At 39.2% G+C, this 72,089-nt stretch overlaps 5 protein-coding genes and 1 non-coding gene across 6 annotated transcripts; 4 read left to right on the top strand and 2 right to left on the bottom strand.

Annotated features, from left to right (window-relative positions):
• The first annotated feature begins 3,795 nt into the window (after positions 1–3,795).
• Positions 3,796–6,054, top strand: LOC135482352 (kelch-like protein 30). The gene is made up of 2 exons (XM_064762287.1): positions 3,796–3,882; positions 4,335–6,054. The coding sequence occupies exon 2, from the start codon at positions 4,354–4,356 to the stop codon at positions 5,872–5,874; it is 1,521 nt and encodes a 506-aa protein (XP_064618357.1). The 5' UTR covers positions 3,796–3,882; positions 4,335–4,353; the 3' UTR covers positions 5,875–6,054.
• Positions 6,055–12,404: 6,350 nt separating this feature from the next.
• Positions 12,405–12,476, top strand: Trnap-agg (transfer RNA proline (anticodon AGG)). Its single transcript has one exon. It is a non-coding gene; the product is annotated as a tRNA-Pro (tRNA).
• Positions 12,477–14,888: 2,412 nt separating this feature from the next.
• Positions 14,889–19,018, bottom strand: LOC135482010 (kelch-like protein 5). Its single transcript, XM_064761820.1, has 2 exons — positions 17,780–19,018; positions 14,889–16,925 (listed from the first exon to the last, which is right to left on the bottom strand). Exon 2 carries the CDS (start codon positions 16,923–16,925, stop codon positions 15,243–15,245), a length of 1,683 nt encoding a protein of 560 aa, XP_064617890.1. The 5' UTR covers positions 17,780–19,018; the 3' UTR covers positions 14,889–15,242.
• Positions 19,019–31,730: 12,712 nt separating this feature from the next.
• Positions 31,731–54,757, top strand: LOC135461495 (origin recognition complex subunit 3-like). Its single transcript, XM_064738626.1, has 20 exons — positions 31,731–31,757; positions 34,657–34,702; positions 35,579–35,673; positions 36,245–36,392; positions 36,923–37,083; positions 38,261–38,347; positions 39,244–39,383; positions 41,598–41,757; positions 42,940–43,053; positions 43,435–43,568; positions 44,940–45,003; positions 45,586–45,702; positions 46,384–46,463; positions 47,446–47,585; positions 49,711–49,796; positions 50,775–50,863; positions 51,275–51,416; positions 53,029–53,145; positions 53,840–53,913; positions 54,516–54,757. Exons 1-20 carry the CDS (start codon positions 31,731–31,733, stop codon positions 54,619–54,621), a joined length of 2,127 nt encoding a protein of 708 aa, XP_064594696.1. The 3' UTR covers positions 54,622–54,757.
• A 2,343-nt stretch (positions 54,758–57,100) lies between these two features.
• LOC135481976 (protein jagunal homolog 1-B-like) lies at positions 57,101–60,089 on the bottom strand. Its single transcript, XM_064761776.1, has 2 exons — positions 59,911–60,089; positions 57,101–58,924 (listed from the first exon to the last, which is right to left on the bottom strand). The coding sequence occupies exons 1-2, from the start codon at positions 60,021–60,023 to the stop codon at positions 58,438–58,440; spliced, it is 600 nt and encodes a 199-aa protein (XP_064617846.1). The 5' UTR covers positions 60,024–60,089; the 3' UTR covers positions 57,101–58,437.
• A 1,439-nt stretch (positions 60,090–61,528) lies between these two features.
• Positions 61,529–64,106, top strand: LOC135461823 (interleukin-1 receptor-associated kinase 1-binding protein 1-like). The gene is made up of 3 exons (XM_064739068.1): positions 61,529–61,886; positions 62,873–63,069; positions 63,816–64,106. Exons 1-3 carry the CDS (start codon positions 61,596–61,598, stop codon positions 64,078–64,080), a joined length of 753 nt encoding a protein of 250 aa, XP_064595138.1. The 5' UTR covers positions 61,529–61,595; the 3' UTR covers positions 64,081–64,106.
• Positions 64,107–72,089: the final 7,983 nt, after the last annotated feature.

Here is a 72,089-nt window from a genome sequence, read left to right as displayed (position 1 = left end):
CCCTTCTCACACACGTACACGCTTACATGTAAATGCCACCCCTCCCCTACTCCCTTCGTTTCAGGCGCCAAAGTGGGTCAAGCGTATATAAGTGCTTCCGCTCTTCTTAAACTGAAAGCAAGTAATGCAATATTCTTAGCAACTACATTTCTAGAGAATTATCGCAAGGTTTTCTGTCTTGATAGTAGCTCAAGTTAAACAAAGTCTTGATCACAAAATATATCAAATGGTATATAAAAAAAAGAAGCAATACAATATGCGTGTTTCCTTTTGGCTGTTATATGCGTTGTGTATTACAACACGTCGATTGATCAATTCAGTCTCGCCTACCACTTTATGTATGAAAGACAGCTTGGAAACTAGTTCCTGTTCGGAAGACGTGTCCCGCAAGCGGTGTGCCGTACACTAATTCTTGTGTTCTATACAGCAGTATGTGACTCCATAGTTGTGGTCGTAAAGCAAACAGTTAGTTCAAGAATCGTCAGTGTAACAGAAGAATGTGGTGTGTTTTCACACAGGACAAGACTTATTCTGGCGAGAACCCCCCCCCCCCCCCCACACACACACACACCACAGCCATGACCCCCATCCCCTGTTCCCACCCATTCGACTCACGCCTTGCTTAGAAAGCGAGGTCGACCTCACACAAGAAGAGCAGTGTGGATTTTTGTAGGGATTTTCCGGGAAGAAATTAAAACTTCAACATAAATAACTCACATACATTTGACCTCGTTTCACCCGACACGGGACTTCGGCAGAAATAATAATGTTTTCTTTTCGCTTTGGTGGTACTATAAGCACCAAAGGAAAATTCTCAGACAGATGTACCCCTATACTTGTTCCCACCACCAGACGTGCCAAGTTCTCAATCATTTAAAACAAGTGTACTTAAAAGAAAGAAAACAGGCGTTCGTAGTGTATACTTTGCATTTAAGTCTATGCTGTTTGTGTTTGAAGTGTCGTAAGGTTTTTTTGGGTGTTCATTTGGATGGGGTCACTTCTGAATAAACCCATGAAGCGTGCGTCAAAACAAGATTTTCGTATGAGATCGGCCACAAAAAGACAATAAACATCTTAAATTTGCAAATTATACTCGATGACGATTAAACTGATACTTCACACACATGGCTCCATCAATATTAAAGACCTCTGATAAAACGTCATCTTGATCTTCATCTTCAAGGAGAAACAGTATTAAAAGAGTTGCATTTTACACTCGATGGGTTCGGTGAGAAATCACAACAAAGTTTTTCAGGCTGTTGCCAATTTTCTCACTCGCTGCTACAGATCCTAACACTTAAAATGTGTACTTAACAGTGTACCCAAGCATGTCTTGAAATGTTATCTATCGTTGTTTGAACATGCGTAATTTTTCAAGGGTCAAAGCCTAGCATTTTCTGTGGACCCCTCTTTACTGTCCACGCGTGTATCCTTAAACCATCGGTGTTCTTTACGACAGCTGTGTAAAGGCTTAGTTCTCTTGGGTACTGGACATTTATGTAAAGCAGCCTCAATTGGCAGTTTACGTGGGAAAATAATTTATTCAACGTTCCGTTATCGACGTGCATCATTGGACTTGGATTGGGGAAACGCCATTACAAATTCATCTCCCCCTCCCCCCTCCCCCCCCACCACTCGATGGGTTCGTCAGATACAGAAACCCCGGATACGTTGTCTTGGTTTCATTCCGTTTTCATGGCATTCTAAATGGATGTAAGTACATTTCAGGCACATCTTTTCATTTTAAATCTGTTGCTGTTGTATTACTATTTCAGCTAAGATTCTGAATATTTTTTATGAAAAGTGTGTAATATAAGAAATGGTGTAACATAAAATAATGTGCGAGATATATATGTCTCACGTTTGACACATTTTGAAAGGTACACGAGTCTTTGTTTCAAGGAGTTATGACTTATGATGTCATTTGCCCAGCGGCTGATGAAATGGGAGAAAACAAATGATGGCTCGGAGTTGACAGGGGAATCCTGTAAAAAGTCAAAGAGTGAAAACAACTTGAGACCAAATTATTTCCGCGTTATGCAGTTCACATTAGTTAAAGCACAATTAAGCAACCCTATATAACATACTTTTAATTTCACGTCGACTACTAAACCTATAACATTGGGTTTTTCTAACATACAATAACATGCACTAAATAAAAGCATGTATCACATCACAAACGTGAACACAAATTACAGTAAGCTAAATCATATCACACTGGGCTTACCTTCCATTAATTTATTTATTTGTCGGTTTTTCTTAAGATATGAGTTTATGGTTTATGAATTGAAGGTTTCAGCACAAAAATCGAGTAAGAGATACAGCGTTTTGTTATGTTCTTGAGAAGCTTGGCAACAATCAGTCATAACTGGATTCGAACTTGAAGCCTCGGTGACAATGGCCTGTGCTATATATTGAGATCAAGCACATTTCCATGCTTTACATTTTCATCTTGATCGCAGTTTGGGTTACTAGTAAAAAACGAAAGCTTTCATGGAATTTTTTTTTCATCTAAACATATCTAACGCATTAAGCAGAAACCATATTTTTAGATGTTTATTTGCAAAGGAAGGTATATGGTACCTGACACTCAACTTATTTGGACAAAGCACATGACAGCCGTACCAGCGCATGTGCGTGATTGACTCTACTGGCTGAACAAAAAGCTCCATGAGCCTCAGACCCAAGCAGACCCTAGCAGGCTATACAGTGTAAATTTCGCACTCAGGATTTAATTAAGTTATTCGCCTAGAGGCTATACTGAGTAAGAAGAACAGGGGTTTACAGGGGAATCCCTTTTATACACGCAAAGAAAAATTCCACTCGAACACTAATAAGTATGGTAGAAAGCGTAAAGTGAGATAATGCTACGGTATCGCACAGTTTGCAAACAGTTATCCTGTGTTCAAGCCATTATTTTAATTCTGTTAATATTAACTACATAAAAATAGGTCATAGAGTTGGGCAATTGTTCATTTATTTTTGTTTACTGTATTGCACTGAAAGTAATTAAATGTCTCGAAAGTTTATCTTGTGAAATCATGCTCAAAATAGTAACTGTTTAGTGAATACATGTATAGGCATTACTCAACCAGGCGCTCGGTACCGCTAAGAAATGATACGCACGTATATATGTAAAGACTTATCTTCCTTCTACTCTACATAACACGGCCTGAAACTAACCACCCATAAATTTGTTTTCGCAGAAGACGATAGAAATGATATACAGCGCGTTGCATCGACCCTCTTATTTAGTAGCGAGTTTTCAGCTCGAGCGCGTCAATCATAGCGATGAGAGTGTGTATACAAGTGTATACACACGCCTAGCTAGCCTGTCTCGCAGTGCTCATGCAACGGGTGTAACACACGCAATCTCTCAAGTGGAAGTAGTAACGATACACGAGTATCTTGCTTACTTTTAAATAAATGAATTTATTCAGCAGTCTATCGCACACACTACTAGACCATATTATGTAATACGTAGTAATAATTTAGAAACGCGTTAACTAAGTTCGACTCTAACCTTAAATTCTTAGAAGGAGATGTATGTGCTTTCGTTTTTCAGCATTTCGTACTTTCGTTACTTTCGTTTTCAGCATGTTCTGATCAGTGCAACTGAATGGTTCATTTAACTGCTAAGGCCAGGTCTCGTGTTTGAGAATCAGCAATGCCAACGTCACCAGTGTTGGTAAACAAGTATGAATTTTTCAGGGAATTCCCAGTCTTACATGGCTATAAATACAAGTGAGGAGTCTGCGCAGCTCAGATGTGACTCACGGAGTGCATCGTGGGATCGTTGAGGATTAGGCTCCTTGCAACCTGTTAACCTATGAAGGAGTTTCAGCTTTATTTAAGCTTAAGATCGGAAACACATTCGTAATGGTAAGCATGGTTATGAAAAAACCCTAAGGTGAAAGAGAGTTGGGAGATTTACATGCCATGGGTTTTTTGTTGTTGTTGTTATTTTGTTTGTTTTTTTTTCTGTAGAAGATGTTCTTAGGTGCGATCTATACCAAACTTTAAATTTGCAATTCTTTGCAAAACTGGTCCCAGATATCCTATAAAACATCCATCCCCGAGGTTCATATTGTGTAGTTTCCGGAAACCTGGTCTATCACAAGTCATCCACACGCATAATAAGTGTTTTTTCCGGACAACTGGAAATAAGGCATATTCAACATGCCATTCGGTTCCGCTTCTAACGGAAAAGTAGTAATCATTTGTTGTCTTTGTTTACGCTTGAATTTTACCGACCGCTGACTACATGTACATGTATATGCCGAGTGGCCTGTGCCTATCATTTGCTCATTGCAATATCTCTGCCTTGTTCACAGGTTTATTGATGCCAGCACCATGTCAGAAGTTTACAACTCCAGAGTTTCTGCTTTCCCGGTGGAATTGGGAGATTGGGCTAGTCTTCTGCCAGTGGATGTCAACGGTCATCAACTGATGTGCCAGCTTGGCGTATTGCAGCATTGCAGAATTCCGATTGCCCACACCCAAAATCTATCGGTGGCAAAATTCCATGTCGACCAGAGCATCTTTGAAGAATTCGTTTCATGGCTAAGAACTGGTTTTTTGAACATAACACACGAAAACGTGGAGGGTTTTGCGTACGCAGCATTCAAAAACAACATAACTTACCTCCTTCACGTCTGTGAGCAGTATTACCTGGGGCAGTTGACGGAAACTTCGTGCCTTGAATTGTGGGTGATAGGAGGAAACTATGGATGCCGCACTTTGGAGAGCGAAGCCCTTAGGCTCGTTCGAGAAAACTTTGAAAACGTCATAAAATCGGACTCTTGGCTTTCGTTAGACATTCACCACGTGAAACTATTGGTGAATGACAAGTCTGTAAATATTCACTCACCGAAAGCAAAACGGGACGCAGTTTTTCGATGGAGTCAATATGACTGTGGCACCAGAACGGATGCCTGGGAACTTATGAACTGCTTGCCTAATTTCAGTGGCTTAGATCTGAACAGCAACGGAGAACCAGAGACGAGTTCGTGTTCATCTTGCTGCAGTGTGCTATGTGTTGGTGATACTGGAAGAGGCCTGCGCCTTTTTGAGGCGAAAGTCGAAAACAACCGTACGTTGAGCTTGAACAAGTTAAATATGAAGGTCGCGAAAACAATTGACGCACAAAGCGCTTTTCAGTATAGTCCAGAGGAGAAGCGCTTATTTGCTTGCACTGAACACGAGATATGGAGCCTGAAACACACGGAGAGTACAAAGTTAGCAAAGCTACCTTTTGATCGATCGAAACATATGATCTGCGTCATTATGGACGAGGTTTTTGTTCTTGGAGGTTACTGGGATGTAAAGCGTACTGACTACATTCACACCTATAGCAGAAGAAAGCGTAAATGGTCAACAAGCAGCCTTCGACTAAGCTGGGGCCTTGTGTCGGGTAAAAGCGTCTCTGTGGGCTCTCAAGTGTTTATGTTTGGAAACCAAATAAAAGACGAATATGGAGAGGTTTATCAGAAGAAGATGCTACAACGCCTGGACACGTCACGGCGGCGGATTTCAGACGTCTTGTCGCCCCCGCCATTTCCGAAAGACAATGCCTACGTGGAAACTGCCGTGGCATCGCCCCACGACTTGATTTACGTCTTTTCAAGCCATGGTGACTTACTCGAATACGACCCTAAGACAGGTTCTTACGGTGCCATGGCTCCTCTCCCTTGTGCGAGATCCCGATTTGGGACTTTGGTGCACGACGAAACTCTGTACGTGTTTGGGGGCCAGGAAAGAGAGGTGCCAACAAGGAATGGTTCGATTAAAAGTTACTGCCTGGACCTGAATCACCCAAATGCTACCTGGAGAGAGTGTGGCTCCGTGTCCGAGCAAGTGCAGATTTTGTCTTGAGTGTCTTTACATTGTGCGAGCAAACATTATTTCCGGCATTAGCGTGACAAATTATTTAAACTCAACATCTTGTAAACATCAATACAGACTTCGCTCATTTATTTACTTAACCTATTTAAATACAATGTGTATGTTGTTCAAGAATTAAGAACATTACAATAAATTATTTCTTTGTGAAAACTTCGTTTGTTTATGTATACATTTATTCGGCTATAATATTGGATAACCGATTTTATGGTTTAAAAATGTTTTAAAGAATGATTGATCGTTTGGTTGATTGATTCAGTAAAATCCTCTCCGTGTGGTGGTACTTTGGTATGTCAAATGATTTCCGTGTGGTGGTACTTTGGTATGTCAAATGATTTCCGTGTGGTGGTACTTTGGTATGTCAAATGATTTCCGTGTGGTGGTACTTTGGTATGTCAAATGATTTCCGTGTGGTAGTACTTTGGTATGTCAAATGATTTCCGTGTCGTGGTACTTTGATATGTCAAATGATTTCCACCACACATGATTTCCGTGTGGTAGTACTTTGATATGTCAAATGATTTCCGTGTGGTTGTACTTTGGTATGTCAAATGATTTCCGTGTGGTAGTACTTTGATATGTCAAATGATTTCCGTGTGGTGGTACTTTGGTATGTCAAATGATTTCCGTGTGGTGGTACTTTGATATGTCAAATGATTTCCGTGTGGCAGTACTTTGGTATGTCAAATGATTTCCGTGTGGTGGTACTTTGGTATGTCAAATGATTTCCGTGTGGTGGTACTTTGGTATGTCAAATGATTTCCTTGTGGTGGTACTTTGGTATGTCAAATGATTTCCGTGTGGTGGTACTTTGGTATGTCAAATGATTTCCGTGTGGTGGTACTTTGGTATGTCAAATGATTTCCGTGTGGTGGTACTTTGGTATATCAAATGATTTCCGTGTGGTGGTACTTTGGTATGTCAAATGATTTCCGTGTGGTGGTACTTTGGTATGTCAAATGATTTCCGTGTGGTGGTACTTTGGTATGTCAAATGATTTCCGTGTGGTGGTACTTTGGCATGTCAAATGACCGTTCAACTGACACGATAGCCAGGTAAAACACGGCTTTAGCTAGGCATACACGAGAGCTTAAGATGCGACTCTTAAGTTGGTGCTAGTCGCTGATGGCCATGTGATTTTAAGGTTGACCGCCATACACGGATATTAAATGACTGAAGTGCAACTCTGCTTGAAATTGCAACAGTCGAGCTTAAGACGCAGCTCAGCTCAACTGGTCGTACGGAGTTGGTGCTATAGTTGCTGACGGTCACACGACTTCTCCCCGCAAAGCTGTTCTGACAGCTATCGCCGGTGACGTTAAGACTGCAGTCGACTTAATTTCCAGGCTGCTTGCTAAAACTGTAGTTTAAATCCATGTTTACGCCCCATGAAGAAATTTGAGAATCTTTATTGTACTTTTTATATGATAAGACACATCCTAAATTCCATGTAAAGAAATAAAAAGCAAACGTTTTATACATTCTTTAACATTCAGGAGGTTATTAAAGTACGCAAACATTTGATTACACTGGACTTAGGTCTGCATAATTCTTTAGATGTCATTCATGTTTTTTTTTTGTTTACAGTGAAATATTGAATGACTGCTGTAGTAAACAGTACTCTCAATCGCGGGCACTATGGTCCTCCCACAAGATTGCATGGAATAAATAAAATGGTATATACTGCTCTACGTTTTAAAAGCAATATAGTTTCATGAAACAGCTTCTTGAGTGAGTGAGTGAGTGAGTGCTTGGGGTTTAACGTCGTACTTAACATCTTTTCAGTCATATGACGACGAAGGAAACCTTAGAGTGCATTTAATGTGCCTCCTTGTTGCAGGACGGATTCCACCGCTCTTTTATCTATTGGTGCTTCACTGAGATGCCATACCTGATGTCTGACTGCCCAAAGTATCTGATTTTGTATGGATATAGCGTAATCATCCTTTTTGTTTTTTTACTATGTTTGACGCGTTTAATAAGCTTTTTATGTCACGGCAGAAGCGTCTTTTTGGAAATGGATTTCTATAAATAATTCTTACAACCAAATAAATAAATAAATTTCTGTATATACCGGTATAGCAAACCAGGCTTTGTACGGTTAAGTACAAAATATATTCAATAGTATATTATGGCAAGATTCAGTGGAACAGAAAATCGGCATCATAGACCGCGTCTGTCAAAAGACCATCCGCATGCAGAGAATTTGATGCTGATATTTTGGAAGTGAACAAAAGTTCGACAGCGTTAAAATATTGAATTTACTATAGCCGCGATATATTTCTTTTTTTTTTCTTTTTTATATTCAGGCGTTACAATGTATCCTCACCAAACGCGTCGAACATTTTCCATTTAACGCTTCTCATTTCTGTTTGTACGCCGGTTATTCTGTCAGTATATACTACAAACATTGTCTCCTGCCCCATACATGAAAGCACGTGTATAATATCAATTCAGAAATGTTGTGTCGTATACCAGTTCAGGTTTAGTAAAAGTAAATACATCAAAACCACCCAAAGAAATATAATTTACCTTATTGTAATGGCAGGCCGATACTCTTTCTTTAGGTATAATGTTCTCTAGAATTCAGGGTTACGCTTACATAAATGTATTTCGACGGTAACTTTAGTGGCGGGGCCTTTAACTAAACTGATTGAATAACACGTGGGGCCGAGCGGTTAACGCGGAGCAATGACTTCGGAGCCTCTCACTAATGAGGTCGCTGTGAGTTCAATTTCAGCTCATGCTGCCTTCCTCTCCGGTCATAAGTATAGGGAGGTGTGTCAGCAAACTGCGGCTGCCGTCGAATAAGGCGTAAAATACCAATCAAATAAATAAATTTTTTTTTTTTTTTTTTTTTTTTGATTGGTGTTTTACGCCGTACTCAAGAATATTTCACTTATACGACGGCGGCCAGCATTATGGTAGGCGGAAACCGGGCACAGCCCGGGGGAAACCCACGACCATCCGCAGGTTCCTGACAGACCTTCCCACATACGGCCAGAGAGGAATCCAGCATGAGCTGGACTTGAACTCACATCGACCGCATTGGTGAGAGACTCCTGGGTCATTACGCTGTGCTAGCGCGCTAACCAACTGAGCCACGGAGGCCCCAATAAATAAATAAATGACTGACTGGTGTTCAACGTCGCATACTTAAGGATATTTACTTTAACATGGCGGAGGGCATGGAGGGAAGTTGACCCGGACACAATTTTTGTCGAATATATTGTTACGTAAAATATATGAGCAGAGCAGCGCACTTATGTAGGTGTTATTTCCGTAGGACCCATTTAAACAAAATCTCTACAAGGATGCAGGTTGTCGTGATGGGGAGTCCCATAGTTGACAGTGGTTAAAGCAGAAAAAAATTTAAATATCAAACAAATACCAATGAAAAGAGTATGCATTTCCTCGCAGGTGCGTGCCATAAAAATTCTAATATGTACCTCAAGTTGATAAATTACAAATAAAGTCAGCGCCAAAATCCGCTGTGTGCGACTCCATTTTGCCTAAGAACTAGTCCTGAAGTCTTCTGTGTTAGGAGGAGAATTGCCGTCGGAAACCGCTGAGGTGTAGTTCGTAAAATTCCTGGTAGAACTCTTCTTCCCAGAAGGTAACAGAGTGTTAAAGATGGCGGACGCGATGGACTCAGCGATTTATGCCAGCTTTACCGTTTTCAGGATATACGTGTTTGGCGAGGAACAATCGCAAAATTATGCAGCAGACACCACCAGATAGAAAAAATGTGCTTTTTTCAGCCTATAGTGTCATATTTTTAAAAGTTTTCTTCTCCTTTAACAGGGCGTGACAGGACCTAAGTCGAGTTCATCCATATATAATTGTGTGATTAAAGTTCAACTACTTAACTAATGTACAAGTGTTCCCAAGCATATCTTAAGCAGATATATTTAAACCGTCAAATCATCAACTATCATCAGCGTAATCTCAGCAATGCAATTTTTTAATATGAAGAAGTGCAGTTTGGATGGATAGCAGAGAGGTCACCCAAGGTCACAGAATATACGTATATACGGATTGTTATTAGAGCACTGCACCGAGCTCTTGGCTCATGAGAATGCAAACACATGAAGTTTCATTTCGTGATTGTGGACGATATAGGCATCGATATTTATAACATACAGTACAGTTAAGTGTCAATACACACGTTATATAGGGAGGTACACAAGTTACACTTTAAAACCTTTGTTAATAAACGGTACCAAGTTTCGCAGCTGTTGTACGTTGCATCCTGTCAAAAGTAAAGGACTTTTCTTCTGTCAAGGTTGACAATATTATCGTGGGAAATGTACTTCTCTTTGCAATTTTTAAGTGAAAAAGGCTCTCCATCTTCAACAATTCTGAAAGTAGAATATTTTCTTTCATCACCAAGAAATTTCTTAAGCTCAGTAACATAATATAAGGAAGTTACTCTTCCGAGTGATTAATTTTACTTGTTTTTCATCTTTTTTTCAAAAGACTCAGACTCCACGAGGTACAATAATCTCTCAATGCATCCATAGGGTCACAGCCGAGTTATTATAGTAGCTGGAATCGAACGTACGACCATTTTGGTGTCGGATTCCGGGCGATTCATGCTGTGTTAGACTTAATATTCAAGCTTAGTCTAAACTTACGGTATTCTACATTGAAATTAAATTTGATTTTATACGCTAATTTTCAATTTCTGTATGACAGTCTAAATTCCTTAAGGTAAATTATAATTTTAGCACAATAAAGTGTTTCAAGTGAAGACTAAGTATAACTTATACATGTAAGCCTTGGACATCGTCATGATCCTGCAGCCTAACTGCACCGTTTTACAGTGAGATCGTGTTACATGTACTTATGGGTCAGAGAGTTATTGCCCTTGACTAGATTTATATGTGCTCCTCCTCGTTTGTACTCCTTTCGGAGTCGTTGTAATGCATGGCTTTTAGCGTGATTTATGTGTAAAGACAAATGATAAAAAGTGATGTATTTTAAAGGTAATAATGACAGCGTCAAATTTAATGTTATGAAGTTCATAAGAAAGAGAAATGTATAGGACAAGAGTTATTTGTTTATTTATTTGATTGGTGTTTTACGCCGTACTAATATATATATATATATATATATATATATATATATATATATATATATATATATATATATATATATATATATATATATTCGCTAGTATCTGAAATGTTTGATGCAAGCGAAGATCGCCAGCAAAATACGCCGTCGCCGGCTCAGACACACTAGACCGATTTTTAGAAACGCACAAAATACGCCTGTGCGAGCGTAAAAACCCATCTATAGCGTGCCCCCGGCCTTAGAATGCCTCGGGCAATAGAATGATACTTATTGTGAAGCGGACAGATGGAAAGAATAGAAAAAAAATGTGGAAGTATACTTGTTACTGTGTAGCTATAGAATCCATTTCGAAAATGACGGGGCCTCCGTGGCTCAGTCGGTTAAAGCGCTAGCGCAGCGTAATGACCCAGGAGTCTCTCACCAATGCGGTCGCTGTGAGTTCAAGTCCAGCTCATGCTGGCTTCCTCTCCGGCCGTACGTGAGAAGGTCTGTCAGCAACCTGCGGATGATCGTGGGTTTCCACCGGGCTCTGCCCGGTTTCCACCCACCATAATGCTGGCCGCCGTCGTATAAGTGAAATATTCTTGAGTACGGCGTAAAAACACCAATCAAAAAAAAAAAAAAAAAAAAAAAAAAATCCAAAATGACATCGTTTTGATACGCAGGTTATTTTGGCCAGCTAGACTCGAGTTGGCCGTTTTCGACGTCATCCACTAATTATGAAGTAAATCTATTGTTTTTCGCAAATTTAAAGTCATTGTTACGTTTTCCAGAAGCCCTTCCGTTAACACACTGTTTAAACAGGTTATAATCTTTATGATTACAGCCAGTAGCTATATCTGGACATTAATCCTTTAAGTTTGGATCGGAAAACGGGCCGATCCTCTTGCAATGAACCTGGTAGAGTAAATGATGAATGGATGAGTGAGCAACGGAGATGCGCAGGGCCGAATGCTTATGCAGTTTACAAGTCTATTTTGTGACTAACTGCACCTAAAATAAAAACAATCTGACAACCTGGCATCGCTAAAAGAAATTTCCCAACGTGTGATGAGAACCAGTTTTCAATGGCTTTATAGATCTACGTTGTTCCATCCTGGTTCCCGAGCCTACCATTTACGCTAGCACTATAAACGTAGAGCCCGAGAACCAGGATATATGGTTTTCTAATTCTATTTTTACCGGGTGTAAGTGTACGGGGAATTCCAAGCGTGACCTAGTTAAGATGTGACGTCACCATCCTAAGCCGCTGAGAGCAGAAGGATTATTCCCCTGTTGCTGCTATTCATAAGTTATTTGTCTTATCATTTCTCTTCCAGTCCTAATTAAAGTATCTTTAAAAAAATATCACAATAAAACAGTGTGAAAAGGGCAGTTTTTGAGACGTATATTATGTACCGGCTATTAATCTGTTTATCCGCGTAGGCTTGTTGGTCTAGTGGTATGATTCTCGCTTAGGGTGCGAGAGGTCCCGGGTTCAATTCCCGGACAAGCCCGATTTTTTTTTTACTACTTTCTTTTTATTCATTTTCTTTCAGTGAGCGTTGTGCCTATAGCAAACAATGTCCTTCAACTGAAACAGTATAGCTAAATCTAAGCCAGCTTTTAAGGACAATAACTACATAGCTAGACTGACTCCTAAGCAACAGTTTGTCACCAACCTTTAATCGCGCGTATGCGCATGTAATCTTTGTACACAAATTGGCACTTGGGCCGCGTAATGTCATGGATATACTCGTGACTTTCCCATTGTGTTTAACTGGTTTAATGGGGATTCCCGTCTAAGAGTGCCGTGGAAGGATAAAAAAAATATGTATGTAATTTTAATGATGCAGGAAATGCATATTTTCGGGTTACACACAAAATAGACGCCCACACTGACATAACATTATCTGAAGAAATACAATACTTGTACCAAATATTCACAATATAGAAAATTTAAGTATTGTAATACTTATAAAGGAAATAAAATGTAAAACTAATCCACACATCAGGTGAAAGAGTGTGAAACTTTCAGTGTAAATATGGCATTAATTGTTTTTTTTTTTTGGCGGGTGAGGGGGGGGGGTTCTAATTTTTCTTTTATCAGGTGAAAAGAACATTTGAAAATATTTTTGTATGGTGGGTATTTTGGGACCGCTTTTTGAAATATATCAGCTGTGTAAAAAAAATGGTCTAAATGAGGATAAAAATGCATTTCTGAAAATTCTGATAATTTGTATACAAATGTATTGTTAATATCCAAACACGCGCGTAATGTGAATTGTGATAACATAAAAACGATTAATATCAAGAGATGATCTTAAATATTGACCATACAAAAAATATCTTTAGCACATGCTAACCTTTAATTTGTTCCAAAGAGCATAGTTTTTGGTTTAGACAAATTGGTGGTTGGTTTATTAAGTGACATCCCTTTTTGACACGTCAAGCACCATTGTGTTTAACTATAGCTCTTTACACTACGAGTATATGAAAACGAATAGACCTAAAATGAACCCTAAATTGTGAGACACCACAAGTGACCGATTCGTAAAAGAAATATTGTTACTAATTAGCTGACTGTTTTCTATATAACAAGTACTCAGCACTTCAATCCATTTCTAGGCTCAGAACACATTAATCATTTTGAAGCCTATAACTTTACATTCTATATGAAATACACTGCATGCCTGAAAAGATCACACACCTGTGTTATCAAACCTCACAAATGAAGTTTAATTTTTAAATGTTTGTACCGGGCTGTACGAAACTGTATATAGGCACCGCACACAGAAGTAATTATCGGAGCAAAGCTCTTTTAGTCAGTATTGTTCATTCCCGCCTTTTACGACGACTGACTGTGGACCGTAAATTTTAAATTTCCATGCATTGTTCGTGGAGCTTTGAGACAATAAGCGGCCAACCGTGGAAAGCTGGTCATTAAATTACCCAAAGTCGATTGTTTATTCCTAGGTGGCACACCGGATTCTACATGCAGTCTGTGTATTAAACTGACCACCAGGCAGGCATCGATCGTATATGTGACAAATCCTTGACTACGTTGTTCAGAAAAGATCAAATAAAAAAACAAAAACAGCTATTTCAAGTATAGGTTGAACGTTTGTATAAGGTAATACATTAAATATTTCGTGAACAATTCGAATTACATCACATGTCATGCGTCGAGTTAAGTAAACACAGATAAGCTGGACACAAATTAATGACAAACAGAAATGTTTTTTTATTAACGAAATATCATGGTTTAATTGTAAGTATGAATAAAATAGCAATTGAATTCCGTAAAAGGGCATAATTTATACATGAATACATGATATGAAATAATCACAACGTAAAAGCAAGATGAACTCTTTAGAAATAACTATAGAAAGCATGCAATTAAATGACTGGTGTATAGTTATCCGGTTTTCAATGGGATCTATGACCTGTTATAAAATGAGAGCCAAAAAGTTAAAAAGTATTTCTCTTATTTTTACTTGCTTGTCAATTCGTATATATGACCATGACGGATCTTAAAAAATAGCAACAGTTTGGAATTAATAGAATACCAAACAAAACTTATGATCCAGTGTGCAACCAATTAGTGTTTGAAATTATTTTTTTCCACCAGTAAAAAATAGGTTCATCAACAAATGACACAAAAGGAATGTAAAGCAACAAGGTGGTTACAAATTGCAACATTATTATAATAAATGCATTTTATTTAGTGAATACAATGTTTCACTTTTGCATTAGATTTAGCCCCATCTCCTATATATAAGCTTCTCCTCTCCTATGCTTACATGAATGCAGTATATATGCTGAAAAAGCAGTTGCAGCCTATAGGCACATTGCAAATATTTGTGGGCATTCAAGCCAATGTAGCTTGGCTATTTTACCGCTCGACATACTATTATGTCCCTTTACGCAAAGTGGCGGACATTTCCATCAGAGACATTTACAAATCTGATGATTACCCGTGCAGGGAGATCATGCATAAGAATTCATACCGCAAGATGTGTTCTGGCCTATTGCACAAAATTTTAACCTGAGAAGAGTTAACTCTGCCAGATCTTGTACATACAGCACATTTACAAATTGTCTGATAATCATGCACCCATATCCAGCGATGCGCTCACCACTTGGGTCACAGTGAATGTGAAGCCCGGGGTACAGTACATGTAGTGGGGATCCTACGCAACTGGAGTCAGTAAGACGAATACAGTGAAAATAACACACGGGTCATTTCGTTTTTATTTATGAGTTATGTTCTGAGTAGATTGTCAGCCTACACCCATCATGGCCTCGCTACAACTTAGCACCAAAAATCCGTGAGGCAGAGATGATACAAGTTGCCATGGAGAGTCCTTCTTCCGCAAGTCAAGCCTGTACATTTCTGAAGAAAGTGTTGTCCCATTCGATGCTTTGGTGAGTTTTCCGCCAAATATGTACAAAAATCCATTGTGATGAGCGGCACCGAAATGCGTGACCGGTTTTCTGAACGACGCGAGATTACTGATGTCTCCGGTGTGTGGACTGAAGGTAAGAACTTTACCTGTAGACGACATCAGGTAGATCAAATTTCTGTCGGTGAGAGCGTGACAAATTAGCCCACCGCATGGAATTTGGTTCACGACTTCTGTTTTCTTTGATGCAGGGTTGTAACGCTGCACTGTCTTACTTGCGAATCCATCTGGCCGAATGCCTCCGAAAACATAGATGTCTCTACCAAAAGCCACACAGGCAGCCGATTTGACTTGCTCTTGAAGTTTGCCTGCGTGGCTCCACGTCTTCGTCTTCACGTTGAATTTATCGATGTATTCAAAGACCCTGTCGCTGTTGTTGTTGATGCCCCCAATTACGTACAGTCGCTCGTTAAGATAACACAACATGTGGTCCCGACGACCGTTGTAGAACATTTTCGTCTGCTTCTGCCATTCTTTCGCCTCAAGGTCATAGTAGGTTGTCCCATTCGGTTTCAAGTCACCGCCAGAACCGTAGATACCATCAAATGTGTGACAGAAGGCAGAATCTTTGCTTAGACCAGTTGAGCTCGGCACTGCTGTTGTGGTCATTTTGGGACTTTTCTCTGACAGCGTCACTTGGATCATCTCGACCCCGTCTTGCGCGGCAGCCAAACAGACGACTGTTGGGTCTGGAGCAGTTATTTCCTCCTGCAAGGAGATTTGTTTCGACACGACTGATGTCACAGACCTCTGACTCTGGTAAGACAGGCTCCGTCTTCGCTTGGGGGCAGGGGTGTCGAAACAGACGTTGCTGTCTCTGAGAGGAACACCTCTTGGGGTATTTTGTGGCACTCTGTTATATAACAAGTCACTGTATTGACGACAAATCTCTTCTTTGTCAGTGGTTCTCACATTTTCCTCATACTTGCTCCAGCGGTCTATGGCACGGAACACGTTGTTCGGGGAATCCACGACTAACGCTTGGTCCAGCACAAGTCTGAGCAGCTGTGATTTACCAATATGGCAGAATTGTTGCGTCTTGGATATCGTTTGGAAATGTTCCAAGGCCATGCGAAAGGCTTCCCGGGCAAGATTATCACATCCGTGCGATTCAGCGAACAGCCAGTTCTCTAAGCAGTTCATCGGGATCAACTGACTTAGATACATACGCTCACAACGTGCCAGTAGAGACGGCATTTTGTATTTGTAAGCTGCGTATGTCAAGAGATTCAAATTTGCATGCTTAAGGATGCAATGCCCGGTCCGTAGGTAGTTGACAAAGATGTCCATTACTTCGGGTTCTGTCACAATGTTTACCTGCGTCTCATTACTTGAAGCCACCCTTACCACTTCTACAAGATGAAGAGAAATGGTAGTCAAAACCCGTGTCGGGCACTGGACGGGTTGACCGTTCACGTTGATGATGACGTGATTCATTTTCGGTTGAATTTCACTCGGGGCTGAAGGCTTTGCAAACACTTCGTTTTGTTTTATAGCCATCTGAAAAGATATCAAAATGATACATGAGGACCATATACAGATGTGCGTCAAAAATAAATAAATAAAATAGAAAATAAAAAAGAATAAATTACAACGCATACTATTAATGTGAGATGCACACCGAGTTGTAGTACTAAATTCAGTTGGTATTGTTATACTATGTACACTCAAAACAATAATCTGTTAATGTTAACAGAAAGCCTGTGGTCGGAGTGATGCTAGAATATAACACAATATTCTGTTATATTCAAGACAATATCCTCTTAGTCTAATAGAATATTTGTGTTGAATTAATGAAATATCTGTGTTATATTCAACAGAACAGTCTGCTGCAATAACAGAATACATTCTAGCGTCACTCTGACAACAGACTTTCAGCAACTTAACAGATTTTGTCCCCCTTTCAAGTGGTAGATTCCCATGGATATTTAATTAACAAAACAGAGTATATCAGGTAACGCAGCTTCCAACAACTGCCACATTCCGTTCTCCAATGAAACAATTAAATACACAGTATAATATATTAAAGCAACAACAACAAAACCAAGCACGTCCATATATTTGTAAGTTTATAAGCCCCGACTTCAGCAATGACCCTGTTATAACAACTCTGCCTACTCATAGCTGTATTCTCCCATATAATGAGACAGCTTGACAACACAAAATAGACCATAATCCCTGTTAAATATGACTATATATTTCACAAAAATTAGCAAAAAGTGGCCTTGAATTTCATTAAATCCGAACCCATAGTAGGCCTGCAATGAAACTGCAACTTATTTGGATATACCAAACTTATTTGAATATACCAAAAACAAGATCTAAATCAATTATGTTTTTCAACAGGTACCTACTTCAAGATATGGCAGAGATCGGTCCAGATTAAGTTGTGTAAAAGTATCCTTCTGATTCACGGGAGATTTTCTCAACACTGTCCGGAGCAGATTTGTTAACGGTGTTATCAGTCCAACAATTTGTCACAGTTTGAGCGTATTTTGCAACTGATTCAATTTATAAGTTTGTGGATTGGAACATTCCCCCCAGATATCAAGTTGACGTCAGTAAGTTATAAATATTCTCTAGTTCCCATTCATGTCGCTGGGACTGAGTACGTTGATTGCAGGTATGTCCAGGAAATTGAGCAACACAGAAAAACAGAGGCAGTCCACGGAGAGATGCTACTATACGATAGGGGATTCCCTGTGCTATTTTAAAGTTAGGTCACGTGACTCCACGTAGTTGCTAGCCACGAATCTTCTGACTTCAAAACATCCTGTGTCCTAAATGGGTCGATCAAAATCCCCTCGACCGAATGAACTTTGTCGTTTAACATTATCTCAACAACTATATAACTATTCAATTTAAAACATATAAAAATGTTTAAAAACAAAGCTTTCAAAGGCGTTGAACATGTATGTGTAAAACCAGCGCCAGTGAATCTTTCCAAACATTCTTTTGTCGTTGTGTAGTAAATACGTAGTGAAAAAAATACCCAGACCTGTACATGTCAGCCTATACAATGATGTAGGCCTACATGTATATACATGTACACGAGCCTACTCAGGCGTTCAGCGCACATGTGTAGCTTTTATGTGCTGAGCTATACCTAATATAGAAGCAACTACATGGACATGCATAAGCCAACATTTGTATATTTGTATCACTTTAAACGATCTGATCCTATTTAATTTGGTGATCTTGAGAAAAGCCTTTAAACACAAATTAAACCAGGGATTACCAGAAGAACCATATTATTTAATAAACCATTTGGAATGAGCAATAGATGAACATTTTTTATTGTCTGCATGTAAACAGATGTGGACTGACCCTCGCGATCTCGCTGGTTTTTTTGGTGGGTTTTTCCAGGTTTTAAGCCAGGTTACTGAGAATTTTTTTTTACTTGTACCCTCGAGGTTCATTCCAGTTTCCCAGGAAATCCCCATGTATACTCGGCATCCCCCCACCCCCAAATGTAACACAGTAAACATTTTATCTCCAGAACATCAAGCACACAGAAATCGAAGACACATCGCATTTGTTTTCGATTAAAACACGGTTATATTAATTAAACTATGTGCAAAGACTTGAAAGGAGAAACCTGTGGGCTTACCTCTAGATGAATTAGTAGCTTATTTGCCCATAAAATATATAGACTTTAGACGCACTTTCAAAATGTATCTGGGGAGAGAGAGATATTTTCTCGAAGTGTAGCTAATAAATAGCACGAGAGTGTGCTAAAACACCAAGAATTAAAACAAACTATCGAGTGCTATCGATAAATATGTGTAGTTCATCACAAAGATGTGTTTCTCATTTTATTTGATTGTTACTTAGTACTGGCAAACCTTCCCATACATCACGAAAAAAACATGTTTAATTTGAGTCTGCTAACATATTCCAACGAAATCAAGTCAACATAACTGGATATATGTGCTCATTCATGTCGTCGTTTTTGTCGTTACTGAATACTTTTCTTTTAACAACTTTTTTAACAACTTTAACAACTCATCCGTTGTGATTTAAGCCTTCGGGCACAGCTTTCCCAGCGATTGTTGTGGAAAGTATTAATTCACGCCATGCGGATGTTAATCGCTTTAGGCTTTAAGTCTCCCACAATGATTTTGAAAAAACTCAAGCCAAAATCGGAATAAAAAAATGGATGTACTACAGGAATTCATCTAAATCTATTGTTTTGAAATTTAAAGCGCTCTAAAATCAGAATGGCAATACTTCACTGAGATGAATGATTTCATAATGTAAACATATCCTATGTATTTGTATGTCCTATATATCGATAAAAGAACCCATACTGAGCTATGATGTATGCGATCTAATCTAAATGTCCGGATGTCTGCTTCCTGTATAGCCTACATAGTGTGCTGTTCAACGTTTTCGTAAACACTTGTCGATCTGGATATAAGCTGCGTGTTTGCTGGTGACTTCAAGGTAGTTCTTGACGAATGAGGTCGCGTGTTATTATCTACACAGTATACACCAGCTTAGTGAATGTTTGTATAAGAATCCTGCTGGCAGGATATTGAATAATATCGTAATTCCTAAAGTTTGCAGTGAGTACTTAATTTTATTTTTTGTTTAACCGAAATTTTGGGAGTGTCATTTAGAAACGAGATAAATAAATAAACAGTTGTTTAACGCCATAATCAAAAATATTAAAATTTGTACAACGAGACTATTGGGTTTCTTTTTCAGAGGAAATGCCATGCAGAAGTACAATGTATAAACCATTATCCTCTGACGAGTAACTGACGTACATCTACGTTTAACACACATGAATTCCTCGTAGAGCGAGACATATGCTTATTCCTTTTATCGGTGGAAGAAAAACGACTTTGAATATACTACATTTTAACTAACGTTTGGCATGTAAACTTTTTTCGAAGCACATGTAGGCCTTAAAATGATACTTTTGTACTTTTGATACTGAAAATAAAGTTTTTCTATTAAGAAATTAATCAAACTTTATAAAGGTTACGAGATCCTGTAAGGTCGATGAATCAATCAGAACCCACCAAAATGTGTCACTGAAGGTTTTTCACTCTACAGTGTATTGTTGACGGCTTATTGGCACCAATTAGAACCGGGGAAGAGTGGAGTCGGGTGGGTGGGGAGGGTTGGGGTATTAACCCAACGACTCAGCCATCGAGGCTGGAATTTGACGAATACCTGTGTCCATGCGTGTGAAAGATGTGATTAACCACTCTGAAATTCATGAGACCCCCCCCCACCCCACCCTTTCCCATACCCGTACAAATATTGTGCATGCACGTTACGAAAAACATCATTCATTGTACAATATGTTTAAATGATGTGAACATACAGATCGAAGTCTATATATACCGAACCGGTTTCCATACACCTCAGCCTCACTGAAACAGATATATATCTCCACATAGGGTTGGGCAAAGTCTGTCCTAAAATACTAATATCCCATATAGCCCCTCCCTCTGTATTGCACCACTAACACGGCAAAAACAAACTTGGCTGGGGGGTGGGGGGCATATTTTGCACATTGTATTTGGATCTTGTTTGACTCCATTGAGGCAAAGCTATAAATATCTCGACAAGGTACATGTATATACTATGGCCTTCCTACGCTATTTAGCTTTTCTTTTTAAATGTTTGTAACTTTTTCTTTTCTGTTTTTTTTTTTCCACCGAAGTGAAAAGTTGTTGTCACCTTTGTTGAAATACATGTAGTTCTCATCTGGGCAAAACAGTTAAGACCATGCAGGTCATAACTCTTTTCACCCGGATGAAAACTCTAATTGTCTTGGTTCAAAAGAGTTCAAAGATGGCGGAAAGAGGTGAAGTGGTTAACCTGCCATGCAGCGCAGCACAATGATTCAGAAGCCTCTCACCAATGAGATTGCCGTGAATTCAAGTCCTGCTCATGCTGGTTTCGTCTCCGGTCGTGCATGGGAAAGTATTCCAGCAAACGGTGGATTTTTGTGGGTTTGTCCCGGTTTCGTCGCCGTCGCATAAGTCAGATATTCTTGAGTGCTGCTTAAATCTCCAATCAAATAAATAAATAGATAAATAAATAGCAGCTGTTATCCAACAGCGTTGCCGGGGTTCACGCGACTAGTCTTTTACCACTTCCGCTAGCCTGGTGTCCATACAGTTCATGATAATGGGAAAAAACGCGACAAAATGGAAAGGATTGTATTGGATTTGAACCCTAGACTGCCAGGCATCATTTACAATTGACCAAGTACCGGAGACCAACATATAGATAGGGCGGTTGGTAGCCAAGAATAAAAGACAGAAATAGTACAATGTCGCAAAGCTGACGCACGGATCCCACGCCACACTGCAGTGAATGGTTTCATGCAGTCTAGCAAGAAGCTCCCATGTTATTTAGATAGGATGGTTTTGTCACATTTTTGTGGTGTTTTTGGTCAAAACATAAAAACAGCACAAAATACAAACATAATTCTTGCAGATTAGTAGTTGTGACGTCAAGGGGCAGCAGATAGTGTGGTTGTTTAATGATTGTTAATGTGTTCAGAACTGACCTATCTGCATACCAAACTAAAATTTTTTTTTTACAAATGTGGACAGAGCGACCCACCTAAAAACTGAAAACGAAAAGTTTATCTTGGTAGGTTTAGTCGTTTTGGAGAAAATTTTTTTTTTAGCCGATCAATAAAATTCAAAATGGCCAATAAATCTCGTAACTGGTAAAACAGTAGAAAACACGAAAAGTTGCTTATATGTTCCCAATTAAGACTTCAAAGTTGTTGTTTTTTTCTACCTTTACCAGTTTTGGAGATTTTGCAATTTTATGACTTGAGCAAGAATTATAATAAAAATAGTTATCCGAACGATTTGAAGAGGTGTCCCGCTATAAATGTTTCTCGGTCGTTGCTGCTAATTTCGTATATGTGGGGTTAAAAAGGTGCCTCCCATCTTCATTTCATGGTTTCGGGGACGAGACGAGGCGTCTTGCTTTGTATCACATAAGTGTCAAGCTGAGTGGAAACTATTTTCACGATTTCACGTTTTCACCCAGGTGAAGACATTTTAATCATATAGATGAAAATTGTTTCTAGCCGAGTAAAATCTTAATTTACACCTTGGAGCTGTTTCCACCCAGACCAAAACATTAAACCAGAAAAAAAAGAAGGAACAATAAAACTAAAAAAAAACATCATAAAGCAAAGTTAAATGTCGTATGTGGCCTTCCGCATAGCACGGAGACACTATCTCAGTTTGACCTTATATCCAAACCAAGCAAACATTATCATCCATTAAGTGGAACCGGATAAGCCAGTGAGCAAATATACCCTCTTTATATATCCGATCCAGTGCTGTTTACTTTTATCTATAAACCTATAAGAGATTTCCTTCGATATTTTTTTTACATTTCCGAGAAAGTCTAAAATGTGCACCATTATAACATCACTAAATTTCCTGTCTCTTACCTGGCGGAATAGGTCTAACTAATACAATAAAAGTTTAAGTGCTTGAAAGTATACATTGATTATAAATATACCGATATACAAAATGATACGTATGTGTTGGATTATCAAAATTGACCAAACAAAATAGGATGTTCACAGCAGATTGGGATAAATCCTACTCCCTAAAGGGCATGTGTCACTCCACTCCGCATGCGCTAACTTAATATCAATGCCACCACTAGACAAGCTTGACCTTTGGCGCCTGCGCGACGCCAGCAGGTTTGTTTATGTCTAGCCATACTACAGGTGTCCTCGTGAGGACTTGTAATCAGCATTCATCAATAAACTTGTTTCACATGTACTTTAGAGTCATGTTAGAGGCATACTTTAGATAAAGATAATGCATGTGTGTCAAGCCCTAAGAGCCATGGTTCGTGGTTCTTGGTTCTTCGTGGTTCTATAAAATATTAATATAGTATAAACAGAAACAATACTTTAGACAGATTATTAGTGTTTTTTGACATCACTTCCTCCCTCATCACGTACCGTGATCCTCAGTGCCGTCGTTAAAGATTTCTGTACAAGATTTCTGTGCATGAGACCGAGTCACGGTGTGTTTGCTTGTATATTCGATATACCCCAAATGACCCCTTATCTCGCCCAGAAAGAGTAATTTTTAGAGGGACATAAATGCCATAAAACATTATTTTTGGTGCTTGTTAGTATGGAGGACAAAACAAAAAAATCAAGAAAAGCCCCCATAAAAACCCCGGAATTTTGGAAAGCGTATACGTTTATCAATATTTTTTATGTACTTTAAGTATGTGGGTTATGTCACCTTGACCCATGAACTAAACAGCATCTCTTGAAAAAGTCGTATGACTACAGATGATTCTTTATGTATCATATGATGTGGCTTGACCCAGATTACTTACAGTCACGTGTATGCATGGTTTCAGTTTCGAAAAGCAGACACATTAGAATCGCCGTACATTAGAATCTGTGTATGATTCTGTGTCACGCGACATCACCTCTCTACTGCTATGGAATAACTCCACATGTGTGTCAACTGTGTCTTACATCAGCTATACGTATATATACATTGTGTTGAATCACAATCAAGGAGAAGGTAACATTCATGTTTGTGTATGAGAAAGAACTCGACGGTGCGAGAAGGGAAAGGTGTGTGTGTGTGGGGGGGGGGGGGGGCGAGAAGGGTGGTGATGACGTATTGTACATAACTCTTTACATGAACCCGTTTGTACAACACTTATTTAGCAGAAACGTACTTTTAAGGATTTCGTATAATTTCGTAAGAAATCGGTTTTTAGCCCAGACTTTAAAGCTGAAATTTAATGGGTTCCTTAATTGTTTAAACTATAATTACATGCAGCGTATTTATAAAGGAGGCCTTCATGTACATTGTATACATAAATCCGTTAATCCAAAACGGCCTTACATGAAACATTTTGACAGTTTGTCTGCCATGTGACAAAATAAACAATTCAGAATATTTCAGTCAAGAACTTAGCGTTCCTTTACCTTTAGTACCTTTAGCGTTCATTTTGAGGGGGCATGGGTAGATTACATGAAGCTTCCCAATAACGCCTGTATAGGTAAAAGCCTAGGAGCCTTTCTCCAATGCGGTCGCTAGGGGTTCAAGTGCAGCTCATGCTGGCTTCCTCTCCGGCCGTAGGTGGGAAAGTGTTGCAGCAAACTGCGGATGGTCGTGGGTTCCCCCGGGCTCTGCCCGCTTTCCTTCCTCCATAATGTTGGCCGCCGTCATGTAAGTGAAATATCTTTCATTAGGGCGTTGAAAACACCAATCAAAATAAATAAATGAATAAATATATAACCTGTGGCAAAACTAAATTGCATGATTATCCTTTACCATGCACACAAAAAGCACTTGTGTTGAGATCTAACACGACTTGTGTTGTTTCATTCAACACAGAAATACGTTACCCCAACACAAACATGTGAAATACATGTTCGTGTTACAAAATAATAACACACAAGCAAGGCCTTATGTTGATTCAACATAAGATAGAGCTGTTCACAGTAGGACGCAAGACTTTTGTTGGAAAGAACACAAGTTTGTGTTCATATAACACAAGTGTTGTTTGTGTGTGGCAACACAGGTTCCATGCACAAAGATGTCGAGAACTATGATTTGATTGTAACTCCCTTGGCAACACATACCTGTATATATATGCTCCATAAAGCTTCGTAACAATTTTGATTAGATGCCCCGCAGCCAAACATTTTACATAAACTTTTGTCAAGTTAAGTAATAAATTGAATTGGTTTATTGCTTAAACCGAGTGATTTAAAGTTTTCACTGTAGATGATCAGCATTTTAAAACGTATTATATTTCTCTGGATAAACATGTTTAACTATATTACAATTAAACATTAAACACGTTTATTATCTTATTCAAGAGGTTTATTACCCGTTTGAACGTTAAAAATCTGTTGTTATTTTGTCAATGTAAGCCGATTACCTTGTGTGATGTACATGAATCGTTTGTGCGCGAGGCCAAGTCGCGGTGTGTTTGTTTGTATATTCGCTATACCCCAAATGACCCCAAATTTCGCCCACAAAAGATCTTTTTTCGAGGCAGATAAATGCCATAAAACATCATTTTTGGTGCTGAAATATACATTTTTCAAGCAGGATATCATACCTTCCAAAGCAGCCTTAAAACACTTTTCTAGAACCATACAGGATTCTCAAAATACAGTACATTGATCAAGTTTGTCATGGACGAAATTTAGGTCATTTAGGTTAATTTACAGTGTTCATCATATATCATACTGACATATGCATTAATTAAACATTTCTGCATGGATCTATAAACATATAAACCAGACACAATCTGGTTTTAAGCACAGTGATTTTGGTGAACATCTCTCCTAGAACCAAGCGCTCCACAAGAATACGGTTATAGTATATCGACACTATCCGCCCAAAGTGTCCAACATTGAGCTGTGACAATATGGGTGTATACACAACAGGCCCAAAACGTCACACTGAGACAAATTTGGCAGATACTCCGTCCCTGTCTTCTAGAAAGGATACACAATTATGTCACGCTGAGAATCCCTTTACGTGTAAATACGCTACGTTTGTAAATGTATCATCTCTTCCCACAGGCTCTCTTAATTGTCACAAGCATAAAAAGGCTACAGTATGGATACGATGTTATGTAGGTATAGACCTTACCATTTTGTCCAGTAGCAGAAGCACACCATGTTCGTCTCTTATATACATACAGGCCTAATCCGTCATCCTGGGCTTTCCAGCTAAGCAGTACAGGCACATGAATATCGCCAAATATTTTTCCAATCAGCGTGTTATAGCGAGTTCTGGCATGTGCCAGGGTTGATAACACGCTCCTTGGTTAGCCATTATTTTTATTTAACACAGCTTGAAAAAAAAGGTAAGCTATTTGTGCCATTGTATAGTACAAGAATGGAAGATGTTTTGTGATGGTTTAGCATTCTAATCCCCGACCTTTATATACGTTGATTGTATTATAACCCAGGTCAAACGCATGCATAGTGCTCTCTACATTCATGGATTTAACCGGTCAAATATTCTAATATAAAACACTCACATATGTCGGCCGATGTTTGAACGGGGCATAACACCGGCCAAATATCGGCATATACACATTCACATACATCACTCATTGACACTTTTGACGGACTGAAATCCGAACCGTTATATTGTGTTGTACTGAATGGACATATGTATATATATATAGGATTTAAAATACCTTTATGTATATGTGACAGATGGCATGCGTACTGTGTCAAGACAGAACGCTGGATCAATACTGTTTGTATGGTAGGCTATACATGTATGTATATACTTATATACATATCTGACGTCTATGTTCAGACAGATACCATTGTCCCACAAAACACTTGGACACGAGCGGTGACACGTCTGCGCGTGGTTGTAATGCAACCGAACAGTAAACATGCAGCGTGACAGATGATTCAGTATTATACGCACTGCACGTGGTGACAGTTAATATACATGCATACATACACTTTTCTCATAACCAAGCTTGACACACCCTCATTCTTACACTTGTAGGCTACACTATTTTCTCAGTGTTTAAATACCCACATTTATACGAAGAACTATTGCCAAAGCATTTGGTTGAGTTATAAACAGAATAGGGCGTCAAAAATATATACGAAAATACATTGCGAAAGAATTGAAATTTAATCCATTGCTCAGAGTAATAAATATTTATTTATGCTAAGCCTGAAAAGTTAAAGAACAAGTATGTACATGTACGTAAATACGTTTTAAATAAAAATATAAATAAAAGTATATAGTTAGCAAAAATACGTCATTGCGGTGTGCCATTTTTAAATAAAACTATATAGTTAGCAAAAATACGTCATTGCGGTGTGCCATTTTTTTCTTCATACGTACAAATTAAGGCAACCAACAGAATTAACCTTGAAATGATATCGAAATGAGCTCTATACCGGAAACATTCCAACTGAAACTTAATGTGAAGTATATAGAAATGAATAAATATCATGCTGAGTGTATATAAACAGAAACGTCCTTCCGAAACATAGATTTGTACAAACTGATGCATAGTTGTTGACAAAAACCCATTACAGAGCCACAAAAGATCCCGTGAGGTTTAAAAAGTCTGGTACAATCGCAGGATTATAAGGTATTAGGATCTGTGACTATCCGCTGCAAAACATTGGTTTTTAAACGATGCTGTAACGACATGGATGAGATGAATTTTCTTCTGACTCCTTCGAGAGCAAACCTGTCATACTGAACCTAACCAGTGGTTTCTGTAAGGCAAGGTTTGTCTCCCGAAGGAAAAAACTTTCACATTTGCCGCATGGGGGAAAATGAGTCAGTTCGAATTTAGCGACTCGGTCACGTTACCCGTAACAAACATTTTTATTGTAAGAAAGAAACTGATATGACCGTTTTTTTTTTTGTGAATTTCGTATTGTACTTCACAAACGACGCTCTAGGGGGGTTTACACACCCAAATAGAAGAAAACCTTGTGCCGAGGGGCCAAAACACACCGCGGCAGTATACTCATACAGGAACTACTTTGGTAAATCGCTGACAATTTCCGCCACCTTAGAAATGTCCTCATAGGACTCGGTGCGCTTCGCTTCCAGACCTCCAGAAATTGCAGTACATTCCTTCATGTACATGCGCAATATTCGTTCTAAATAATGCATGGATAAATCCTTGTTTCTTATACGAAATAAATATCCCTAAATAACGGATAAATTTTAAAAAGTGACGTTTAATATTTAGTCTTATATGTTAATTATAGTTGCATGCATTGATGGATATTTGGCAAACCGGGTACACCATCATGAAGTCCTAACGGAAAAGTACCCAGCTGAGGCTCATCAAACAGCTGTAAAACCGCAAGGTGTAAATACGTTCTGCATGTTGAAAATTTTCATAAACTTTTCCTCTCTACCGCCAAGTGCATGGTGGTGAACAAAATAAAATACGCGGCGTTTTTGTTTTTTGGTCAGTTGATGCTGCAGATATATCGGTGTATTGCAATGTACTCATTCTCTGATGAAATGTATATTTCTTGTTCCACACCTGAGCACGTACTGCAAGTCATGAAATAAATAGAGACCTATGGATGTACATGTATACGTGTACATTTACTTGTACACATGTATTGATTCTGTGCGTGTATGTGTGTACAGAATACGCGTATGTGGTCATAAGAACATGTGTCCTAACTTTTTTCTTTTTGGTTATAGAAAATCAACTTTGGCTGAATCATTGAGTAATTAATTGGATGGTTGATTGCGAATGCATGAAGACATCAGTTGCCGAATTGCTGGTTGCATACATATGTTTGAGTTCATTTTATTCGCATTCGTTATATATTCGATATTGGCAATAATACTTATGTATATACATTACGTGTATTTGGTTGATTAATTTTTTTGATTGTGTTAATATAACAAATTAATTATACACGTATAATAAGCTGAAGAAAAAAAAAACTCGAAAATACGATTGTGTAAAAGTGACTGAATCATTCAGGAAAATAATAATCGTCAAAACAGAACAGGGGTTTTCATGATTGATTTTTACACCTGAATCTGCATGGGGTACATTTCGAAAGTTGAGTATCCCTTACTGACTGGTATATAGGCACGTACGTGTAGCTCTACAACTGACTGATTGTTGGTAATTATTAGAAATACCTGTGTCTGCATGGATTCACTGCGTCGATATGAATTCCTGATCGATTTGAGTTGTTCAAAGCTGATTGCAGGTTCTGTAACTATAACGACATAAAAGAAATGGATCCTCTGCTTTGATGGATTCAAAGATGAAATTTTGTGATCCACTACATGTGTAATTGATTGATTGATACATGTATATGCATGTATATAATCTGTGCATATTGCCTGATTGACTGACGTATACCGCATGAGTCAGCTGATTTATGGATGACCAATTGATTACCTGCAGGCCCAGTCCGTCTGTCTGTGTGTCAGTAACTGCATGGGTGATACATGCTGCTGTAAAACAATGATTGCAAAAATCCATTGCGCAGGTCAGCAGTTGAGTTGAATATTACTACATTAAGTTATACATGCAGGCTTTGCTAAAATGACAGAATACCATGATTCCTGAGTGATTGCAGAATGGATTCTATAATTGTCACAAACTATATGTATACGTTTATATACCAGTATGTGTGAGATACTTGCACAGGCCCTACATGTACTGGTGTATTGCTGGGGACATGCATGTATATAATGTATATAATGTATTGTTGCACTAAATTTTCGACAATACGGGAGCTGTGAGTTCAAGTCCAGTTCATGGTGACTTCCTCTCCAGTCGTACGTAGGAAGGTCCACCAGCAATCTGCGGATGATCGTAGATTTAGCCAATTTATTTAGTCATTGGGGTGTGTTTGGTTTCAGCAGTATAAACGCTCACGACCTAGACTAGTCCAGAAACATCTTTTTCTTCTAACCCGTTGAAACTTGAACGTTCACCGTACGATCACGGATGTGGTTTTAAGGGCCCAATTACATCAGCGTAATTTATGCACAAATGCCCATGGGGCTACATGAGGATATGTGTCACATCCTGTTTACACCAAGTGTCCTTTAAAAACAAATGCAATTACTATACATTAGCTGCTGTTCTGAGGAAAAATGTGCGCAAAATGAACGGCATCGCGAAAATCCACATTTGATTACCACATATTCACATGTAGACAAAATCAGGGAGACTTTTCCAAAAAGCCATTACGGGCTGAATCTTGTAATAAAATTCCCTCTGCTGTGTCTTGTCCTGAAGATATTTTTATATATCGTTTGAATAAGATATAAAGACTCACGAGGCTTCATATCTTCAAATCACATGACTTCAAGGGAAAACGAAAATATAACTGTACATACACATAAACTATAGATTGAAATGAAACTACATGTTAAACTGAGTTTCTTTTATGTAAAGCAAGTATAGGTCCGTACATACATTGCACCACACGTCCACAACATGACCGTAGATCAATACTGAATACTAATCGTACATATCATCACATATTTAATGTTGCTACATGTACACATTGTATTTCAACTGCAGTTTCGAACTTTCGTATCTTCTTTTAAATATCGGTAAACATGCTCGAACTCTCCTGTTTATTTTTCAAATATCGGCTTACATGCATATATATTTCATGTATATGTTCTAATTAGCTGATTGAGTAATTGCAATGGCTGATGTTTAAGACCATATTCAAGAATATTCCATTTAGCCTATATGAAAGTGGACAGGCTTGTGTGGTGCAAGAAATCGTAGGGGCTGAAGTATAAAGTTCTGTCGACCTTCGCCTTGTGTATAGTCTGACACCATATATAGTCTCGTCAGCGTCGGATTATGTATATATAGGGGCCTACCCGCTACATTTATATACATGTGGTTGTTGGAATACATGAACATACATATGTGGCTCATATGGCCTAATGTATTCCATGGTCTGTCATTTGAGACTTCTGAACTTCTGAAACTTGACAGATATGTTTTTTAAATGTCTGATTGAAATCCTTTCACGAATTTTTGGAGATACACGTATTCGCGATGATCTACTGATATCTCATCTTGAATTTTCTTTCAATTATGAGAGCATTTTCATGACGAATTTTGCATTCACGCTGGCGCATATGCTACAACTATTCCAGCTATTCTTCCTTTTTATTATTGTTCTTCCTTAAATTAGATTTCATGATTCTTCGCTTTAAAAATATGACGACATTCAGGTCTGAGAAAAGCCGACAAACACATGGCGTATACATGCACATGTATATAATAGACACGCATGTGTCTGATTTTAAAATTTTACAAGAAAAAGAAATAAATAATTGATCCGTCAGATGGTGCTAGATCTGTATGTTGTTTTAGTTTAAATTACGGTGGTTTTTATTGACTATGGCTATATTAATTGGCATATACATGTCAAGACGCTTATTGATCTCAGTTAATTAAGCCATACAGTACGGTGTAAAACTTTTTATCGGTATTATGTTCAAATGGACGTGCATATTCTCAACAGGCCCTACTGAAATTTTCAGGCATGTCTCAAACGTCCTTTGTACGTTTGAAAAACGTTAATATTTTGACGTGGGAGGATTTAAACATGAGGTATTGTACTTATTGGAGCTTCTCACAGAAACGTTGTGACAACGTGAATTGCATGCACCAAGGCCATGTATGATTCATGGGAGATAACTTAAGATGTAAAAAAAAAAAAAAAAAAAAAACAAGGTCGGAACTCTTTTGTATGTGGAGGCGTGAACCTGAAACAGCGGGAAACTCATGATGGCCACAACGGGGTCTGTTACGAAGGTTGGTGTTTTCGATTAAGTTGCTAATGGCAGCAAATAAATACTGCAAAAAAGGGAAGTAGAAGTACTTCATGTATGTAGCGTTAACTCTACATTGATTATTCGATTCAGCTTCTGGCTGCACTCAAAGGAGATCAAAAACAAACTCCAGTCAATGAGCCAAGTACGCAGTGGATCGCTTGACATGTTGAACTAGGAGCCAACGAGTCGCTCAAGTTACATGTTTCACGAAACAGTCCACATGAAAATGCTGTCTCAGTCTAACATCCAGTTTAAGCCTGAATCATCCTTTCAAAGAACCAACAAACTGCATATATCTGTAAAATTGATGGACCTTTTGTTTAATACAGTGAATGGCCCACCAACTTGAAAACCTGTTCTAAAACATTTTATAGTTCAGTTAAATAAAACGTTGAGGTCTGTTTTCAGCGATCTCAGATTTTTACCAGCCTCAACGTTTAATCATTGAATTCAAAAATCCAGTAGGTCCTTTCTGCAAGGCACTTTGAGGAATGAAGTGGGCCTTTATATCCACTTTAAAACGGCTGCACACGCCAATTTCTGGTGTGCATTAGAGAACAGCACCTTTATTACCACTCCTGCAAATGTAAGTCCACTATCAAGTCGAAATGTTTTTGAAATCCACAGAAATATTTCATTCTCACTTGTTAGCATAACTTTGTGCTTTCATGGTGAGTTAGGTGTGCTAAAATAGAAAGAACAAATTTGCCCAGTCAGTCGAATGAGAAAAATTAATTCTAAAGGTTCCAGTCAAGGCTTGTGGCAGCTCTGTGGGTCTGTGTTTATGTAGAAATGCAAGCGTAGACTTACCCTGCATTCCTTGGTTCTTGTTGTGCTATTCTCAACATACTGTTGTTGTCAGCTGCGTGACGTGGTTGTCCATAATCCCTGTCCATTTCTGTGTCCAGTGTATCTCAGTACCTCATTGACCAACTGGATTTTTTAATTCAGTGATTAAATGTTTAGGCAGGTTAATATCAGAAATTGTTGAAAATAGACCTCAGTGTTTAATTTAATTGAACTATGGTGGACCATACAGTGGCCTATTGTTTAAAGCATCAGCCAACTGCCTCGAAGTGGGAAACCTGGGAACAAACATGGATGGAGTCATACCAAAGACTTGCTGCTGCCTCGCTTGGAAAAAATCAAAGAAGCAAGGAAACATGAATAGTTGGTGTCAGTATAATATGTGACTGTTTTGGGTGTCTGATGGTGAGACTGAACTAACATGTTTACTATCGTCGCAAATATTACCTGGTTAAAAAATGGAAGTTCATTCCCACACCTTTCAATTTAGATTACCATGTTGTCACTTTCACAGATGGTCACTATCTACCGTTCAAAGTGACAAAGTACTGTATGTCTCTTCTATCACACGGTATTTGGCGATTCATGAACTGTGAAGGTGACAACATGGTGGCCGTTGACTTGTTCAGGTAAGTGACTGGGAGATTCGAGTGAGTAACAGTAGCGATGTGGGAATAACACTATTAGAATGCAGGCTTAATTCCACAGTGTTTCTGTTTCATGTGGGTGCACAGTTGTAGCAATGTTTGGCGTAAACTTCGAACAGGGTAGTATTCATGACGATAGTACACATGTTAGTTCAGTATAATGGGCAGAGCAGTTGCGGCTAGGTGTCATGTCTACTGTCTTTGACATGATTCTTCAGTGGCGGCATGCAGCACTTTGGCAGCATGGACTCGCCCTGCCACAAGAAGACAGTATATGTACACACACCTAATGACTCCTCGACATTAACATAAGCATTCGTACATATGTTTTTAGTGATGATCATTACGTATCAGGATCCCCATTGCAAACATATGGTATTCACATCAATAATCCTTGCAGAAAACTCATGTATTTTTATTACACTACATATATATACACACATTGTATATTGTTCAACTAGGGGCCTCCGTGGCTCAGTTGGTTAGCGCGCTAGCGCAGCGTAATGACCCAGGAGTCTCTCACTAATGCGGTTGCTGTGAGTTCAAGTCCAGCTCATGCTAGCTTCCTCTTCGGCAGTACATGGGAAGGTCTGTCAGCAAACTGCAGAAGGTCGTGGTTTTCCCCCAGGCTCTGCCCGGTTTCCACCCACCGCTGTCGTATAAGTGAAATATTCTTGAGTACGGTGTAAAACACCAATCAAGTAAATCAAGCAAGTAAGTATTGTTCAAGTCAATAACCTCATCAATTATCCTCCATATTAATTATAATAGAATGTCATTTAACATGTCAGGAGCGGTTGATTCAGGATCAATCCTGGGTCGAGTCACACCTAAGACTTGGCGTTCAGCATGAAGGGGATAGTGCAACGATTGGTTGACTTGTATAATGGCTCGGGCGGGTTGGCTTACTTACCTTTGGTAAGTCATCTCAGTGAAGCAGCTTTAGATAAAAGAGCGGTGGAAATCCGCCCTGCAACAAGGAGGTACATTACATACACCCTAAGGATTCCTTCGTTGTCTTATGACTGAAAAATTGTTGAGCACGACGTTAAACCTCAAGTACTCACTCACTCACGCATCTAACATGGAGGGGCCTCCATGGTCGAGGGGCTCAGCATGCCAGCGCGGTGCAATGAGTTCAAATCCAGCTCATGCTGCCGCACGGCAGCAGCCTGCAAATGGTTGTGGGTCATTTTCCTGGACTCTGCCCGGTTTCCTTCAATCATAATGCTGACCGCCGGCGTACATGTGAAAAATTCTTGAGAACTGCGTACAAAAAAAAAAAAAAAAACCCCAAGAAATAAATCATCTGTCATGCTTTTTTGTTGTGGTGCAATTGAGAATACCAGGAATTAAGATAGATAGATATTCCTTGGGATTCAGTTGTGGAAATGAAATATTCTTGAAATTAACTTGTTCTTTTAGGGATGTTTTGTGTTCAAGACTACAAAGCGAAAAATAGCCAAACCAGGTGAGTTTGAATACACAGCTATAAATGCCTTGGTGGATGTTGCATACTTTCCATTGGAACATATGTTGAAAGTTTACAGACAACAAATAAGATCATTTTGAAAGATTTTTAATGCTTTTGTAAGAGTGAAGAAAATAAAAACAAACAAAACAATACGTGGTACATAAAATATTTTTGCAGTACTCATAAATGAAAATTATGTTTTGCCTTTTAATGATTAGGTATATTGCGATGATCATATTCATATTTACATGTCCCGTTTAGAAGTGTATTGTTCTCGACTATGGTGTAAAATCCATTTGGTATCAGAATTTTTTCCACTTACAACAGAGGGAACTGCAGTAATTTGGGACTTAGGTGTCTTAAGATTTTCATTGTTTGACATCAGATGTGTTGCAGGCTATGATTTCATCTGTAACGTATGGTCTACTTTGCCCACTTGTAGTTTTTACGCGCCCAAAATTAATCTCCTACTATGTTATACCTTAGGCTAAGGCTTAAGGCTTTGTATTCCTAGGTTTTCACCCCCATTTCACAACTTTTATCAGAGGCAAAAAAGAGTGTTTTCTTGTTCACATGGTGTTTTTTGTTTTTTTAAACACACACACGAAACATTTGAGACTGAGGAAAGTCTGTTGAAAGTTTACCTTCGATACAGGTTATGTGTCTGTGACATTGTTCAGTACATGTATATGTTTAGCGTCATTTCAAAAATTTCAGTGGGAAACAGACATGTTTTGTGAGTATATTGTGTAGATTTATTTGAACAGGTAAATTGTTTGTGAAGTATGAACTGTCGTTTCAGAGTATAGTTCCATAATTCAGTGTAAATCATGAATGTAACGGTAGATTTGCTCTGTCACAACTGTGTTGCAGATGATTATTTTGTTCCTGAGATTAAAGCTCCGGCCAGTTACCGACGTAAGAAGTTATTTCAGGAGATTTGGGAGGACATAAACAATAAAGTGCAGGCAAGTTTTCATCATAGCAGCAAGCGTTGAAATATTACTTCAAAGGGTATTGACATTCTGCATCAGGTGAAAGCTGTCACTTAGGTTGGTGCCTTTTTTGCTAATGAATTCAGTATGACTGGTACAAACATACAGTATAACATTTTTACTCACCTTACCAAAGATCTGTCGCAAAGTTAAGAAAAGTAGGAAAATTTGTGACGTAAAGGTAATATTTTTACTGTGGCTAATAGATTTAGTGTAAAACTTACTGCTACCATTATTTGTTTCGAATTGATTTTTATTTTCATGCATCATGTTCTGCTTATGCATAAAAACTCTGAATATTCATGTACAGTGAAGGCTGAAATAACTGAAGTAAAATCTGTGATGAGAAAGAGTGTGCATATGTAAAAAAATTAGCATTTATCATGCAATATTTTTGTTACCTACCTCAGGCACTCTGCCACCGGTAAAAAAATTTCTGAGTAAGACCTTAAACCATAATCATTTAAATAAATAATTAAATAAATAAATAATACTTCTGATGAATATAATTAGTTGTGTAAACCAATACGTATTTCTCCTGCAGATTCTACAATCAGAAATGAATTCCAGGATTTTTGATGACTTGTTGGAGTTCATCAAGACTTCTGGCAGCAGATTGCATCAGGCGTCTTCTCCAGGGGGCCAACAAAGACCCGCTCTCAATGAAATCCCCACAGCTGCACTCATAACAGGTACATGCACTATTTGAGGTCATTTGGAGATTTGTGACATGTACCATTTGAGAAATAGTGCTCTGAGGCAATGCACAGTACAACCCATGTTTTATTGGGTTCAGTACAAAACCCTGGTGGAGGCACATGCCTTAAATGACCACAAATTTTGTCCATGACTAACTCGTTCATTCTTCCTTATTCTCAGAGTTTTATCAATTTTAGATAGGTGTTTTGAGGTTTGCTTGAAACATGGGATGATATTCTACTGGAAAATGGTTTCATCACCAAAAATTATATTTTGTGACATTTATTTCCATCTGAAAATGCAATTTTGTGGGCGAAATGTTAGGTTGTTTAAGATAACTACCATGGAAATGTTCTGCTGTCACCCATTAACAGGTGAGGTACGATGCTTGTAGTCCTTTTTAAACTTAAATGCATTTTTACATGGGTTAAAAATAATAACTGGCTCTCAGCTCGGAGATTGTAATTGTTGGATTCATTTTCGTTACATTACTCAATTGATGCACTTGTTTCTTCCCCTGAAGGTGTGAACACCCCCGACCATGCCGTGATGTTCTCTAACCTCACCCAGATGGTCAGGGAGAAGGTCTCGCCGTATGTCACTGTACTCCGAGCCAAGGATTGCTCAAACATCAAGACTATGCTGACCAAAACCGTCGGACAGTTTATGAACATGGCTAGCCTGGTAAGTGTGAAGAAAACTGTAGGGCTGTTTATGAATACAGTGTAGTCTGGCTTTAAGATGCACAAGGCTTGTCACCAAGAAATATAGGTTTTAAAATAGTACGGCACCATTTGCTTCATTTCCTGGGCTTGCATGTGACCCATGGGTTATTTGATATTTTGGGTTTAAGATTTTGAATATTATGTCAGTATAAGAGAAAAGAAAAGGAATGATGCGAGAAGGTGTAATTGGTTACATTTCCTTGTGAGTGGGTTTAATTCCAAATGCATGTGTGATGTATTGTTGTTGCAACATTACTTCCGCGTGAGGGTGGTTTCGTCAACAATACAGAACACATGTTGCTCACTAGCAGGCCGTGTAGGCTCTTGTTTACTAAGTGATGTCTTGGAAGTAAGACGAAACTTATAATATGTCAAGCCGATATATAGTTAACTTATAGTTAACAGATATTTCAGTGGAAATAATATGCTGTCTCTTATGCTGGTTGGGAACCTCTGTCATGTCTGTTATTGTCACCTCTGTCATGTCTGTTATTGTCACCTCTGTCATGTCTGTTATTGTCACCTCTGTCATGTCTGTTATTATGAGGAATGAAAAGAAAAATTCAGCATCAGGTTGAAGTCTAAGTGTTCATGTAATGATTCCCATTGTGATAGTTCAGTGGTACTGTATTAGATGATAACACTGAGTTCAAAATTGCCTTTGATATCTCAGACATCTCAGTGATTCCCGCAGTGATAGTTCAGTGGTGCTGCATTAGATGATAACACTGAGTTCAAAATTTGCCTTTGATATCGCAGACATCTCAGAATGAATGATTATGAATTAACGCCACATCGGCAATATTTCAGCCATATCGTGGCGACAGACATCTCAGAAGATGCATCGATAATTAAGCATATTCTTGTGCTATATGTATATATAACAGTTAATGCATTTGACATAAAATTTCGTCCATAACCACTTGTGTAAAGCTTCCCGCCTGATTCTGAGAGCTCTGCATCGTAAAAATGTATTTTGTGATTTGTTTGAAAGGTTAGATGTAATCCTACTGTAAAAATGTAAGTTTCACCACCTATAGTAATACTTTTTTTTGCTTTATTGTTCTCTGAATGTCCACTTGAGAGGTGAATTAGTATGGATTATTATGTACAGATAATTATGGTGTGTTTTTCAGGACAGTGATGACGAAGACGGCATAGGGCCTGGTAAAGTACCCTGCAGCATAGACGTACTAGCTGAGTGGTATGCAGAAAAACAGCAGGTGGGTGTTTCACCATTACCCGTTAAAGGATAAGAGACCACCTGGTTAATGTTTTATATCCAATGGACCATTGTTCAGAGTTTCATGTTCAGGCATTAAATGTATTTTTGTATGATTGTTTTCATTCGTTAAAAAGTTTAGTGAAATGTTGTCTTGACACAGTAAGTTCAGTATTTGATGTGACTTTAAAGGATTACTCTTTGGAAAGTTTTTGTTAAGTCTTCAACCAATATGATTTGCTTATCTATATGTCACACGAGGAAATGTTCTTCGGTAACTTGCCAAAGTATGGCAGGTTACGATAATTTTTCAATCTATTCACATGTTTTCAAGGTGTTTAATCAATCATATTCTGGAGGCATTATTCTATGTAGACTGATGAAGTTATGTTTTTTGTGAAGCCCTGAAATTGGCCCATCTAAGCAGTGTGGTTTTGTCTAAAAGTGTGTATAAATTGCACTGAAAGATGCTCCTTCATATGCAAAGAGGTTAAGCAATTAGAGTACCTTCTGGGCATTCCGTTTTTTTCCCTCATGAAACAGATTGCCACTGTATGAAGTGAATCTTACTGTTATTGAGTATGGTGTGAAACAAGCATCATTCAGTCAATCAGTCGGTCAGTATCTTTGGCTCTACTTTGGTTTTGGCTCAGGAGGTTTGTCAGCTATGGGCAGAATGCTGTGGTTTTCTCTTTCCAGTTTCACCCGTAAACTTGTAACTGAAAATACTCCTGAGTATGGCCTAAAATAAATTGAAATCAATAAATCAAGCATTTGGACTGAATGAATAATTGAGGCTTAATAACACCACATCACGAATATTTCAGTCAATAACGTGCTTGGGATTGTTTATAGCACCATAGCATGGTTATTTTAATACGTGGATTGTGTTTGCAGTGTCAACATTCCCCGTCCAAGAAGAAAAGGACGAGTAGTCCAGACTCCGCCCCATCCTCCAGTCCTCCCCTGGTGATTGTGCTAGAGGACCTGGAGAGCTTCACCCCCCAGGTTCTACAGGACTTCCTCATCATCTGCAGGTCTGCCCATTGAAACACAGGGGCTTCTTGGACTGAACTGTATTTTAGGATCAAGTCAGATTTGTTGTATTATAACGGGTGCTTGATGTATTTACGTGTTGTTGGGGTGGCCTTGCTGGTTTAGGTGATTGAAGTGCTGGCTCACTGCGGTTATTGCGTCATTGACCAATAAGAGGTTACCTGTTTGAATCCAGCTACAGCATTTTCATTTATGGCTTTATTAAAATCAGTGAGTTTATTTGGTATCTGATGTAGGTTAGGTGATTACTGCAGTACCCTCTACCCATAATTTGACAAGGTAAACTTGAAACTACTACATGAATGAACAAAATTAGAACTGAACAGTCTCAGCAGAAGCTAAGCAAGTACACACATGCAGAACTGTGTTTATTAGGGAAGAGAATTTTTCGTCTTTAGATGGAATTCTGTTTTTTCTGTTTGAAAAAATCGTTTCTGAGATTCGTGCAAATCTGAAAAGAAAATTTGGGTAGGGGGCCTCAGTTTGGCGCGATGGGCCGACATTTAATAATTGATGTCTCATATAGGTATTTACTCACTTTGGGTGTCCATCACTTAACCGGTCGCCATGTTGAAAATCCTGCAGTACCGTAAACCAGTAATGTTTTAGTTGAGATTGGAGGCACTTTGTTCACATAAGACCGATGCAAGACTGAGCGATGCCCAACTGTGTACCCTTTCCAGGTGTATACAAGACTGTGAACAAGAGCATTTTGGTTTTAGGTAGTAGCAATACCAAAATTGGACAATTCGAGGGCGGGAAGCATTGTGTTTCAGGTACAGTGATAATTAATTCTGTGCCGGACAATGCTTGATGTGTTTGAATTTTGTTTTTGTCAAATCAGGTAAATCGGATAATATGTAAAGCATCATTTCTCTAGCCATGCTGTGCTGCATGTGTGAAGTTATACCATTACACTGTTATACCGCCAGACAATGTTCCCTTGCTGGAAAAGTTTTGCAAAGTTGTTCCCCTTTAGTGAGTTGTATCGATTTATAAGACAGGACAGCAGCATCGTGCATGTAATGATGAGAGTGATCAAGTGGGGCGCGATTTTTACATTGTTTTGTTTTAATTTTAAACAAGTATGAAATTTTGTCAGCTGATCACAAACAACTATTTTCGTGTTCTATCAGTTTGCTTAATGAGTTTGTGTCACATTCAGGGATTCTATAGTAAAAACTGTTGAAGACTGAAAAATTTCAGTGAGGCATTTAAGCAACATTTATTTACTTTTCAGATAATTGGTTAAAAAGTTGCGGCGATGTTGTGGTAATGTTTTTCGATGGGTGTATTGTTGAACAGGGAAAGCAGGATTTAAAGGCTATTGATAGCAGTGTCAAAATATAAAGGCTATTGATAGCAGTGTGAAAAATAACGGCTATTGATAGCAGTGTCAAAGAAAAAGACTTGATAGCAGTGTCAAAAATAAAGGCTATTGATAGCAGTGTGAAAAATAACGGCTATTGATAGCAGTGTCAAAAAAAAAAAAAAAGGCTATTGATAGCAGTGTCAAAAATAAATGGTACTGGAATTGGCTTGAGTGATCTGTGGTCAGCACATAAAACTGTTTACCCAGAGGTGCTGGATACAATTCCCAGTTAATACTGAAATACTGACCTGTCGTCATATATGTGAAATACTTTTTGAGTAGGGAATGAAATAGTAGTGTTATTAAACCCACTGATAGAAAGAACAACTGAACATTTGATATTTGTTGTAAAAACTGATTTGATGTATGTATTGAGTATTCAAGTAAGATTCACTAAATCATATTGCTCTTTCCTCTTTGAGCACCAAATTCAACTATGATTTTCTGACCATGTCCCCATCTCAGACCTCCACTTGCATGTAACACTCTTGGGTCAGGCGCAAGTGCCTTCCATGTTCAGACCTTTTTTATGATATGTTTTGTTTTGTGTGTGTGTGTGTGTGCTTCATCCAGTCTCATGCATGTGTGAGATTTACATAAATGTATATATATTACTAGCAATGTGAACAGAAACAAAGGAAAAATCATAACTTTAGCAGTCCAGATCAGTAGTTGTGAGGGAGTCAGTTGAAGTGACAAATTGTTACAAAAAAATCACTGAACTGGAATATTAGATTTCAGAATTTAATTAATGCCCCTTTTCCACAACAATCGGATCAGGTCTACCCATGATGTCAGGTTAATATTGTATTTATTTCTTCAGTAACCACCTACATCACCTGCCAGTCGTCATGGTGTTTGGGATCGCCACAACAGTAACTGCTGTCCATCGTCTTCTGCCCAATGCTGTGTCCTCTCTGCTTTGTATGGAGAAATTCCAGGCCGCACCATCCACAGACTATCTCACACAGATCATCAATCAGGTATGTAAACCTAACAGAACTCACACATTAGGTATGTGCACCTCACACAGCCCAAACATCAGGTATGTGAACCTCACAGCTCCTCCATCAGGTATGTGTACCTCACAACTCCTACATTAGGTATGTGAACCTGACACAGCCCATACCTCAGGTGTGTGTACCTCACAACTCCTCCATCAGGTATGTCTACCTCACACAGCCAATACATCAGGTATATGCACCTCTCACAGCCCGTACATCAGGTATGTGTACCTCACACAGCCCCTACATTGAGGTATGTGTACCTCACACGACTCTTCCATCAGGTATGTGTACTTCACACAACTCTTCCATCAGGTATGTGTACCTCACACAGCCAATACATCAGGTATATGCACCTCTCACAGCCTGTACATCAGGTATGTGTACCTCACACAGCTCCTACATTGAGGTATGTGTACCTCACACGACTCTTCCATCAGGTATGTGTACTTCACACAACTCTTCCATCAGGTATGTATACCTCACACAGCCAATACATCAGGTATATGCACCTCTCACAGCCCGTACATCAGGTATGTGTACCTCACACAGCCCCTACATTGAGGTATGTGTACCTCATATGACTCTTCCATCAGGTATGTGTACTTCACACGACTCTTCCATCAGGTGTGTGTACTTCACACAACTCTTCCATCAGGTATGTGTACTTCACACAACTCGTTCATGTACATCAGGCATATGTATGTGTACCTCACACGACATCCGTCATGTACCTGTACTTGTGACAGAGCAAGTCCATGCCGCCAAAGTGCTGCCACCACTGAAGTACATTTGTGTATCATGCCGAAGACACCAGACATGACACCCCACCCAGTCACCTTATACTGACAGTGGGCCAACCAGTTATATTTCCTTGCTCTAACTTCTGTACTGAGCACCAAGCCATTGGGTAGAGGTACTAGTATTTGCAGGATCATATGAAATATGTCGGTATGTTTTCACTCATTTGCAAATGCTTCCTCTTGACTCCTGAATGACTGTTTAGGAAAATTCTGTGAAGGGGAAAAATCTGTAATGATTTACTGAGGCTTATGATTATTTTGTTATTTTTCCACAAATATTAACCTTTGGGTAAAAATTATAAAAATCAGGATTGTTTCTACTTTTGTATGCTTTATTCATTGTTATCTCTGGTTACAGTTGTTCCTTACAGACAGATATCCGTTTAAACTTGGTGCCAAAGTCTTCCAGTTCCTGCTGGACGCTTTCTTGTTTCATGATTTCTCTGTGCTGAACTTTACGAGGGGCTTTCATGTACGTATATGTATACATATGTATATGTGTAATTATGAAGTTACACTTTTCTCTTCTTGAGCTTCATTACAATGGTGTTCTTCTTCGAATTGTGCGAAGCTTGATAGCCTTTGGCATATATAAGATAGATGTACATGTGGAAATGAATGTAGTGTGACAGTTGATGTTAATTATAATCCAGACCAGCATATCGTGATGTTCCGTGAAGAATTGCAAAGAAGAAAGTACAAAATTTGAAGGATTTTTTTTTTCTGAAAAATGAATTCTGAGTGCAAATTCTGATTGTGTGATGTTCAGATGCTGTGTGATGCTTTGAAGTTCACTATCCATCGTACACCTGGACTTACCCAACTGCTCTGCATATTGTTGTTGTTGTTGTAGTTTGCTATGATGGACCATTTCTACAGCAACCCTGTCAGCTGCCTTTGTTGCCCTCTAGAGGCTGTAGATAAACAGATGAAGCAGATGACCCACGAGGAGTTAGAGGAGATCAGACAGACAAATTCCTTTATGAGGTTTGATAATTATTCTGACTATTCCCAAGTTGAAAAATCTTTGTTTGTGTTTACCTGGCTGACCCTACGTGTAGCTGTAGCTTAACTCTAAAAAGTGTGGTCACAAATAAGGAGAGAAAATCTCTATTGTGATTGGATTGAAATTTGCACATGACATAATAGTTCCATTGTTGATTTGTGTGGGGATAAATCGTTGCAAAAAGTCAAGTTACATCGGCTGCAAGTTTGTGTTAAAAAAAATTAGGAGCATTTCTTCATTGAATAAGTAGGGACAAAGGCTGACCACTGGAAACAAACCCTTGAATCTTGATTTCACTTGCAGAATCTGACATGAGACTATCTATTTTTTTTTTATATATATATTTTTTTTATAAATTGAAATGTCATCATAAAAATTTTAACAACAACTCTGACAAAGCCTACGTAGCCTTTATTTATCTTTTCACAGTGTAACGCTGAAGAAAAGATTTCCACTAGTGGTTTTATCCCTTTTAAAGTGCACTGGATGGGATCCTGGAAATAGGCAGCTCGACTGATTATAAGTTTTTGTCCTTATTCATGGTGTCATGCCATCCACAACCATTTCATTGGCTGGTCACAGACAACGATCATTTGCAATGGCTACATAAGAATGCTAGATTGTCTCTGTTGAGTTACTAAGCATGTCAGGAAAAAAAAGACATTTAGACGTGTTTCCACCCCGCTTCTGAAATAACTAAGGTTAAATTATTTATTGTCTTCTCTTTTAAGGGTTTCACTTAGGACCATTCTGTTTCAAACTACACCACCTAGCCTAAAGGCCATTTCTTTGAATCACTTCCCCTTATGCCAAGCCACTTCACATAGGACCGCTCTGTTTCAAACTACTACACCGAGCCTAAAGGCCATTTCTGTGAATCACTCTTCCCCTTATGCCATGCCATTTCACATAGGACCATTCTGTTTCAAACTACACCACCAAGCCTAAAGGCCATTTCTGTGAATCATTCTTCCCCATATGCCATGCCATTTCACATAGGACCATTCTGTTTCAAACTACACCACCAAGCCTAAAGGCCATTTCTGTGAATCATTCTTCCCCATATGCCATGCCATTTCACTTAGGACCATTCCGTTTCAAACTACACCACCAAGCATAAAGGCCATTTCTGTGAATCACTCTTCCTGTTATGCCATGCCGTTTCACATAGGACCATTCTGTTCAAACTACACCACCAAGCGTAAAGGCCATTTCTGTGAATCACTCTTCCCCATATATCAGGGGTGAGTTACAAAACTCTTGCTTGCAATAAACACGACATGGTTGAAATGCTGACTGTAGTGTTTCAAAGCTCAAATCCTTCATTGATGATTTTCATATTTTTTTTCCAGATATGTTGAAGGCCAGCCTCCCTCCAAACAGGCTGATTTACTTACTGATGATAAGTACACAAAGGTATGTTCCTTAACAGCATTGCTTTATTAAATGCACAAATATAATAGCATGATACACTGTTTTTACATAAAGCTCATATCAAATCAGCTTCATAGCTCACAGTTTTGACTGATGACATGCATAAAAATAGAGAAAGTACTATTAATGTAAAAGTATTCTCACACTGAAAGTATTGTTTGATCACATTTCTTTAAAAGTACCTGAAATGTTGAAAAGAACCAACAGGTGTGGTTGAAAATTTAATATACAGTATAAAAGTTCCAACTCATCCTAATGGGGAACTCATAAAACTCCTTCTCGATTGTATCAAGACGGCCCAAAGCTGTGAACTAATTTGTTCTTTCCTTTATTATGTCACAATTTTCGGTGTATGTGTGCTCATAAAACATATATGAAGTGCACATGCACTGCAACGTCACAGAATGAAACGATGTGTTCTGCTGTCATTTGAACCGTTTGTGTAGCTTGTCCTCAGGTCTCCCATTGATGATCACCACAATATGGCTGAAATACTGCTGATGTGGTGTTAGGCCATAATCTTTCATTCATTTCTTACTGAGGACTGCATGTTGTATTTGACAGCAAGTGGTGACAGAATTAATACAGGAAATCTTCAAGTACAACCAGAACTACTACCCGATGCTACGATGCATTCATGCCATGGTGTCAGAACTACCCCGCCACCCGCTGGGCAAACAGGTGGGTCTCGCTGAAGCACCCTGCAGATGAAATTACAGGTTACTTAAAGTACTGTAAATGATCCAGGTGGGTCTCGCTGAAACACCTGAAAGATGATATTCCAGTTTCCTTAAAATGCTGTAAATGATCCAGGTGGGTCTCACTGAAGCACCTGGGAGATCATATTCCAGTTTCTTTAAAATACTGTAAATGGTCCAGGTGGGTCTTGCTGAAGCACCTGGGAGATCATATTCCAGTTTCCTTAAAATACTGTAAATGATCCAGGTGGGTCTTGCTGAAGCACCTGGGAGATCATATTTCAGTTTCTTTAAAATACTGTAAATGGTCCAGGTGGGTCTCGCTGAAGCACCTGGGAGATCATATTCCAGTTTCCTTAAAATACTGTAAATGGTCTTATCAGTTGGATATTATTCTATTTTCCAAAAACACCTTAAAACATCTTTCTAAGATCTGTAGAACTCTTTGAAATCATGTGAAATATGCAACTTGCTCATAGGCGAAATTCTAGGTCATTTATCAGATTTTAATTCTGCTTGTGTGTATTAAGAACTTAATATTGAGAATACTTTATTACACATCTTGTCATGTTTGTTTAAAACCATCATACTGACTAACATTCTTAAATGTGACCTTGAAAAACAATGAATAACTAAATTTATGTCGCCTTGTTTTTTTTTTTAGATCCGTGAACTGTATGCGTTGAATTTAGATGATGACTTGTGCAATATGGAAAATTACAATGAAGCAAAAGAATTGATGAGGTCAGTCTGCCGAGCATATTCTTGTATTTCCCCTAACGTTTAATCCGTGACATGTTTTCTCTGACTCATGGAGTTCCGACTAATGTCAGAAAGGTGTCCTGATTTATTTATTTATTTCATTAGTGTTTTACGCCGTACTCAAGAATATGTCACCTATACGACAGCAGCCAGCATTATGGTAGGAAGAAACTGGGCAAAACACGACCATCTGCAAGTTGCTAGCAAACCTTCCCATGTACGGCTGGAGAGTAAGCCAGCATGAGATTGACTTAAACTCACAGGGACTGCATTGGTGAGAGGCTCCTGGGTCATTGCTTCCCTGGCGTGCTAATCCCTCCGCCATGGAGGCCCACATGTGTTTACAGGTTTGATTGTAAGGGAGACTGTAGATGTAGAAGTATTTATTTTTTTGACGTTTATTTGTCTCTTTTCTATGCATTTTGTAAACTGTCTTAAGTTTAGACTTGAAGTATGTTCGTGTTTGCGATTACTCAGTTCAGTACAGTCATGTTTGGAGTGTATGGTCAGACTTGATAACAAAGAACGTGGAGATCGTGGAGTCTTAGATCCTTAAAGCCAGACATGATGATATACCTCCCCTAATACAGCAGACTTTAGGAACAAGATCCTACCATGTTTTATTGGGTTTTGCCATTCTAAAGCGCAAATTCTCTCTAACTGCAACATCCCTTTAAAGTTTATGCTCTCCCTGTTTCGTCTTCGTTGTAAGAATGGTTCTTGTTAAATTTTAACGACCGACTGACTGACGGATGGAGTAACTTCAAATGTTACTCATTGCAGTTGTTAATTTATGTACCCTATGTTATCTGTATGCTTGTTTTTATGCTTGGATTTTTATGACGTGCTTAAAAATTTTTGGGTCATATGACAATGATATGTTGTTACTGAAAATGTTTTCAAAAGAACTGTCATTTCGTTGCAGAGTGTTAGTTAATGTGAACCACATATATTTTTTTTACAGAATGTTGTCCAGGGATGAACTGATGGGGAAACTGTGTTGTTTTTGCCTTTTCCTGTCAGAAAGTACCAATCTCACGGCAGAATTAGTTTCTGTTAAAGATGGAGTCCAGGATTTCATACACCAACTGGAAGACATAGGAAGTGAGTTGAGATATTACATGATGAAATGGTTGGACTTGTATAATTTTGTGGCTTACAATTCTGTGATTGTGACTTTTTATTTGAATGTGACTTCTTGTATTCCCGCAATAGAATATGATGTCCGTAGGTAAACGTGTTTGCCATTACGACTACATTGACAAAACCGCTTAACTTAGAGTGACATGTTTGTTCACTTTTGATTTTCTACAGTTCGAGCAGTAGACCATCAAAACGAGTCCCATACAGTAAAGGCTTGATGATACACTTGTGCGCTCATTCTGTTCAGAAACCTGATTGGATGATGGATCCGTCCTCCATGTATTATTGCAGCTCGATGACTGTATGTGGACCATAGGATAGATCAGGGTTGATGGGGAAGTGACTATAAAGCAGAATCCTGACATTTGTGTTAGAAATTACATGGCTATCAAGGTCAAATAAACATGACCCGCTTCTATATATAACAAAGCACAGGTGTAGTGCGTAAGAACCGAACAGGAAAAAAATTATTGTATTTTTTTTAACACCTTTTCTTCATACCCCAATGTCAAAGTTCAGAGTGGGTTTCTTGGCTACACCTGTGTGAGATGCAGACTGGAGACATGGAACGTTGAAAAGAAGGCCAATTGTAGTGAGATTAATATAATATTGATAAATAGAGCATGGGCCTCATCAGAAATTCAATCAGAATGGAAAACTAGTGAGGGCGTAACTATTTAGCTTATAAATTGGTTATGAAAGAAGTTTATTGTAGATTTTCATTTTAAGGGAGTCTTTTTCACGGCACTCAGGATTTCAACAGCTTTCTTTCTTGGATTGTTGCATGTATTTCATCGAGAGACAAGTACAGAACAAAACCTGATCAGCTGAGTGAGCGAGTGAGTGAGTGCTTGGGATTTAACATCGTACTTAACAATTTTCAGTCATAGGACGACGAAGGAATCCGTTGAGCGCTTGTAGTGTGCCTCCTTGTTGTAGGACGGATTTCCACCACTCTTTTATATAGTGCTGCTTCACTGAGACGCCTTACAGAAGGCAAGTAGGCTGCCCTGCCCGAGTCATTATACTGATACGGGTCAACCAGTTGTTACACTATGGCCTTCATGCTGAACACCGAGTGAGGAAGTTACACTGATCAGCAGAGGATCAGATCCTTTATAACGGTGGATATAGCTTTGACCACAGCAGTTGAGCAGGTGTTTTAAGCCATTTCACTTATACATCAGCAGGCAGCATTATTGTGGGAGGAAACTGGGCAGAACCTGGAGGCAACCCACTACCATGCGCAGGTTGCTGGCAGACCTTCCCACGTATGGCCATAGAGGATGCTAGCATGAGCTGGTCTTCACAGTGACTGCATTGGTGAAAGGCTCCTGGATTATTATGCCGCACTGGCATGCTAACCATACAGGAGAGAACCATACAGGAGAGCACCACACCTTGCTCTCTGCAACAACACTCGCTGAAATGCAGAAATTTTGTACAGCTGGCTGACCTACCCACATACTGCCGAGTTGTGTATTAACAGTGGTGATAGTTTACCTGGAGGATCTCACTGTCTGGCGATTGTATGCAGGTGGTCGTACCGAGGATGGCGCCATAATAATTTGAACTGGAATTCAAGACCACACGCATCAGGGCACTTCACGCGCATGAAGCTATAACGAGGAGATGATGAGGTGAAAGATAACGGGGGAAGGTATAGGGAATTGAGCAAGTTTGAACGATATTCTGAAAACTACGGCTGATTATAACCAGAAATTATAGTCTGTAAGACAACAGAACAATGTGCACAACATATATAAATTGTGTGCATCAACATTTGGATTTACGAGGCCGTGAAGCAGAGTTTTATATTACTAGTAACACCCATGTTATTTAGACAAGGTTTTCACTGCCGTGTGGGATCGAGTCACATACGCTGGAGCAAGTAAGATGTCAAATGCCTGGTTTTCAGTGGTCTCGATGTACACTTTTGCGGGAGATGTGGATGCTTATGAAAATGCTTTTTACCAGCTTTCCAATGTACTTGTTGCAATAATATGCTCTGATGATGTCAAAATCATTTCCACAGCAAGAAATATGGACATAGGGTAAGAGTTTTCCCCCTTTATCTGTAACTCAGATCAACCCGATATTGAGGATATAGAAGCAGAGGAGTCGGAGCCTAAATCCCTTCCAACAAAGACAAAACTGTATGAGCTGAGACAGGCAAGTAATTGTTGTTAAGAACGTGAACAGTTTGCTATTAACGAGACAAAGTCTGTAATTACATCTTATTCAGCTCATGTCGTTCTGTACCACTGTCAAAACTGGGCTGCCATATTGCTGAGGCAACTCAACCATTCATTCAGCATTGGATTCATTATTTTGTTGTTGTTGTTGTTGTTGTTTAAGAGCCATTGTGGTGCACACACATTTCAGGTTAAAATTGCTAGTATGCGACACAGGTACATACTACGTACAAACGGTTATCACATAAAGATATGTTAAGCTTCTTGGGCAATTCAAAGGCCATGTAGTACAATTCAGTGCAAAAAACAAAATGTTAGGTCATTTCCGTACTCATCCCTGGTGTGACTTCATATTACCCCATTTGACGCTATTATGAGGTCACAAAACTCCAGTTGACATCTCCTGCTCAGAAGACACCGTCATCCGTAAATGAGCTTTAGTTTGATTGAAGACGCTGCAGATTATGTCACTCCATGAAAAATGACGTCACTCGAGGAATTTGCACAGAAACGGCCGGAAATGTTTTTTCTGTAAGCACGCGGTATCAGTAGGATTATTTGAAGATCTGAGAAAAATTGATGCATGGTATATGAATGAACGGGTGTTCTGCTGGACAGGATACTTTTCTTCTCCTATTCATCAATAGAAGAATCTTGTCTGAAGTGGCCCTTTATGCCTTTTATAACTGTTCCAATATTTATTTATTTATTTATTTGAATGGTGTTTTACGCTGTACTCAAGAATATTTCACTTATACGACGGCGGCCAGCATTATGGTGGGAGGAAACCGGGCAGGGCCCGGGGGGAAACCCATGACCATCCGCAGGTTGCTGGCAGACCTTCCCACTAACGGCCGGAGAGGAAGCCAGCATGATCTGCTGTTCCAATAAGTTTTGTTAGAAAATTTATTGGAATAATTTATATGCTTACCGGTATGTCATAATTTGGTTTCAGACTCTGCAGGATTTGGGAAAGAAAAAGAAGCTCTCACCGTATGAGAAACTCAGGAACCAGATCATAGATTATATTGATTCCCTCGTCAAGTAAGACAACATCTTTTCCCTTCATACTCTCACAGAAATTCATCACTGCTTCCCAAAAAATGCATATAGATTTGAAATTTGTCAGGTATACATCTATTCCACTAGATCTTGCTTTTGTTATTTTCTTAAAGCCTTTGTAAATGTTTTTACATTTGCAAGTTAAATTTGGCCAAGATTGAGATTTCATCGTCCCAAATCGAGCATTTTATTAACTGAGCTAAAAAAGATATTCCCACTAGCTACTGCTAGTATTAGCACTGGAAAGCTGTTCCGGTTTTATAATGTTGGTAGATTTGAACTGTGATGAATGAATTAAATGAATAAGTGGAGTGTTTATATATTTTCATACACTTCTATGAATTTACGACTTGTAACCTGTTTCAAAACCCCCCCTTTTTTTTTGTTTTGCAGAAAATATTTAGTTTGTCCAAGCTCTCTTCCACTGTGGGAGATATTTTATTACAACCGTGTCAGTGAAGTCAAGCAGCACCTGTCTGCAGCACCACGCGTGGCCATCCAGACTGCTCTTAGCAACCCACATCATTACCTACAGGTAAACTGATAGGGTTTCTCTTGTCTTGGACCTTGTGACTCTCTGACTCGTGATTGTATGTGCTGTGATTGTCTCCATATGTGAGGTTGGAATGTAAGTGGCAAATTCTGCAATATCTAGAACATACTTCAGAAAGTTAATGAACAGGGTTCGCATGGGTCCTTGAAAACCTTGAAAGTACATGTGCTTGAATTTTATTTTGGTAAGTCAAGGACTGGAAAGTGCTTGAATTTGACCATTTTTATGTGGAGGTCCTTGAAAGTACTTGATTTTGTTTGTGTCATGTGAAGAAAATTATTCGGTGGTAAGAATCCGTGAATCAACTGACAATGGGCATGTACCTAAAGCGTCTGCCAGTGGTACGTATGCGGTCATGACTGACAGTGGCGCGGTTTACAAACACCTGCGTTGTATGGAAATATTTTAAGCTGCTCTTTTTATTCTGACGGACAGCGGAAAATTTATAAGAATCAGTGACGGGTTACCTGATTATCAGTGATGTCTGCACCGCCTGAAGGTTATGGCACCAACACAAGGCTGTGTACCTGTTGAGAGCCACGCCATGGCTGTTCCACGCTTACAAAAGGACCTAAAAAAGTATTCAATCTGCGCCTGTTGTCGTAGTTTGCATGCAAAAGCGTAGATTGTGACCATCGTTTGAGGTACTTGAATTTGTATTTTAAGTACTTGAAAGTACTTGAAAAGTCCTTGAATTTTTTTGGCCGTCAGGTGTGCAAACTCTGATGAAATGCTTTGGTGGCCTAATGGCTAGTGCATCCGCCTCAAAGTCATGAGACCTGGGATAAAACCTGATTATGTCATACCAAAGACTTCAAAAATAGTACTTGTTGCTGCCTCACTTGACGCTCAACACTTTGAGAGGTTTGAGCAAGGAAACAGGACTGATTGGCCCAGTGTCAGTGTAATGTGACTGGGTGGGGTGTCATGTCTGGTGTCTTCTGTGTGATACTTCAGCGTTGACAGCACTTCGACGGCATGGACTTGCACTGCCAAAAGAAGACACAGTATATGTACACACACCTAATGACTCCTCGTCGTCATGAGACTAAAAATGCGACCTTAAACCCCAAGCATTCATTGATTGATTCATTCAGAAAGTCATGTCATCTGAAACTCAGGCCAGTGTGGAAGCTAATGACCCATACTGAAAGATAAGATGTCTTCTTCGCAAGTCACTAACCATTCCTTGTGAAGATGTGCTGTGATTACCACCACATGTAAATGTTGGAATGTAAGTGACAAGGATTAAATTACTAACCTGGAGCTTTGGAACGAAATGCAAAGTAGATAATCAGTTACCTCAGAAGTCACAGACTCGAATCTTACTCTTTGTCAACAAGCACATGGCGAAGGATGTGATGACTGACTCGAGGCAATCTGTTTTTATACACTCATATACATGGCTTCAGTTGTAAAAGATAAAAAAAATGGCAGTAAAATCATGGTGTTGGTGTAAACATTTGTCCATGTTTCAGTGTGAGTGTTGTAGCAGTGAGCGAGGTGAGGTGCTCTCCTCCATGCCTGATGTGTGTATAGTGTACAAACTACATGTACTTTGTGATGACAGTTTACAAATTCATCCATGTTTCAGTGTGAGTGTTGTAGCAGTGAGCGAGGTGGGGTGCTCTCCTCCATGCCTGATGTGTGTATAGTGTACAAACTACACCTTGAATGTGGACAACTAATCAACCTGTTTGACTGGTTACAGGTAAGAGAACGAATATGATATAGATGTGTCATCAGGAATCTGATTCTCATAATGACTGATCTGAAATGTTTGACAAATGAGACAGTATCTGTGTCATCATTAGATCTGAGTTGGGGGGGTAGGGGTGGCTTGGGGGTGCTTTGCAGCCAAGTGATAACAATGCTAGCAGAGCACGTTGACTTGGGACGTTCTCACTAATGTGGTCAGTGTGAGGTCAGGTCGTGCTGGCTTCCACTCCAGCTGTATGTGGGAAGCTCTTCCAGCAACCTGAACCTGCTGGTGGTCGTGGGTTTCCCCCGGGCTCTGCCCGGTTTCCACCCACCATAATGCTGACTGCCGTCATATAAGTGAAATATTCTTGAGTGCGGTGTAAAAACACCGATTAAATAAATCAATCAAATCCAGCAACCTGCAGATGAGTATGCGTTTCCTGCAGGGTAAGTGATGTGACGTCTTGTGTCCGGTTTATCTTATGTGACATATCACTTGGCCTCGTAAGAATTCCAATTTTTACAAACCATGTCAGAACAAATTATAGGTGTGGAAGTTTATGCCTATTTCTACTCTTCTTCCAGAGTAACTAACACTTGTTTCCTCAACCATTTGATTCTGATATAATGGGAAACACTCTTGAGCTCAGTGAATATTCTGTTTTTCTGTTGCCATTAATCATTTTCCCTTGTGTTGTTACCAGGCCTTTGTAACTGTGATTACACCACTGGAAGACGATGAAGATAGTGAAAAACAGGAGATAGATCCAGTCCTGCAGTATCCTTTCATCAACTGGGCGAGAGATATTTACTCTCTCAAGTTTAATACATCTCCACTGTAGGCGCGGTAAAGTGCTGAGAAGTCTGAATTTAGCTGAGATGTCCAAAAGTGTCCATGTACAAGTATGAAGTTTGATAGTGGTAATAAAGTTGTGAAAAGGATTTTTCACAAGTTCGATGGTGGTAACAGAGTTGTGAAAAGTAATTAAGTTGAGGTGTCTGAACGAGTCCACGTACAGGTACCAAGTTCGATGGTGGTAACAGAGTTGTGAAAAGTAATTAAGTTGAGGTGTCTGAACCTGTCCACGTACAAGTATGATGCCTGTTGCTAGTATGTGTATGTCAGGTTCAATAAGCCAGGTAGCAGTTTTGAGTATTTAAGGAATTTTCTTGATAACTCCATGCAGAGCAGTGAGTCAGAAAACCAGAAAATGTCAGAAATTGTATGCTACATTTATTAGTAATTGGCTTTAATTATAGACAGGTGATACTCTTAGATTTGAGTCAGGTACATGCAGATGTATACAAGGTTGGAAAATGGTTATTGTGTTCTGATATTGACTGAATGAGGACTTAGAGTTGACCTTGACAAACCATCAGAGCCCGGTTTATCCGAGCTGTATCAGAGTTACAGTTCCTGGGATTCATCAAGCCGACCAAACGGAAGACGGATCACGTGGCAAGGTTAACTTGGGGAGGGTGCTGATTGGCCATATACAGGGTAGTTAGTCTCTCAGAACATGATACTGCTTTGTGATGTAAGTCCGGACAAGATGCTGATTGGCTGTACACAGGAGAGTTAGTCTCTCAGAAGATCATACTCCTTGACGACGTTAACCTTGGGAGAAAATGCAGATGGGCTGTACACAGGAGAGCTAGTCTCTCAGAACATCATACTCCTTGATGATGTTAACCTAGGGTGAATGCTGATTGGCTGTACACAGGATTATTAGACTCTCAGAACTTCCTGCTCTTTTCATCGTGGCCAACATGGTGTAGCTGGCAGTATTACATTGCTACTTGTAGGTGTCAGTAACTGCTAAGTACAAGAAAATAAAAGTTAATGGATAAGTAAATGGGTGGTTTATTGGCATATTACTATGTTGGGAAATAAAATAAAGTGCCAAAATCTTTTATCATTAATACTGCCTTTTGATGATACACATTACTGTTCGAGGAATCAGTTGTCATATAACATAACATTATGATTGTTGGTAATAAATTTACTCATCATTTTCTTACGATTTGTCAGCGAGTTCTTTTCATTCACGGAAAGGCTTTGTTTGCAACATGTTTTCGGTCAGGTGTTAATATGATTAACCGTGTTATTTCAGCTGTTTACGTTGAACATTTATCTTGTGGACTAGTCTATACTTCTTTACTGGGAATGACATGTACCGGCAGCTCTGTACACAACTCCCAGCTATGAGGCAGACCAGGTACATGTTCAATCCTGATCTTGGGCAGAGAATTTGTGGATTCCCCCGCTCTTGCTGTTTGTACGGACCTTGGATGGTGGTTTGCTCAGCCTTGTGTTTCTTGAAGACCTTTTCTCTTGCACCAGTGGTTGTACATGTGGTTGTCTGTGTCTTTATACACGCTTGAGGAAAGCTCATCAGCACAAGTAACATGCAAGGGTCAGTAGTTCACTCCAGCTTCTTCTACCCATAAAACTCTTTAATATTTTGAAATTTTCAGAGAGAACTATGGGGTGTAGAGAAATAATTTGCACCGTTTTATGAAACTTGAATCTTTAATGATAGTGGCACGCCAGCATGGCGCAAAGACCAAGGGCCCTCTCACCAGTGCGGTTGCTGTGAGTTTAAGTCCAGCTCACGCCGGCTTCCTCTTCGGTCGTATATGGGAAGGTCTGCCAGCAACGGATGATTATGGGTTTCCTCCGAACATAATGCTGGCCGCCATTGTATAAGTGAAATGTTCTTCACCGCATAGGACATCAATCAAATAAACTAAATAAATCTTTATCGACACAAAAAAAATCATTACTAGCATCATTTTTGTAGAAATTGTATGTATAAATTTCTTGTGCAGTGTTTGCTCTGTAAGGTTTCCTTCACATACAAGAGAATTGACTGAGGTTTCTTGCACAATACATTGTACCCATACAAGAGAGCTGAGGTTTTCTCTGCCTTTTTCACATAAAATTTTCAAGAGAGCTGAGGTTTCCTCCACCTCCTTTACATACAATGTACAAGAGAGCTGAGGTTTCCTCTACCTCCTTCGCATACAACATACAAGAGAGCTGAGTTTCCTCTACCTCCTTCACACACAATGTACAAGAGAGCTGAGGTTTCCTCTACCTCCTTCACACAGAATGTACAAGAGAGCTGAGGTTTCCTCTACCTCCTTCACATACAACATACAAGAGAGCTGAGTTTCCTCTACCTCCTTCACACACAATGTACAAGAGAGCTGAGGTTTCCTCTACCTCCTTCACATACAACGTACAAGAGAGCTGAGTTTCCTCTACCTCCTTCACACACAATGTACAAAAGATACATGAGGTATATGCATTACAAGCTATGGCCAGGATTAATTGAAGTCCAGTTGGTTTTATATTAGAACAAGACTGATATTTTAAGCCTGGCATAACTTTAAAATACACTTTTTAACAATTGGCTCCACTCTATGTGGGCCTAAAGAAGACATGCATTGCACAGGTTCCAAATGTCAAGCTTGTCTAGTGGGTACAGTGATGTAAACTGGCACATGCTGTAAGGAGTATGGTCTAGAGGTAAAGAAAACAAACACGTTTTGTATATGAACAGCGCAACCACCAGAGTTTATTACCATATTGCACATTATGAAACAGGCACTTTTAGAAAAAAACAAGACCAAAAAAAAAATCAAGCTAAATGTATTTTGTTGAAATAGGAAGGCAAGAGTTTCCAAAAAATGTTATATAATGCCACTTTTAAGTCAGGAACTTGTGAAACCCTGCACGTCATTGCCATGTTAACAAGAGCTCTTTCTGCACCAGATGGTCCTTAAATGATGTTGCGAAACATTAACTTTCAACAAACATTTGATGAAAGTGATAACTGTTGCAGAGATTGATATGAAATTCCACCACACTACAATAAATCTTGTGCATACCATATTTGGAGTAATTTCATTAGAAACTGAAAAAAAAAAAACAATTAATTGTAAAAATTGTCATTATTATATGTGATAGTAAATTAACTAGTTAAAAGTTTAAACAATCCAATCCGAAGGAAATTTTGATTTGCAACATATTAATTGTAGTTACCACTAATACATGTACAAACTACAGAGAATAGGGAAACTGGGGGTTTTTTTTTGTATAATTATGTTGTGGTAAAGCATATAACTACATGTGGGGACACCTTTTTCCATACACATTCTGCATGTAATTTTCATTCATGAAGAAAAAAACTTAAATCTCACTTGTTTTAAAATGAGGAGATGCATTATGCCAGCAAAGCATAATATGGTGTAAAAAGAAACAATGGTACAATCATTTCATGAAAAAAAAAACAGCATACAAGACAAAAAGAAATAATTAAAACAAGTACTGAGATGACTGAAGTTTGTTGCATGCAGCCTTACAGTAGCCTATGTGCTGAAGTGCAAGTATGCACACGGTTTCATAACTCAAACTTCCACCCTACTCTAGTCTATAATAACTTAGCATACTTGCAAGTTTCAGATTTAATTCAACCCATTTGCTGTGTTAATTCATAAGCATTCATAGATGTAAAATCACGACATGACTCAACTAGACTCCTTACTTGTATCCAGTCATATGGTCATTGGCAAACTTTTAATACAGAGACCCCATCAATGAAAGAAAATGTTTGCAAGATTTTCAAGGATCGTTCATGTGGAGGTTACTGGAAGCTCAGTTGGTAACTGATTTATCGGTCCACCTCAAATTCAATTTCAAGAACATCTAAGCAGCTTGCACAGTTGATTTCTTTGAGAACACATGTATTTACATTTTACATCTTGAAGAAAGATCACGCCATCAAAATGTGCAAAAAAATGCATAAATGATTTGTTGAAAAACATATAAGTTACAAGATGTCTTGCAACAGGTAGCCAGCTACCAAATGTCTTTAGAAGGACAACATAATTTGCTTTACACATGTATTCGCAGTCAGTATAGATTTTCTTCTGCAGCAAGATAAAAAAAAAATAATAATTATACATTGAATGATATAACAAACATGACCTAGGATATAAACAGATTTATGTGATGTGATGGGGAAAATTTGTGTTTCATGAATAGAACACACCAAACAACCAGTAATAAAACAAAGTTCTTACTCGGATGATTTTTTATAGCATCCTACACGTAGGAAATTTTGTGTCATTCAACATCGGGCTTGGACATCTCTTCAAATACTTCACAAAAATTACACAACACAAGCAGGGGAACTGGTAGCATGGGGCAGCTCGAAAATGGCGAATCCCTCCTTCAATTAACCGCATGCTGTTAAGGGATAGACTCTTCCCTGTTCAGAGCCATCTTCATCTGTTACCGCAGTTTAGGTTTTGATTCACTCGCCTTCCATGCCCGAAGAAGACGAATGGAGAAATATATTCCAAACATATGCAGTTGAGCTGCAATAGCCAAAAACATATACCACACCAGCACAGCTGGGTAGGTGAAAAAATACAGCGCTAATTTCTTGTTATCCAAATAACCGAGTAAGTCATCGAACTGCTCTATTATTCCATATAGGACAGGCAGTAAGCCAAACACCACAGTACCGATGATGTACTGCTTTAGTAACACAGTCACGTTTCTAGGAATGGCCTTCCAGCCAAATACAATAGCGACAGTGCTGACGAACCATGCAAATTCCCATGGTCTAGGTGGTGGGAACCGCCATCTCTTCATGAACTGTGGCTGTGGGATTCCCCAAAATGCAAAGATGGCGGGCAAAAGGCGGATCAGCATGAAGAATGACATGATCCCATGGATTAGCATGTCCAGCTTTAGACGAGACTTGTTGATTGTACTGTGGAAATAAGGGGGAGGGAAGAAAGAAGAGACTTGAATCACATGAATCAGCTCAGCAGAAATTCATATATTTATTTATTTGAGGTATTACATCATAATTCATAATGCCTACAGAGCCAAAAGGATTATGACATTTTGCTATTGACTGCCCATAAAGGAGTACTATGTAACAGATTTTTTGCCTACAGGGCCACTAGGGATTGCTGTTTCGCTTTTGATTGCCCATAAAGGAATACTTTGTAAGGGATTTTCTGCCTACAGGGCAACTAGGGATTGCTGTTTCGCTTTTGATTGCCCATAAAGGAATACTTTGTAAGGGATTTTCTGCCTACAGGGTCATGAGGGATTTGCCATTTCGCTTTTGACTGTCCATAAAGGAATACTTTGTAAGGGATTTTCTGCCTACAGGGTCATGAGGGATTTGCCGTTTCGCTTTTGACTGTCCATAAAGGAATACTTTGTAATGGCTTTTCTGCCTACAAGGCCATCAGGGATTTGCTGTTTCGCTTTTGACCACCCTTAATAAAATACTTTTGAGACCCTTTCACATAGCCATTAGAATTTTGCTGTTTCGCTTTCAACCACCCCTGACAGAATACTTCATCATGGACCCTTTGCATGCAGAGCCATTTAGATTTTGCTGTTTCACTTTTGACTGCCTGTAACAGAATACTTTATAATGGTCCTTTGCCTACAGAGCCATTAGGGCTTTGCTCTTTCGCCTTTAACTACACCTGCATGTAACAGAATACTTACTGACCATTCTAGCTGGTCAAATGCACATCTTAACATTTCCCCTTCCCATACCTGCTCATAAAAGATACCCGGAGGCTCTTCAGAGAAATTATACTTCAGAGGATTAAAAAAGAATAGCATGTGATGACCAAAAGTGGAGATGTTCCTAAGTTAGCCAAAGCCTGGGTGGTCACGTCGACAACTACATGTTCAACTTAAGCCGGCCGGCATCTCTCGATCTTAACGTACCTTATTTTGTATTGCCACGCGATACTTTCCCTGTGCCAGAAATCGCTACCATCTGTACCGGTAGGCCTGGCACCTTTCTGTGATCGCATAATGTTGTCTTCTTCCTGGGGCATTGAAAAAACCACCTAAACCGATTTCCGAAAAAAACAATTAACCACCTGGACGATGGGCAGCCACAGAAAATGACCTCTACTGGGGCACTATTAGTACTTCCGCCAAGCCGCTTGTGCCAATCATAAATAGTAGTGTAGTCTCGCGTAAATAGCAGGTGATGCGAGTGAAAAGCAAGGTGGTCTGGTGTCCTGCAAACGTTTAACTTTCGACCAGGTTGCACGTGTGCACATTTAGTAGGACATGCTTATTTTGACCCACGCAATACTGTATGAACGTTTACACCTAGTTACTTGATAGCTCCACGGGAAAGTAATCCTTCTTTTGGCTTGCCTTATTCACAGGTTTGCACTGATGTCATAGCCGTGCAAGTTAAACATCAACTCATTCTTGTTGCATTCTTTGGTCACGTGACCGAAGTACTGGAGGAGACAACAAAACGAATTTAACTCAGGTGAGATAGACATTGAAGAAAATTTTAGCATAAAAAAATGGAAAAATATAGCTTTTAGCTAAGAAATTCTTTCTGGAAAAGTAATCAGAGTGTGTCTAGCCTTCAAATATGATAACTTCTGCATCATATGACATGGTACCGGTACTTTGAACTCTAGGAATCAACCAAAATCAGCATTTCACCTCCTGCTTGATCCTTGCCAGGAACCCGGGTGCTTGAAACTATGATCAGCATACACCTTGGGCTAGCTATGCTGAAAAGTGACAAAAATGTTAATTGTTCCGTAAAACGCAAACTTCCAACACAACTACATGTACAAATTCCCACAGCACAAACCACACTGTTGCATTTCTTCCCTACAGGCCTTATCTTTCAATGGTGATGAATAGTTTTAAAACTTCCAAGGGCTCGATGTTAGATCGTCTGCTTGGGGATGTGGTAGATCAAAGGTTAGTCCTGGGTTGGGTCACACCTAAGACTTGAAAAGAGAAAGGTGTAGCTTCCTCGCTTGGCGTTCAGCATTAAGGGGATATAGTGCAACGACTAGTTGACCCGTATCTGTGTAATAGCTCGGGTGGAGCGGCTTATACTTGCCTTCCATAGACCCTATAAGTCGTCTCAGTAAAGCGCAGCACTACATAAAAGAGAGGTGGAGATCCGTCCTGCAACAAGGAGGTACATAATATGCACTCTAAGGACTTCTTCATCGTCATACGACTGAAAAATTGTAAATATGACGTTAAACCCCAAGCACACACTCACTCACTCACTCACTCACTCCTAGGGCTCGATCTGGACTCCAATTTGAATCACCACCACAGATTTTTGGACTGCACCTGAAAGCGCAAATTTAACCATGTACAAAATTCCATATAAGTTCCTGTTTAAGTGTTTCTGTAAAGTAGCTGACAAACGGACAGGCAGACATGCTTACAGAAAGGCTAAAAGATATGTCCTGCTTGGCTGTGGCAGGAATGGCCTGAAGCCCGGGCTAGCCGTTTTCAATGCGCTAAGGGGCCGAACACAAGCTGAGGCTTGCGCGCTGAAAACAAACATAGGCGGCAAGCACGCTGTTGTATTTTGACAGGTATTTGACAGTATAACGTTCAGTGTGGACATTATGGCTGCGTTTCAGCCGTCAAAAGTGTTCGCTGAGCTCATAAAGTCATCAAATTCGTCTCCACCAAAGGCAAAGAGAGCGCATTTAGACGGCCAAGCCGGTTTGGCTTCAGGCATTTCCAAAGAGCGCGAGATTCAGGTTTGGGCGACGGGTGAGATGTCACTAAAACCCGATCGATGTCGATTGTGCATCAAGGTGACCAGTACTAAAGACAGCATTGATGAGGCGAAAACCAGCGTATCTAGGCGGGTGGACTATGTCTTTCAGACGCTGCACAACCACGGTGTTAAGGTACAAGTGTATTTGAATATAAAGTCGAAGGGGAAGCCTATACCGTTAGACTCTTATCAGAGTTTAGTAGACAATAGTCCATCCGGACTATAGTGTGCTCTTTTGAAATTCGGACATTCATCGTAACACTCATATAACGATGAATTTTAACAAGGCTAGAGTAGGACTGGTGCTTGGCTTAGTTAAGACTTTTGGTTTGTTGAAGACTGGTCCGAGAACGACTTGCTATATGTAAGCTGAATCATCATGTCTGGAGTCTTGCCCAGGTTCAGGCGAGATTAAGCGGGTGCTCCCGCAAACTAAATGAACAGTATCTAGTTGAAACACAGCCCATCCGACCTGCCGGTCCGAATTTCAAATCTTTTTTTCTTTGATGATACTTTGCAACATTGCAGAAAGATGCACGCCTTAATTTTGAACATTAGTTCAAAATACAGATGCTAATGACAATTGTCAGTCTCTGCTTCAAACGATGTGTCCACATATAGGGCCCTGCCATCAGTGAGATTACCAGTTCAAATGAATCTCATACTGGTTTGGCTGGAGATTTAGGCCAGAAAATTACCGACCTGGGACTTCTTGCACAAAGTAATTGTAGTCTAAGCTCATTGTAACGACTATGGTGACACATGTTAAAAACATATGTTGCCATGGTAGTTACGGTCAACTTTACCATACAGTTGCCCTGTGCAAAAGGCCCCTGGCCATAATATGATAAAAACTGACATGCAGATGTCAGCAAGGCATGAAGTGTGATAGACTTGGAGTATGTGTACATGTTGGCCTAAAGTCAAGGCTAAAATGTTCATTTTATTTTTATGACGACTTATTTTATTAATCACATGAGAGTGGTTCCCTGGCAGGGTAGCACATTGTACTGGCAGATTAATATAACATTCCAAACAACATCTAGCTCAGGGTATGTGATGATTAAAGAAAACCTTTCTTGATTATGAAATTAATTCAGATATTTTTGATATTTTCAGGAATCTGACCTGCAGGAGTACAAGACGACACAAAGAGTTGAATCTGCATACAAAGTGAATGTGGAGCTACATGTTCAGTTCAGTGACTTTCAGAAATGCCAGTCTGTCTCTAATCTCCTGGTTGAAAAATTAGACGAAACAGTTCATGTAGGGCTGCCAGAATTTTACCACACAGCACAAAGCCTGGAAAATCTCAGGTATGAAGGCCCAAAAGCTTTGAAATATTTGAAGGATTGATTTATGTGTACATGAGTAGAAATGATTGTACATTTTCTATTTTAGTTTGTTTAGAAGCGTCTGTATGAAAAAAAAATAACATTTCTAAAGTCATTGTTGTAAGTTTGTGAAAACCAAATCAACTCATCTATACATGTAAACATTAGTACGCATGTACTGTATTTCACTTAAAATTTTAAGTGAACAAGAAGGCAGCCAATAAAGCTGAATTAACTGATAAAGTAGTATTCCAGAAATGTTGCAAAAATATTTTAAAAATTCTACAGCGCTTACCAACAAAATAAGTAGCAAACAATCGTCAGTACCTAGCCACTCATTTGGTGACACCATTTTGCCATGTTATAGCTAACTAGAGTGATGTCACAAAACGTAGGAGCTATTAGGCGTGACAGCCAATTATCATGTGACGCTTTCAGCGCTAGTGATTGGCCAAGTTCATAAGGGTTTCTACAACATGGCTACTCGGAGTATATCCCCAATGCTGTTTCTTCATGAAACTTGATTAATTTCTTTTTCAGAAAAACCTAATTCCTCACATCAGAAGCATCATAAAATGATTTTGAAGCCTTAATGAGGTTCTGAAAGTGCGTTTTGACATGCCAAACTTTAGGTAAAATAAAGTATGAAAGTATAAAGAAGTGTGAAAGAAAGCAAAAAAGATTCTGAATAGAACTCTGTAAAGTGTTGATTTATTCTTTATTTGCAGGCGTCAGGCCAGTGTGTTGGCTATCCACAATGCGAAGCAAAAAGCTCAGGAAATTGCGTGTCTTGTACACCAGGCCGTGGGCCGCCCAACTGTGATTCAGGAAGAGGAGGTGAAGGAATGGGAAGGAGGCTCTGATGACATTGATAACCTTAACTCAACCTCAATACAACAGCGCATCTCCAGCAAAACTGTCTCGGTGTCTTGCAAAGTCTTTGTTAGTTTTGACCTAAAGCCAAAAGTAAAAACAAAATATGTCAATGAGTAGATATGGTGGGAAATCAAGGAAATTTTCACCTATATATATATATATATATATATATTGTATATATCACCTATATTGGTGATGTACCTATATAATTTGTGGTGTCTCCATGGTGGAGTGGTTAGCGTGCTAGCATAAAAGAATGACTCAGGAGTCCCTTACCACTACGGTTGCTGTGAGTTCAATTCTGGCTGCTTCTCCAGTTATACATGGAAATGTCCTCCAGCAGCCTGCGGATGGTTGTCGGTTTCTCGCAAGCTCTTGAGTAGGGTCTAAAAATCCAAAGAAATAAAAAAAGAAATATTTATATTGTACAATTGATATCACTTTATGATCTGGTTTTAATTGGTCAGATTTTTTCACAATGTTTGATGGGTGCGTGTATTGTATGGGTAAACAACTTGTATTGAGAGCCCTGTCAGTTCATAAGATTCGTACCAGGAAACATCAATGACAATATTCCGGCTGCTGTCTAATGTCGGGAGAAGACACGACTTGTTTAAAGCCATTGTTACGCATATGCTTTTTACTATCAATAATTTCCATCCATGTTCCATCTTGCATTTGGAAAGAAATATATAAATAATGGTCATTGTAACCGTGGAAAGGGTCCTAATCATGCACAACCTTTAACATTAACTTCCCCTAAGTCGAATACCGAAATGCATAAATATACTCATTTGTGACTGATTAATTAATTACCCGCATAGAAGTGACAAAATTTAGTTCACTTATCAGAACACAGCAAAGGCGATACATGATTCAATATTTCTGTTGTATATAGACCAATTGTTTGATTATACTGAATCGTAATCATCATTGTCGGATGTATGTATTTGTTTCCCTTTGCCACAGTCTCAGTTCTCTACTTTGTGAAGTTTATCAACGGCAGGGGAATTATGTTACGCAGGTTCCAAAGGACAAATTTGTCTATTGGTGGCAATGGTGTAAAGCGAGCGTAGAGAGCGGCGCATGCAATGTCAATAGTATGATCGACGTGCTGTCACATCTAAAATCATGGTACGTTATTCAAAATAGTAAAACAACTATTACCTGATGCTGGCGCTCGTACATTGCCACGAGTCGACAAAATTCCACTCTGCAATGGTTGTATAAAACAATGGATGCTGGGCCAGGTTGTGTCCGTCAGAAGGACTTTTCAGAAAGAGAAAAAGGCATGGGCAAAATTTAATTTATTTCAAAAAAGTGAAATGTTTGCATCATTAAATTTGAATTTAAGATTTACGATGTCATTGATATTCATTTTATAGCATGCACTTAGAGATATCTAACTGTTATCTGAGCTTTTAGAAAATCAGTCGAGTCGGTAGCATGTTATTGATAGATACATGTACTTTTTGAATTACAGAAGCATAAATATTTATATTAGTCCAATTTATGAATAGTAGACCATGGGGTTAAGATACCCGGCAGTGTTTTTGTATTTTCGCCAGGAAACGCGATAAAATTCAGTATAAAACTCGCAGGGACGGGGTAACTTGTACTGTACCAAAGACATTGAATAATATCTACCTTTGCAGGATATAAAGGAAACTACAGACACTCCTCATGGTACATTTCAGTTTGACATTGTAAATTACCCTTTACTGAAGGGTCCTGCACATGGCGTATATATCTCGCCTCTTATAGCATTTGTTAGATCCCGTGTGTAATTGGCCATTTCAGACAACGTTACAAGTTATTACTGCAAAAACTGTTCTGTTGTTCCATCAAAAGCCTAAGTTTTACAATGATTATAACTCTCTTGTAAGTAAAACTGGACAGTGTCCAGGATCGGTGGGGATACATGAATTCACCGTTGGAATCGAAACGCAGCTGAGATACATATATCGATTGACAACAACTGACGAAGTAGCATGCATGGTGCACGATTTGATACTGATTTCATTCACTCGCCTATATCATTTCTCGTGTTATTTCATCATCACTGCAGTTGGTAGAGCGTCCGCTTCGGGATGGATCCTGGATGGAGTCACACCTAAGACTTTAAAAGAGGAAGTTGTAACTTCCTCGCTTGGCGTTCAGCATGAAGGGGATAGTGCAACGACTGGTGGACCCGTATCAGTATAATGGCTCGGGCGGGGCGCCTAACTTGTCTGCCATAAGGCGTCTCAGAAAAGCAGCACTGGATAAAAGAGCGGTGGAAATTCGTCCTGCAACAAGGAGGTACTTTACATGCACTCTGAGGATTCCTTCGCGGTCATATGAAAAATTGTTAAGTAATTTCAGTTGGTTTAGATAATTTCTTAGTTATTTGGTGGCTTGTACTAAACGTTGTTTTGGAAATTGGTCTTTTGTTTTTGACCATTATAATTTATTAACCCAGAAGGTCCATTTTGTTTGGCGGCTTGAATGCAGTCTGTTTCGATGCCTAGAATTAGTTTACCTTTAATTTTGTCCTGTCTCTTTGTTTTCTAGGGTTCGATTACAACGAATGGAACTATTCTGAATCAAATGTGCAGAAAGGCCTATGATAAGAGTAAAAATGGAATGATTTTTAAAGTTTATTTACGTTTATATATTCCTACTGCATTTTCGAACGTTTGTAGATAAATATAGATAGACCAACAGTCCTTCAGGTATATTGTCCTAAATGTCGAAAAGGTGGAGTAGTTGGCATTTCTATGTATAGTTTTGTCCTTGAGAATCTGCAGATTTATTTCATTGTCTATTTATACTGTTATAACCATACCAATCTTAAGGCATCAGTGTTTCTATACAACTAACGTGGAACAGGTTCGCATACCTAGGCCTACATCAACGAGTTCCACAGATTTTCACAGGGCAAGACGGTTTATAGAATGTGGAGCGGTTAGACGTTGGAAAGATCATTTACTGTGATTTCTTGGAATGGGTACCATACACTGGCTATATTAAGACGACTGACATGCTGAGGAACAGGATATAAATGTTATATAGGTTTTCATGTATAAGTTACAATATTTAAAATGTATGCTGTACTGATTATCATAGCACACTCACTACTATCCTGCTTCAGACAAAATATTCCGCTTTTCATTGGACAGCAACGGTCACGTGGGAGGTACAGATATATTCTCAAATCCTGCAGACGAGTCACAATGTAACGAATACTATTATAATACCTCATTAAGGCCTAGTTATACAAAATAGCATCACGAAAGCTCTGCAGAAATACTTATACTATCTGGAAAGATAGATAAGAAAAATTATACAAATAGAAAAAAAATAGGCATTTTCCTATGCAATAACGTTGGGAGGACCGTTTTCTTCACCCACGCCCTTTGTTACTGAAGAAATCACGTGGTCTCTAACTTCCGATCCGCCTTACAGAATAGGGTTATTTAAATCTCCGTTTCCATTGGTCGAGAGACCGTCACAATATATCCCACAAATGATGTACAACGATCAAGCGCGCTAAGGAATGCAACGTCACGTTCACAAAATATTTATCCCACGTTCATGAGGCAATTATTCAACGATCTCGTGCTAATATCCAACGATCTCGTGCTAATATCCAACGATCACGTGCGTTTTTTCCACAGGAGCTATCTCCGTTTGAGTGTTCTCTGGCGTGTGCTTGTTCGTAAAAATAAATCAGACGCTGGTTACAGCTCCGTCATCGACGTACAAATTCGGCCAAAAGGTACTGTATTTTCGGTATAATAAAACATGCTGAGAAATAAAATAAGTTGTGGGGTTGGGACTTATTTTATTTCAGGAATTGTCAGCTCTCGATTAGTGATTTTCAACTCGACCTTCGCCGATAATTCCTGATATCCCAATTGCCCTATGAACTTGTCTATGGGTTGTATATGTCTAGGAAGTCTTATAGATGACGTTACAAAAACCTGACATAGCAAATGTTACGTGAAGAATACAACAATACTATGAGTGACGTCACAGAAAGTATGAAGCGCAAACTAGATGACGTCATAGCCTCTGGCAAGGGTTTGATACATAGAAACCATTGTGTGGTGCTTTCATTTGTGATAATGAACGTGTTACCTCTGCTAGTAGTCACCGCTCTTCTATTATTTTTGAATAGAGAGCATCTTGTGTCGACAGATAGCCTAAAGGTAGAGTAAGTTTAAACGTTTTGAGCCTCTTAATATCCAGCCACCATTGAAAGTCCGCTGTAAATTAAGGTGTAAACCAGGGGTGAACTATACCACCTAGGCCTATGATGACTATCGAAAATTACAGACACAAAGTTGCCTTTTTGGTAACATGCAAAGAACAGTCTTACCATATATTTATGCATCTTACACTCATTATACTATTTGGATAAGAGGGAAATCTATTCCCTTCCTCATCCCTTTCATCTGCCTGAGTAGTTCAAATATCCGTTGATTTCCACACGTGTGTATGATATCAGATGGTAACATGAACACGTGTATACTTAATATTAACCGGTGTGTTTTACCGCAGATGTAGAGAGCAAACGACGCTCGAAAGTGTGATAGGGAAGTTCCGGCGACTGGTCGGACTTCGGCAGCCGGAACCGCCTTGGTGGAAGCCTGCTCTTTGCAGCTGGATAAACCATTTACAAATCAACGTTTCTCTCCTCAGGCGATCAGCTAATAACTAATAGGCCTATGAGGCACATTCGTTTATATAAAACATAAAATTCGTTTGAATTCTGTTTGTGTTATAATCTGGGAAGGATATGTTGTTACGCTTATTGAATTCACGAATATTTTGACTGAGTAACACAGTTAAATAATTAAACTTCCTCTCCGGCCGTACGTGGGAAGGTCTTGCAGCAAGATGCGGATGGTCGTGGGTTTCCCCCGGGCTTTGCCCGGTTTTCTCCCACCATTATGCTGGCCGCTGTCGTATAAGTGAAATATTCTTGAGTATGGCGTAAAACACCAATCAATCAAATAAATAAATAAACCGCTTTTTTACTAAAAATTCGCCGATCAATAATTTTTGTTTTTAGATTATGTTGTATTTTGCGTATTTGCTGTATGTAGGCCTAATTTACTTCAGACTGTGAGAAAACAGCATATTTAAGCAAAACCAACGAACGTCACCGGGTATCTGACAAAATTTAACTCCCCAATCCCGCCTTAACTGGTATAGTCATGACATAAGGCCTCACTGGCTATAGGTCATGATCTGTACCTACACCTTGTCGGCCGCTTGGTCGGCTGGCGAAGACATTTAGGGGTAAAGATATTACACATATGTATATTTGTAGATTTGTTAACTCCCTGATGGATTTCCTGGTTCCATACCCTGTGTTTGCCCAACTGATGTAGTCCCCTAATGTATTGAGTAAACAAACAGCCTGCTACAATTGCTTCAGCCTTACCATATATAAATACCTGTGTATAGCCATGACTTTACCATTTGTAGGCGGAGGTGCTACTTCGATTTATAAAGCAATCATGCACAACCCTCCAAATGTAGCAATTTTTAACTCTATTCTATTGTTCTATTTTCTGTTGTTCACAGCCTACCTTCAGCACGTGTCGACGGTTATGGTCATATTTTTATTGTGGATTTGGGGGAAATCCGTGAGTGAGTACCGTACAGTTATTTTAGCGTCGTCCGTATGTTTGTAGGGAAAACGCTTTATTAAATAAAAGCCTCGTGCTCAATCTACTTTCTGAATATTCATTACATGTGTTTGAAGTCAAAGAACGGTATAAACCTAACACTACGTTTAACATTCTTGTCATCAGGGAGACCTAGTGCAATAAGAACCATTGGCCTGAACAGGTGTAATAGAAAAAGACTCAAGTGCCATAAAGGTGAGTTTCAGAAATTTTTGATAAAAGGAATGGTCCACTTATGCCGTTGTGTATTAAAATTTATAATAGCAGTGTAATTAAATGTTACCTCAATCTGGCCATCGCCAACTCTGCCATATGAACTGAGTGTCAATCTAGAATTGTGCAAGCAAGTAAAAATAAGTAATAAATGACCGTGCAGATCAAAACATGTTTTAATTTGGTATTTATTTGTTTAGTCAAATGCGCCCCGCCCGATATACCGAAAGCACCCAGTGCAAGAAATTGTGCACCTCAAAATGCGAAACTGACTATAGCCAGGAGTGACGGGTACTGACACACTCGTAAGGCTACTTCTTCTTCAGTGATGTTTTACTCTTCTTTTCTTGTTACGTAATACTTAAGCATAAAACTCCAGACATACACTGAAGCAATGCATAGGTCATCAAATTGAAAAATGGTATACTGCTCCAGTCACACTGAAATATTCTTTTTTGCATCAGACACTGTAGAGTGGGGGGAAATCACTGCATCATACATGTTACTTTCTGAAAAAATACAGAAAGTGAAAATGAAAGCACGCAGCAAAGCCCCAATGAATTAAATACAAACATAACATGTTAATGTTATTGATAGCGAGAGAATCACATGTGCTCTCAACCTGGATTCACGTGTGATTTCGCTTTATTTCTCACACGTTACTTAATACCATAACTGAACAATTATCCATGCTAATTCAGGATAACACTTCTTTAATGCAAGGTAGCCTACATCTCTACTCACACAAAAAACATGTTGCCAAAGAAAAATGAAGAACTACAAAGAGGTGCAACCTGTTCTCCACAGTGCACATTGTACAAGGATGCCTGACAGACTATGACCGAAAAATGAATTTTAAACTTGCCAAAACATGAAAAAACTGATCATATTATAATCATTATAAATTTTATTTGTAAAGTATGAAGACCAACGTTAATCAAGACCAAACTGTGACAGCAAGTAAAAGTAAAAATATACACATGAAAGTTCCAGTAAAGATATTTTTCTTGTTAACATTGATCTTCGTACTGCAAATGAAAGACACAGTGCCTCGTTTGAACGCAAAATTGGCTGTTTTCATCGTGAGGGCATTTTTGGTTTGTTATTACTAAGCAACCATCTCCGTTATAGCCATTTAACTGTTATGGGCGATTGGACCAGTTTTTATACTTCTGATTTGGGAATTTACAGAACTGTGCTGGAATTTTGAAATTTGCACTTTCTTATCGTACCTCTGTGGGGCCGATTCTCCGCCTTACCGTACCTTTCTTACTTTACTGATGGTGCTAAGCCAGTTCCAATGTACGGCCGGAATCTTGATTCCATTTCAGTATAAGAGCCATGTAGTATGTTATATGTACGTTATAATTACGCATATTTATCATCCAACAGAGTTACTTCCGGATAACCCTGTGTCCGAGAACAGTAAAAGCAAGGCTCTAGTTGAGACAAGCTACCCCACTATCGATGGAGAAATTTTCGTCAAACATGTAAGTGTTATCGAAAGAAACTTAAACTACGAAGTTCGAAAAGCACAACAGCAACGTGTGTATATATTTATAACATGTAAGCAAAATTCCAACTTAAAACGCTTACCTCAGGTTTGTTTATACGGATCTCTGACTGAACAAATGTGTCAAGTTTTAAATTTGTCTGACTCAACTGTATGCCACTTTTTTGCAGGGAAAACCGAAAGGTGAAGAACGATATCGAGAGATTTTGGTTGGACCTGTGTCGACCACATTTCTGGCAATCAGACAAGTGATCAGTACCTTTCTTGAAATGATTCGTATTCCAAAGAGAGACCAAAAATGGACAACGAAGATGGGCCCGGACCAGACCCAGAGTTTGTTGGGGTGGCCACAGAGGCCTTTAGGTTTGCGGCCGTTCTGGCCCCGGGGGAGGGCATCAACCCCCAAGTCCAGCGTCTGGGGCCAGCCAGAGGCCTGATCGGAGAGGTGTGTTACCAGACCTACCATGTCATATACAGGGGGTTTGTACTCCGGGATGAAGGTACAACCCTCCTGTATGGTTCCGGGTAGGTCTGGTAAGTCACGAGTTGTTCAGGATGAAAGACACCTTCAAATACATGTACTGCTGCCATATATATCCAGTCTTCGCTGATATTTCTACTCTACGAGACAAAATATATGCATTCATGCTGTCAATGAATATCATGGCAGTGTAGCTACTACCCAACCAAAACCTGCCCCATACCCGACTGGTTATTTG

Source organism: Liolophura sinensis, chromosome 1 (assembly GCF_032854445.1).
Source record: "Liolophura sinensis isolate JHLJ2023 chromosome 1, CUHK_Ljap_v2, whole genome shotgun sequence".
Lineage (NCBI taxonomy): Eukaryota > Metazoa > Mollusca > Polyplacophora > Chitonida > Chitonidae > Liolophura > Liolophura sinensis.
This window is presented reverse-complemented; position numbering and strand designations above follow the sequence as displayed.

Coding starts and splice junctions, on each gene's coding strand:
- LOC135482352 (XM_064762287.1), top strand. CDS start 4,354: ATGTCAGAAGTTTACAACTCCAGAGTTTCTGCTTTCCCGGTGGAATTG.
- LOC135482010 (XM_064761820.1), bottom strand. CDS start 16,925: ATGGCTATAAAACAAAACGAAGTGTTTGCAAAGCCTTCAGCCCCGAGT.
- LOC135461495 (XM_064738626.1), top strand. CDS start 31,731: ATGGCCACAACGGGGTCTGTTACGAAG. Junction 43,569..44,939: donor CAGACAAATTCCTTTATGAG/GTTTGATAATTA, acceptor TTTTTTTTCCAG/ATATGTTGAAGGCCAGCCTC. Junction 53,146..53,839: donor ACCTGTTTGACTGGTTACAG/GTAAGAGAACGA, acceptor TGTTGTTACCAG/GCCTTTGTAACTGTGATTAC.
- LOC135481976 (XM_064761776.1), bottom strand. CDS start 60,023: ATGCCCCAGGAAGAAGACAACATTATGCGATCACAGAAAGGTGCCAGG. Junction 58,925..59,910: donor GCGTGGCAATACAAAATAAG/GTACGTTAAGAT, acceptor TTATTTCCACAG/TACAATCAACAAGTCTCGTC.
- LOC135461823 (XM_064739068.1), top strand. CDS start 61,596: ATGGCTGCGTTTCAGCCGTCAAAAGTGTTCGCTGAGCTCATAAAGTCA. Junction 61,887..62,872: donor TGCACAACCACGGTGTTAAG/GTACAAGTGTAT, acceptor TGATATTTTCAG/GAATCTGACCTGCAGGAGTA. Junction 63,070..63,815: donor CAAAGCCTGGAAAATCTCAG/GTATGAAGGCCC, acceptor CTTTATTTGCAG/GCGTCAGGCCAGTGTGTTGG.